Source organism: Lygodium microphyllum, chromosome 16, assembly GCF_053477565.2.
Source record: "Lygodium microphyllum isolate KBCC chromosome 16, Lygodium_microphyllum_v1.1.10, whole genome shotgun sequence".
Classification (NCBI taxonomy): domain Eukaryota; kingdom Viridiplantae; phylum Streptophyta; class Polypodiopsida; order Schizaeales; family Lygodiaceae; genus Lygodium; species Lygodium microphyllum.
Window position 1 is genome coordinate 137,824,822 of NC_141150.1, and position 72,089 is coordinate 137,896,910.

Sequence of the window (72,089 nt, forward strand, 5' to 3'; positions counted from 1 at the left end):
TTATTGATGCTTGCTGATGATAAGAAAATTATAACCTTAAATTTAAATTACAAATATCAGAAAAGTAATAAGATAATTGTTTGTTTGCATGAGGGAAAGCCTCAGCATCCATATTTAAGATCTATATTTTATTCATATTAAAAAGAAGTCATCTGATGATTGTGATTAAGAGTGGAGGGCCACTAGGACTAACTGATAAATTAAAGGGAAATATGGGGATTTAAAATGAATTATGTATGTGTTTACGCTAGATGTGCAGAGAGAGAGAGAGAACCTGTTTTTATCTTGATTGATATTTAGTGAAGAAAAAGAAGGAAAGGATGTCACACTCTCAAAACGAATTAAGTATTTAAATACTAAAAAGCAACGATGAAATTGCAGTACGAAGTGGGGAGACGTTTATCAAGGGATTAAAGTTTATGGTTTTTTAGAACGTTAGATGCTTTGATTTGAATGTTTGTTGTTACTTAAATAAATAAAATGAAATAATTTTAATCAGTTGAAGAAGATAAATATAAACAGAAATTTAAATGAGGATATTTAAATAGATCCAAGGGATCTATTCCATGAAACAAACTTCTTAAAGTCAAACCTCAAAACTTCCTGGATAAACCGCCACTAGTATGGCAGGAGAAATTTATAAGGAGCTGCTCCTGAAAGATGGAGGGAAACTGTAGTTATCCCATGTTTAGCGTTTTAGTGCCCAATATAAAGACCTAGCTGTAAAAGTTGAAAAGAAACGAAGTGTGAGATTAAGTATGTTTACTGGAGTTTAGATATCTATAGTTGGACTACTACGAACAAACGTCGTAAATAATGAAAGGCTAAACCAAATTAGTAAAGTTAGTAGTAACAATCACCTGTTTAGTGCAACAACTTTTAGGAGTTGGCTTGACAACCGGGTTAAAAGTGGCTTGGTCTTTGGCAAGTCATCTAGCAGTTGCTTGAGTTGTTCCTTCAACTCAATTGCTTCCGGTATGGACATTTTATAATGTCTCTTTGCAATTGGTGCAGCTCCTGGCACTAGCTTGATCTCATGATCCACTTCTCTTTGAGGCGGGAGTTCTGTCAACTCTTCAGGAAATACGTCCGCATATTCCTTTAGCCAAGAAGGTCCTTCACTAGACTCCTGCTTCTGATCTAACTTGTTGAGCTTAATCAAGTAGACAGGTAGTCCTTTTTTGACTCCCTTTATAATCCGAGATGCCTTGGCCAATTGAATTTTTGGCACTCCAGCCTCACCTTGAGTTGTGACTAAATCCCCTTCAGAGTTCCGAAAGGAAACTTGGGCCTTTCCACAGTGAATGTGGGCGTCATTAGGTTTAAGCCAATCCATTCCGAGTAGACACTCATGGATGCCTAAATTGATGACTCTAAATTTGACCGAAGTCGTCTTTCCTCCCAGAAAGAATTCCACCTTAGCAATTTGCCTGGTATAAGTATACTCACAACCATTTTCCAACTCCACAAGCAAGATAGGTGCATCTACTGTGGCTATTCCTAATCTTTTTGCACAAGCTGGTGAGATAAAGGAATGTGTACTGCCACAATCAATCAAGGTCTTGAAACCTTTACCTTGATAGTCCGACGGTGTCTGAATCATCGAGAACTGGCAATTCGGCCCTTTCTTGTGAAGAGTGGCATGGATTGTGGCCCTTTCAAACTCTGCTTCCATGGTTGAATCTTCTTCTTCTTTGCACATTTGCCTATTGGCAACGTAGGCGGTTCTTCCTCTGCCTCGGGTAGCGGCTCCCTGACCACGGCCAGTTCCTTGGAAAGGTGCTTGGCGATGTCCTCCTCCAAGTTTGGGACATTGCCTCTTGAAATGACTGGGCTTGTTGCAGTGAAAACAACGGAGGTTTCGGCCATTGCTTTGAGTAGGAACAAAGTTGTTGACATTATTAGTCCTTGCTTTCTTTCTTTGTCCTTGATTCTGTCCTTGAACTCTCTTCATTTGAGGCCTGAATGCTCCTCTGTTCGGGTCATTATAAGACTAATTTTTGTTACCTCTTGGTCTATCCTACACCTCTTGAATTATAGGGGCAGCTCGAATGAGTGCATCCTGTAGATCCGATGGGTGCATAGATTTGAGATGGGTATTCACTGGCGAGTTTAAACCAGCATAAAATTTTGACACCTGCTGTGTCATGTCCATCTGTGGCACATACTTAAGAAGCAAGACAAATTTGGAGTAGTATGCGTCAAGAGTGAGTCCTAGTTGTTTTAGCTCGTAGAACTCATTCATTTTCTGCGTGTGATATGCAGGTGGTAAGTATCTTCTCTGCATGGCTTTCTTCAGCTTCTCTCAGGTAGCGAATCCTTCCACGACCCCTTGATCTCTGCACCATTGCTTCCACCAAAGCCTGTCTTCGCCGGTGAGCTTCAGCTTGGCGAGCATAGCCTGGTTGGCGGGTGCAGTACCGGCTGCTTCAAAGTAATCCTCCATGGATTCAATCCAAATTTCAACATCTTTAGATGGATCTGCCTCTCCCGTCAAATTTGGGCAGCTTAATCTGCTTGAGAAGAAACTTTTTCTCCTGGATTACAGCAGTACTTGATGTAGGAGGCAAACTGGGGATCTGTACTTGGGGTTTTGCCTGGATAAAGGTTTCTTAACGTTATTACACGATAATCGTTATGATTTATATTTCATCTCCATTTCAGCTATATCAACCAAGCAATCTAACCACTTAACTTCTTATCAATTCTCATGCATAAACAGACATTGATAAAAAGAAGTCTTATTGTATTTATATGGGCATAGCCCTTTCGGAATACAACATTTCTTGTGATGATAAGACAATTGTTTACATTTAGTTTGGGGAGAATAATGGTGTATTACATTTACCTATAGGAACGGGATAATAGTATGGTTTCGGGTCATGGATTTTTAGGAATCGGTAAGTCATTGGAAGATCAGGGTATCCTTTCCTTTGGAACCCATTCTTCTCATGGCACCCCAACACTTTAATCCCTGTCGGCGGGGATTACATGGGTCACTTCCTCATATGCATATGAGTTCAGCTCAACTCTCCGACCTTGAATATGTAAAGTTGAGTTTACGCGAGCCTCCAAAAAAATGAACAACTTCACGACTTTTAGGTCTTCCAACCACTTGATCCTCTTTAGGTTGGTTTGAAGGTATGCAAACCGGTGGGCAGCTATATATTAGATTCCTAAAGTGCCCGTCCATCTTCGTTCCATGTACAAAGGCGATGGATTATAAATACGCTCTAGGATGTTCATCATCTCAACCCTTTGTTGATAATCCAGGGAATGCTTCATAGTCATAAACATGACTCGGAACACTAAGAACCTGTTCCATGCTGCTTCGTAATTCTGCAAGACAGCATTGAAAGTAAGGAAATGTTTGGAACAACAACATTTGCTTTACTTCATCTTATTAAGATTTCTTAAAACAAATCCTTCGTTGGTTCGCTCTGATACCAATTGTAACGTGTCCACCTGTTATCTTCAGGACACGTCTTAGCAGTCCATCGGAAAGGATGTCTAGAAAGCTTCGCCTGGCACTCCCATGGAATGTTACAGGGTTTGCAATCTAGGGCTTTTCGCGTTTGCCATGTAGCGGAAGTATTCCGACCGTTCCCACTTAGGACCGACCTGAATTAGGGTTTTCCCTATTGGTCATTTCCTAACTGCAACTAGCGTCGAACCCGAGCGAACTACTTTACGCAAAAACACCAGGTTCGAAGCGGATTCACGCTGCACTTGGTTCAAGGAGAATGGAAAACAAGAGGGATGAGAAGCTCAACCTCTCTGCCATAAGGCATAGTCCCATTCCGTTCCCCTAAAACAGCGTAAATCGTGATCATTTATAACTTAGACTCTAGGTCAGCGCCCTTTTTCTGTTTGTATCCTTTGAAACAATCTTCTCGCTGTCCATCATGATTGAGAAAAGTTCCCGACCAACCGGGACCACCCATCCGTAGGACGGACCTATGGCCACATCCTCCACACTTTCGTCAGGTTGCTTTAGTTATTTAATTACCTAACACATTTAGTTGGACATGTATCAATCAGCTTCCTTAATTAACCCGTTAGGCACTGGCTCCTTCACGTAATCATAGCACTTGACATAGAAAAGCAATGTCAACAAGTTCCTTTTCAATAGGTTATCATATTTATCTTTGAAATACATAAAGTCCAGCCCGTAGGCTTATCCATAATCCGCTCGAAGGCTATCCAGCAATCCACATGGATTACTAATCCAAGATTCGGCCTGTAGACTAGTATGCAGGCCTCGAGATCCAATCTCGAGTCACGTTGGCCTCTTGTGCAGGGCCCGAAAGGCGAGGGACTTACGGCCAGAGCCCCCCCTTGCACCCAAGCGTCCTCCTACTCCAAGTAGTGCTCAACAGAGAGACCTCTCATAGTGGGTTCGGTCCACCTTCCCGGCGCTGTTAACAACCCCCTTGGTTAGGGTTAGGCAAGCACTCGGGGGTAACTGAAGCTACCTCTCCCTTCAGGCCTTCAACCTGAAGCATTAGATATCTTTTTATCCTTTAATTCTTTGACCAAACAAAGCAAAACAGTGCTCTTAAAACTGTTACAAGCACAATCATTTCCATTGGTCGTTATTTTTGGCCAACTGCTAAGGAGTGAGTCATTCTTTCCGAATGCATCCAACACTCAATCTGGGATCAATTCCGACTTGGTTAGATCCCCAAGAGTTTGATTGTTAACCCTTGTATCCTTGGGTTAGGGCCATATCCTATTAACCCAACTTAACCAAAACCTTAAGTGCTATTAGCAATAAATATATTATTTCAATTTACTGATTGGTCCTTTGCTTCCAAGCAAATATCTAATCCCCGTATCTTGGACACTTTACGCAAGAAAGGTACTATATCAGGATAATTATTCATCCTCTTGCAAGATAAACTTGCGTAAGAATCTGCCAATCTCATTCCGAGAAATTGGTCATTCCCTTGTGATCAAATCACAAGATCATGCAACTCTGCAACTTGTTGCACAAGTGTCGAATCGATTATGGGACTATTCTACCCATCAATGGTGACTTCGAATCACGGTATCATGATTAGATATAATAATTCGTTCCTGATTGCATTAGGCCAACATTGTCAGTCCTAGGGTTCCGAGTTTCATCTTTTTAGCGAGAGATTCTTAGGAAAAACCCTAGATCACCTCTCGCATGTATGTTCCAATGTCCCTACATTCCGTGAATGTGGGCAAGTCTTTAGGGTATAGGAGTTTCAGCTTTGGCAATACGAGCGACTAGGTCACGTCCTCAACATGTTAAATCCTAGTTAGCTCTTTGGGATATGTTACATTGAATTAACCCTTCCTAAATGACTTTCTCACGGTTTTTAGGTATTTAGGCTTATTATTTGTCTAATCTTAAAGATAATTACGCTACCATTTCCGTAACCACATGATTCATTGTCTATGTATAAGTTGATTTATAAACCCTAACTTTTCGGGTTAAGATCAAAGCATAGGTTAAGTTATAGCATAATTCCAATTGATCATCCTATACCATGCAAACAAGATTCATGCTACTAATCTTTAGGATTTTATGTTTTGACATGCAACCTTTTTCCTAGAGTTAAATGCAGTCCTAGCAATTTCCTACGGTTGCTAGCAACTTTCTATAATGAATCATTTCGAAGAAAATATGTTCAATAATGTGATATGCGGTTTATTCCTTCCATGCTGAAGTGTACTATCATAATTCCGTTTGTAAAGATGGGCATTACTTAATCTAATTAATGCATAAAACCCACTTGCTAGAAATGCATAGAAATCTTATGCTCACTTTATTTTGTTCGTTTTATTGAAAAAGACTAATGACTGAATTCTTCCATCGTGAGCTCTTTCCTTTAAATTAGTCAAAGTATTTAAATCAAAAGATGCATCCTATCTCCAAAAATGATCCATGCACGATTGGATTATAACGACGTAAATAAAAAATTAGGAAGGAAAAACCTAGACTTGTAGTGAAATGTCCACATGGATGTTAGGAGACGATCCTCCTGCGGCTGCGCCTTGTGCTTTCTTAGGAGCCATCGCGAATTCGGCCTTTCCGCCTTGGACACAGATTTATGATGTTGGCCGATCTTCTTCGAACGCGAACTCCCTTTGTGATTCCACCGTCCTTCAGAATCAAACCTTAGAAATGGAACTTATTAATTTCTCCTTCCTTTGGTAAAAGCTCCGGGATGCAAATTGTCTACATGGGAAGGGGTTTAGCACTTGAGCTAATTGGGAGATTGTAGAAAATCCAAGAGGGAAAAAGGGCTTGACGAGGCTTTTTAAGGCCTCGGATGGGACTCCACGGGAAAGGCTTTGAAGAAGGCCCACAAGAAAGGATTAAGGGGGCTTGCAATATGAAAGGGCTTATAGGACTCTAAGGCATTTTATGGGGGGAAAGACCACGGGGAGGGTTTTTAAATCCCGGGGAGGGGGTGTTTTAAAATCTTCCGAGAGTAAGGCCTATTAAAGCCACAAGAAGGGGGCTTTTTTTTGAATCCCGAGGAGGAGGGAGTACCAAACCCACTTAGCTAAGGCTTTCTAAAGACCCATAGGAAAGGGGGGAAAAGGGTGTAGAAGACCCTTAAGAGGGGATTTTGTGTAGGGGGGAAAAGGGTATGAAAGGGGGCTTAAAGAGGCCACATGAAGGGGGGCTTCCACAAGGAACTTTCAATCGTTCCCCACATAGGCAATTTGGTGAAATATAGGAAATTCTCCAATATTTCCTATGTACACAAGTACATATTCCCCATCTATAACTAGGAAATCGCATTCCCTACATCTTATAACAGGGAATATAGAGCATTCCCTACATTCCTTTGAAAGTCCCTACTTTCCCTACATCTTATAATAGGGAATATAGAACATTCCCCACATTCCTTTGAAAATCCCTACATAAGGAATTATAAGGATGACGTGATTAAAGGTACTTTATAGATGTATAACTTATAACAAGCCTACATAGATTTGGAAATCATATATTTTCTATAAGTTGTAGGTCGTCATGTTTATGAGTTTATATATTTGTAACATACGTTTAAATAGTGCACAACATGATTATAAGCCATGTAGCTTTAACCCTATTACTTAGTGAAAAGTTACACAATATGAGAAATTTTCCTTGGAAAATATAGATTATTTAATACAATTCTTACAATCTACCTTGATGCATTTTATTAAATTTGAATCCTTTATTTATTGTTCATTGTAGCTCCTTAATATTGCAATCCTTTTTAATCAACTCGATTAATTTTGTTGGATTTGCAATATTGATGCCCACTTTTGCGTTGAGATTTGAAAAAGTAGAGCAAGTTTCATCTTGTGAATATGATTTGATAAACTAGACCAAGTTTGGATCTTATGCCCAAAAGCTTCGTAAATCATTTGACAATTATTCCGCATAACTTCCATTTAGAGGGTCATCCAGTATGAGGTATTCCTATTTATGAAATCAAATAAATGTGTTGATGGTCTAGAATCAAGTTCTCATGCAAAGAATATGTGGTAAATTCTTATGTAGCACTTACTTTCATAAGTGTAAGTTAATATCTTATTAAAAAATAACTACATTCACTTCACATATGGCATCTTAAAGTCAGTATCTCATTGAGATGCAGAAAACTTAGTATACAATACTTGTTTTCATTAGGCAATACTACTAAGTATTAATATATCAATATGTACATCCTAGAATATATATTAATATTATCCCAAATATGAAGTGTAGAAACTCCATTGGATATCTAAAGAGTTATTTAAGGGGTCAAAATAGTTGACAGCTTTAAGATCAAAATTTGTTTAAAACTAAGGTGAAGATAAACAAAATGCATAGTTTTGTGATGGATAAAACTCTTGATAGTTAACCATGTACTAGTGTGAATATAAACTACTTAAAAATATCCAATTTACCAACAATATTTATCACTAAAAAAGTATAATTAAAAAACTACTAGATTTGGGATTTTTAAAAAAAGCACATGTTAATATTGAACCCAATTTTTGAAAATGAGTAGTTTTTTCATGATTTTTTAGGGAATCTCCTTGGGAGAAACATGTAACTTACCCAAAAGTTTTGCAAGTATGCTAAAAACTCGAGTGTTGCTTGACCTATAGCGGCTCTATCATCCACTCACCATATTTACACTCAACATCGACTTGGGTGTTGATAGACTTACGTGACAAAACTAGCAACATCAACTACATGCTCAAGGGGAAACAATCTTCATATGAACTTTCCCTTTGTCCAATGGTGGAGTACTCTTATAGACATCTCACCTCCCTCAAAATCCCTTTTCAAGTTGTGAGGATATCTGACAAGTGCTACAACCCTAAGCCACCAACATAGATAATTAAACCCTCCTCCAAGAAGTAGTCTTAAATCTTTCTATCCAATGAGGATCCTTCTATTACCGAATCTAATGTTATTAGACTCAACTCAAACTCTAGATGATACCTTCCTTATCTTAGGTTTTGTAAGCATGTAAGAACATTCTCAAGTCAAAACACCTAGAACTAGTAGGTTGTTCTTGATTCTCACAATATTCTTCATGCAATCAATCCCTCAAGTAAAGAGGCATTACTCTCTTAATTCAAGATACTAATCTTTCTCTTTTTTAAGATTCAACCAAAACAAATTTTGGACATGGCAACAACTCAATAAGCCAACTAGTAGCTAGACATCACCACATGATATATATCACATTTGCCACATGAGGTATAGAGCATTGTATGCATCTCAAGGAAAGGACTATTCATTGTATGATCAAAAGATTGTTCCACACGAAGTCTCAAAGGCACCAAATTTTATGCATATCTTAGCATTGTCCTTTATAATTTGAAAAAAAGGTGCACCATATTCCATCACAACAAAACAAAACTCTCACATGTACTTTGTCATCGTATGGAGTAATGTAAACGTTTCCACTTTCAATAAGTTTCCAAAGAAGGCAAGATGAACCATCATAGGCATTATAGAGCTTCAATATCACCCTTATTATGACGAGTAAATTAAAATCATTCCAATCTTATGTATGATAGAAGAACACATATTTTAACATTTTTATGATAAAAGATAAAAATGATTTGACTCTTGTAGTAAAAGATTAATGGTCTAACATGCTCTCAAAATAAATGTTATGGACTATAGGTGTTAAGGCTTGAAGTTGATTCTCTCTTCTAGGCTTGAGTCTCAAGGGTTGTCTTCTCTGGTCTCTCACGTGCCTGTTCTTGCATATCAAATTTGGATGCTCTCTAAGTGGTCCACTCTTCCATGAATACAAGGCAACTCCTCCTCCAAATAATGATAGTTTCCTTCAAACTCATTGGCACCCTTGTAGCTTTATCTTTCCCTCTTTAAACTCGGCTATGTTGCTAAAAACCTAAGTTTACATATAATACCAAGTAGAGAGAGGAGTGGTTATAGAGGGGTCTACAGATTTGGATGGAGTGGTATGTGTTACTGAGCAGGGTAACAGTGGTAGAGGAGATCGACTACGCTGATGAAGGGTTGTAGCATGGTGGAGTTTTCCAAGGCTGCTCCATAAAATGCAGTCATTGCTGTAGCTACCCTACTTTTATGTAATAGGGAATTAAAGGTACAATGAGCATAAGATAAATATGATGTTTATCACAATTCTCTATTTCTCAATTCAAGTTGATAATTATGGTTTCGAGAAGGTAAGGAAAAAGGTGATGATGACTATCACGGTGGTGATGAGGATAAGAAAAATGAAAACAACGAGGAACATATATTTCAATTGCAATTTGAGGCAGCTCCCGTTGACGAGAGAAAGGAAAGGCTTTTGTAAAGATTATTCAACCTTTGTTTTAATTTCATCCACGAGTCCCCCCTTCACACCCAAAGAGACACATACACGTGAGAAAGAGAGGAGGGGAGGGGATTTTGATTGAAGAAGGGAGGTTTTGAAAAGGGGGTAGGTTCGTGAAAAACCCTCTGGAAATAAATAATATAGTAGTAAGACATTAGACCTATATTTCTTCGAAATGTGATGCCCTCACAGCTCCATACAAAGGAATGGTTACAAATACATTACCCTTCCAATGAAACATAATAAACTTGGAAGAATTATTATATAACTTTCCAATCTCTCTTTTAAAATTAAAGGGGAGCTCTTCTAGACCTTTCAAATGAGAAGTTTGGTGACTCTTCAAATTTGAGGCCTGTAAAGGCCGTTTGAAGGAGTCCGCCTTTAAATTTGAAAAAAGAGTTTAGAAAGGTATGTAACAATTTTCTAAGTTTTGTACCTTTCATAAGAAAGCTAATATGTTTCTAACCCTTTCCTACACTACAAGAGATATGCACACTAATATGGATGTCAAAAAGAAGCCCTAGTATTCACTGCCACTATTTTTGCATGTACATACAAGTGCATGTGTCAATGTTACACCAATGCAATTTAAAAATTTCCTAGTGCTTATATGGATATGTATTCCAACATTGGTAAAATATACCTATATATAGTTGGCAATTTCTCTTCTCTTTTCATCTGATACCATCAAGCTTGAAGGTAAGTCCACAAACCCTACATGATTTTTTAATTTTCCCTCTTCTTTGGGTCATCTGAGGTACACTAATGAACCTAAGGGTAATGTAGGTTATAAAGAGTAAAAGATTTATATTTTCTTGTGTATTTTTTGGTAGAGAGGGAGGGAGGGAGGGAGGGAGGGAGGGAGGGAGACAAAGAAATGAAAATAAATGCCTTATTAACATTTACAAGAGGCTAAAAATGATGGATGAAACCAATATTTATAACCAAAACATGCTAGTAGTAGTAATGCAAATGTACAAGAACTGTAAAAGGAGAAAGAAAATCTATATAGCCATACAAAAACTATATAGTCAAATCTATAATGAGTTTAACTGGCTCATATATGGGTGGCATGATTGAGGGGTATGATACCTTGCTTTAGCACAGTAATAACACTCCCATGTATTCTCCTCTACATGTGTCATTGGTGCCTATGTTGAGGTCTGGGACACCTCAATTGGCCAAGCTAGACCACTCGATGTATCACAACCCCTTGTATAAGTATGAGCTATGCCTATGGCAATGTCAAGATGTCCTCAATGCCTCCATTAGGTGCAAAGTGGGGTAGGGACTACTTTGGGATCCTCTAGATACTCCTAAAGAAATCTATAAGGTGCCTCTAGGTAGGACTATGGCGACCTAATGCTTTGCTCCTAAGTAGTGCCTCTCTAAAACGTCATATCTCTGGGAGAAAGAGGCCCAAACATCATTTGTTAGTATAATCCATGATCCTTGATAGTGGTCTAGACATCACTGGTCAATATAATCCATGATCCTCTTGATAGTGATCCAATTGCATCTTTGAATAAACAATGAAATCATCCTTAGATCTCATAGTATATTGTGAAATGGTAGATATAGTGCTCCTCAGTCTATGACTCTAGTTGACATATGTGACATTGACTTTCCTATGGGGAGTGAATCTCTATACTAATCTCAATCTCTAATTGATGTGAGGAGGTTTGCAACTTGCCAATAGCACGAAAAGAAGATCCCAATAGAAAGCCATCTTCATCCCAAGATCCTATAGTGGTGCTATCCATGTCCTTTTGATATCTAACTGAGAGAGAGAGAGAGAGAGAGGCAAGAAGAGAGAGAAAAAAATATGTTTTTAAATCAATTAATGGCACAAGGCATATAATAAAAAATTAAGTGGCTAGCTAGACGTTGCCAAAAGAACATAACAACGTCTCTCCATGGTTGGGAAACCTCTATACTCGAAAGTCCCAAAGCACCATTCTATACCTGGCTAGACTTTGTTAAAGTTCAAGATGTTGGGAAATCTTTAGACTTAAATCTACAAACTTGAAATATAAAGAAGACGTCATACCTTGCACAAGCTAAGGAGACTTTAAGAAAATGATTATAGCAATAAATAATGATTGAAAATGGAGCTATAAAGAAGAGGTTGAGAAATCTTTAGACTTAAATCTACAAAATTGAAATATAAAGAAGATGTCATAACTAGCACAACTTAAGGAGACTTTAAGAAAATGATTCTAGCAATAAATAATGATTGAAAATAACACTGAGGTTAAGAATTCAACATCATGAATGGAAACCAAACTATATTTGTTGCAATTTCTTTCCTAAGAGAAGGACTAAAAGTTACCTATTCTTTTGGTTTCCCAAGCTGTTTTTACTAGTAACATGTGGGATTAGTTATAACATTTTAATTTATTAAAATAAACAACCCAATCTAAAAACTTTAAGAGACTATATGATAAGCCTTAGGAGGAAACATTAAGAGACTTTTTAAAGTCATCATTAGCTAGGAGTCCCTCTTTAGATATTGGACATTAGCTAGGAGTCACCAAGGAGTGAGGGGGAGAGATTATGTATTTCATTAAATTCGTAAGGCGTTTAATGTGCTTTTAGGATGTATGCACAGGGTTGGTGGCAACGTTCATTTTTCCGCCATTTTGAGGGAGACTTGACCCTTCATTTTGAGGTACAAGACGTGTTATAACGCAACGTGACCTTCTCTTGCCATTCCGTTACAAGCATATGTATTTACAAGCATATGTATTTATCTAAATCACATATTCAATGAACCTTCATACACTTATTGAGAAGTATTTATCTTTTCTAAAGTATAAATCAACTTTTCTATATGCTTTAGCATATCAATCTTCCACCTTTGATATGTAACTTTAATATATAGATTGATTAGTTTTTATTTATGTCTATGTTTCAGGAAGCCATAATGAATGATTCAAGGAGATGTCAGTGCAATTATAAGTGTAGGCATTCAACCCTTGGTTATCAGAATGTTACTAGACAAACTTACTATGCACACAGTCGCAAGGATATGAATGGGATAATACATTCATCAGTTGTGGCTCATCAAGAAGGTCAAAATTCTATTAACAATGATGTTCCTATGAGTGAAGATAACCCTCCTATGGATCAACCATCATCTCACTCTTTGCCTAGACGCAGGCGTTTGTGGTGTACATGCAGAACATATTGTGGAGGTGGACGTATGGTTCCTCACTCAACATATGCAAGACACATGAAAATTGAGGAAAGATTTAAGAGTCTCGCTACTAATCTTGGTTTACATGACTCTCAAGGACTACCACAAGATGACATTCTACTAGAGCATAATGACATGGGAGACGAGGTCCATAATGACCCATCAGATGAGATTGACAATTTACACGAAAGGGAGGATAATGAGGTGGAACCACAACATGAAGCGTTCGAGATGGATGATGTTGAACCATCTTTATTTGACAAAATCATTCAAAGAATAATTCAATTGCAAGCACTTTGGGATGAGCATCAAGCTTCAATTGAGTTTCAAGATAAAATGCTTAAAATTCTTTTTGGTGATATGGTCAGTTCTAATCCCCCCCAAGCACATATGGACAATATATATATGCCAAGCTTGGCCAAACTACTAGTGCAAATGCCTAACACATGGGATGGAGACTTGAATGGTATAAATATTCCTACTTGTTGGGAGAAACTTGGTATCATGTTCACACGGCTAGGTATGGTTAACTCCCAACGTTACAGGGTATGCCAAGGAAGTGAGAGCTCTATTCATGCACCATTGCTTTATCAGCCAAGCAAGGAGGATAACTACACTAGAGACACAATTGAATGCTTGTGTAACACCAGAAAAGGAGGAAGGAAGAAGTTAAAGCGTGATTGTTCACAATGTTGTGAAAAGTGTTCCAAGTGTTCTCTACCGAGAAAAGATATGCTCTCTTTTGACTATGTCTCCATTAGAGAACAATTGCGTCTACTAACTAGAAGTAGAACTCTATGCCATGAATTGTTGGAAATGTGGAGAAATAAAAACAAATGGTTAATACAGGAGAATACACTTTGTGATTCTACAATAAATGAGTTCTGGGATGGTACAAAATGCAAAAGTGTAAATGATTTTTGGAATCCTGAATCATACTTTGAGCTTCCATTGATATGTAATAACATGCATTGCAAACAAGTCTATACAGCTTGGCCTTCTGCCCAAAGGTCACCATTGCTTGATCATTCATGGGATGATATTGAGAGTGCCTACAAGTTTATCTGCAAATCATGTCAAACTCACATACATGGGTACAAAAGGATTTGTAAGGTACACTTTATTGTCATGCTCATCTTTTTAATTAATATAAATGAAATTTGATATAGGTTACTAAAATGTGGTGTGTTTTGTGATAAATAGGGTGATCCACGCAATTTCGCCTTGTTATTGCATTGGGATGGATTCCAAGCCTCAAAGACAACCCAAAAGAATTGTGGAGTTGTTGAAATCAAAATTCTCAATGTTGGAAAGAGCTCCTTTATTGGAGTTATACCGGTTTTATTTATTCCATTCAGTTGCAAAAAAGTTATTGGAAGCTCTAGTAAACTCTTTCACATATTCATGCAGCCATTGATAGATGAATTAGAAAGTATATTTGTTGATGGATTTGAAGTAGACTTCAATTATCCAGTCACACAGATTGTTGAGCATGAAAATTCTCTTAGTCGAAGATTCACTGCACGTGCTATGCTAATGATGGTAACTGGAGACCATCCAGCTCAGTGCAAGATTGGATCTTTCAAAGATGGTGGTCAATCGTTTTGTCGTAGAGACAAAGCAATAGCCACTTTGGAGGGTGAGGGCTCAGGACGTTACTTGTATGATCAAAATAGATTCCAGCTGAGATATAGACCAATTAAAAGATCAACCAATGAAATGCTTAGTTCTTTGACTATGGCAGAGCGAGCCCTCACCCAAGCAGAAAGAGAAGAGATTTTGAAAGATGCGGGACTTTCTGGTAGATCATGCTTGTGGAGACTATATGAACTCTATGGCTTTGATTTATCCCTGGACCTTGTATACGATTGCATGCATATTTTGGCTCTAAATTTGTTCTCAAAATATATATGTGCTCTAATAAGGACTGTGGATAACAGGATGAAAGTAAAAATTGATGAGACAACACATCGTGTCACTAAAGTGACACCATACTCTATTCGTTATGGTCGCTGGCCAAGATATCCTAGTAAGTATTGTGAGAGCTACAAGGCTGAGGAAAATCAAAAGTGGATTCAATGGTGTTTGCCTTATGTACTATGTGAGATTGAAGGTATTCCGAAGGTATTCTATGACCTAGGATTGATTCTGATAGACATTGCTCATGCTTTTTATAACTACACTCGTGACCATGGTTGGTCTAGAGAAAATATAGAAACTTTGAGAGAATTGCTTGGTTCATGGAGAGTAAACTCTGAGGAGCTCTTAGGATCAAACTCGGCTCCTTTGGAACATGTTGCAGGTATAAATATTTTTTATTTTCTTAGTTTCTTCATTTATATAGCATTTATATTTCACTTTAATCGTAAATATTTTCTTGCCTTATAAATGTAGGTTTTGGAGAATTCTTGGATGACATTATTCGACATGGTAGCCATGATGCTTTTTGGTGTTATATTTATGAGCGTATGGTCTCAGTATATGTCAATATCAAAACAAATAACAAAGATAATGAGATTTCTTATGCAAACTACCAAAGACGAAGATTCTTTACATGGATATTTATGTATATTACAAAAGACCAACGTGACAGACTTATGCCGTATCAAAGGATGACAAGAGAACTCCACAAAGCTTTACTACCACCTGATGGATACTTGGTGGATTCTAATAGGTACGATGAATGTCCAGAATGGCGTGCATCAGGTCTCATGCATGTATCATGTGTGGAGAAAGCAAAAGAAATATGGAGTTTTTTGGAAAAGGCTAATGATTGTGCATGCAAAAGAGTAGCTCTAACAAAGGGAATAACCATAGGAGCAAAGAAGTTAAGATGCAGGGATGCAACTAATGAAGAAAAGAGATATGTTCATCATAGCTTCAACATAGAGGTGGAAACAGTGACAGAATATAAGAAGGTTTTTCTAAGGGGAGAAGTATATAAAGTGGGAGATAAAGTGGTGGTAAGATGCGATGAAGACTCTAGAGTGGACATAGATGTTGGCCATTGGAAAGCATGCATATCATCATTTTTTTCGTTTGAATGCAATGGTGAAGTGAAACTATTTTTTGGAGCTTATTACTACAAACAATGTATTGTGGTTGAAAGTGGCCATGAAAGTCTAGTTGTGGATACTACTACAGGTATGAGTGTCTTGCAAAATGGTTTTGTTCCATTTTCATGGGATTGTATTAGACCAATACAATCATTGTTACACAAATTTATTCCACTTCAACGTGGAAACAATATCATCGCATATGAGACAAAAGATTTGAGACCAAGGTCACGTTTGATTAATATAGGTTGCATCGGTTGCATTCCTCCTTGGCTAGAGGAAAATGATGTTGTCTTTATGAAGTCTCATCTAGATGCTTTATGTGAGCCAAATGACCTCAAATGTGCCGTTATAAGAGCAGTACACTATGAAATGAAGCAAGTAAAAGTGGGCTGGCTAACTAATGTACACTTGCAAGAAAATATTTGGAAAGTGAGAATAGAGGATCAAGATTGGAAGGATTGGAGGCTATGTGTATCTACAAAAAAGCAATGGCAAGTACTCAAAACAAAAGCAATTGCACTTGACAATAAAAGAAAGATTGTACCTACCATGTGGCGTTCGCATGAGCATGAGGCAACAATGTTATGACGGTATGTTTATTGAAGTCTTTTGTTTTGTATTGCTTAATGTAGTTTACATTTTCAAACATTATGACGGTATGTTTATTGAAGTCTTTTGTTTTGAATTGCTTAATGTAATTTACATTTTCAAACATTATGACGGTATGTTTATTGAACTCTTTTGTTTTGTATTGCTTAATGTAATTTACATTTTCAAACATGCATTGCAAACACTTTCTTATTGTTACCATGCCTATGCAGGTTTGCCATGTCGACTTCTAATCTAGAGATGATGGCTCTTTTGAAAAAGATGATGAGTGAGGATCCCAAACTACTTGGGCTTGTGGATTTAGTTGTGGAAGAAGTGAAAGGTAACTAACTCTAATAACTAAATTTATACCTAATTTTATTTCTAATTCATGTGTTCTAATCCAAGTGCTAAGAAATTAAGTGATTTAGTTTGATATAGCACTTCTTTTTAAAAAATACAAGTCTCTTATGTTTCTAAACTTTGGTTTATTATGTGTACATAAAGGCAACAAAATCACAAATGATGGTACAAGAGATAATGGAACAATGAAAGCTAAGGAGGTCATTGGCCCTAATGTCTCTTCAAATCACGATACAGGTATATGTCTTTATTTCTACTAAACTTTGAAAATTAAAATTTGTACATATATTACATCTTGCTTTATTAGGTGATTCATTTTGAGATTAACTAGCTTTAACTAGTCTCTTTGCCTAATTTAAAATGTTCATAGTTATTCATATTTTTAAACTTTGAGTAATTGTGTGTATATATATAAACATAGATAAAAGAACAACAAAAGGTGGGAAAAGAGGTCATGTAAGAAAGGGAGATCAAGAGGTTACTTGTGATAATGTTTCTTCAAGTCAAGATGCAGGTACCAACTTTAAGGATCAAAAACTTGTACAAATTTGGTGACCCAAATTGATACAAAATATCTAATTACTTTCTTTTGTGTTATTGAAAATTTTCATAACCTTGTATTATCGTGAGCTTTGGTTAACTCTATGTATATATAGGTAAACAAGTTACTAAAGATGACACAAGAGACAATGCAAGAAAGGAAGACATTGAGATTGCTTGCCTTAACACTTCTTCAAGCCAAGAATCAGGTATTACCAGCTTTCTTATGTTGATAATGAGTCATTTTTTGAAATGGTTATACTAACTAATGATATTTGATCACTTGAGTATCAATAGGAGTGATACGCATACCATCATATGATGATATCTATCGGCCACCCATGTTGAAATTTAGAGAAGAGGGTAAACTTTATGGAAAAAAGTTCTTGGCTGAATACTTTAAAAGTCAACACACTGTCATGCTCGAAAATTATCATCGAGTACATAGGTGGTTTGAATCCTTAAACCCAGATGATCTACGTTATAAAAATGCGGATAAAGAGTATATCATGAAAATAATATCAGAGAATCACCATGAGATTTTACCATTGAAGTTTATTGGATGTGAGTACATATGGAGAGAGAATGACATATATGACTGGTGGAAGGGTACAAAGCAAGATGAAAGAAAGTATTTGAAGAAAAAAGATCTTTTAAAGAAGGTAAGTTGATTGTTATTTTTTTTATTGGCTTTCCTAATATTTGAGGTGTAGATTCTTAGTTATTGAACTATTAATCTTATGACATATAGAGAGAACTATCCGCATCTCTTGGAGTGGATGATATAGATAAGCTTCAAAATGTATCAAATGATATAACATCATCAATGGTAAGATGATATGATTTATAAGTTTGATATCATAAGTGTAGGATTGGTTCTTTTTCTTCCATACTCATTTAGGGGTGTCTATTGATGGTGGCAGAGTGAACCATATGTTGCTACTGTTGATTCTAATCAACTTGATGTATACACTCCTAGCATGGATGATATTGCAAATGAACAAGGTTTGAAAAAGGTATCTTATAATCTTATATGTTTATCATTTTTGTACTTGATTCCATATATTTTGGAGACATTTGATGTATATACATGATCTTATTTTGTTGATGTAGCCTCTTGAAGAAAGTAGCTCCTTTGAAGGACAACAATACAAGCAAACAGATTTATCATTGCAGGTAATGCTTCTAAGCTCATATCTAATAACTTTCTTTGAGAATGTCTCTAATACAAGCAAACAGATTTATCATTGCAGGTAATGAATATGTTCGTGGAGGAAGAAAAGAGCTTTGAAGAATTTCAATGTTATACATCCGATGAGGTTCTTTGCTTTATATTAAATTTAAGATTGACCATATGATTCATGTTCTTAACAGTATCTTATCCTTTGCATGCTTAAAATGTAGGATGTTGAAAATGAAGATGAGACACTTGATATGGAAAATTGTGCCAGCTTTTCAAAGTTATTGTCACATGGTTTAGACAAAATAATGTACTCAACTAAACGTCAAGAAACTCTGGAACAAAGTATCTATAGTTCAAGAAATGATAAGGTATGTAATTTTTTTTTCTATATAAATGTTTTTAATGTGATTACTAATTTTAGTTTTGAATGTAGGCTAATCGAGATGATGATATTAATGAAACATCTCGAAAAAGTCAAAGAAAGAGGAAGGTATTTGATATATGTTTGTGAGAGAACAATAGCGTCATAGTTTAGTGAATAACTAAAGATATGATTTATTACATAACTATTTATTTTACGTGTTGACTAGCCAAGTGAGAAGATGAAGGATCTTTTGCAACAAAGGAGCATGAAACGAGGTACCAATATCAACGAAAAAGAACCAAAGGTGCTAGATGTAAATGTTTATATTTTTGTTTATGTCATACATGAAAAATATAATCTAATTTTTTTATTTTATTTGAATAGGAATTTAAAGTTCTCCCAAACCAAGGCATTGAGATTAACATTTCAAATGATACTCAAAGGGTAACTTTATTGTTAATTTATATTTTAATTAGATATATATAATTGTAGTCATGTAGTTCAATTTGTAGCTTTGAGATTAACATTTCAAATGATGCTTAAAGGATAGCTTTATAGTTTATATATATATATATATATATATATATATATATATATATATATATATATATATATATATATATATTAGTCATGTAGTTAAATTTATGGCTTTTCATATTATAATTCGTGTCATTTAATTATCTATACATAGTATAATAAGTTACTTGTTCTCTTTTTGTTATTCAATGCAGGTTAATATGACAAAAGAGAATATGGAAACCATACTTTTGAAGTATCTTGGTGTGCCTACAATTCATGATATGTACTTTTCTTTAAAGAGTACATACATGAATCTCAAAAAGATTGAAGCTAGCTTTCGAGTCTTGATTAAGGATACAAAGAAGCCAACTAGTGATGATATGATTAAGGAGATTATTTATTGGCTACTAGGAAATGGCAAAGTTGTATTAAACAAAAATAGCAATGTGCTTAGTCTAGATGATGTGGAAGTTTTAGCATAACTTCTACTTTGAGTTAAGATTTTATTGCTTTTCAACATATTGGAGATTTGAGGGATTACTCAAACATTTATTACTTTGCAACATATTGGAGATTTAAGGGGATAAAACAATCAAGACACACATGTTTCTTAATTAGTTTTTAGTTCTATGCTCCTTTAAAAGTATTTTCATTTTTCTTTTGGTTGCTAGAAGTAGATGTTGATGTCTTAATTTGTTTAATCTATTTTGATCATTAGATGTATGTTATTGATCCTTACTTAGAAATGATGACATTCTCTATATAATTTTCTAGTTAAAAATTTATTGTGTAATTTCTTGTTTGATATTAGCATGTCTAAGAGTAAGGGCAAAGTAGATAAAGTGATAAGGAAAAAAGAGAATTCCCACGGAATTCCCTAGTTGAAAGTACATATAAGTAGAGAATGCAAAAAATAGCAAAAATGAGAGTTTTCCTGGTGAGAATACCTAGGGAATCACCTTTAGAATTTTTTTCCTATATATGGAATATTTCCTATATAGGAATTATTCCCTACGTAGAAAATTTTGTATTTTCCTATGTAGGAAATATTTCCTACGTAGGAAAAGTCTTATGTGATTCCCTACTTATTCTCACTAGGAAATGTCCCATTTTCCCTAGTTTTTACTTTCCCCACTTATATGTATTTTCAACTAGGGAATTCCATGGGGAATTCTCTTTTTTTCCTATATGGGGATCGATTGAAAGTTCCTTGTGTTCTTAGGAGGCTTTAGAAGCTTCCCCAAGAAGCTTCTAAAGCTTCTGTGAGGCCCACGTGGGAGGAAGGAAACGACGGCAGATGGGGAGCGGCAGCTGCGGCTGGTAGCGCATTCCCCTGTGGCGGCGGCGATGTTGTGGCAGTTGGCGGCTCTTCTTTTGACTCCCTCAGCTGGTGACGTTACGGCCTTCTCCTTCTCTATAGCAGCGTCTGCAGTCTGTCGACTCCTCCCTCCACTCTCGGTGGCAATGTCAGCAACCTCACGGTCCCCCTCTGGACGGCAGCGACGACCTGAATCCCCTCAAGCGCTACGGCAGTGACGACAGTATCTTGGCAGCGTGGCAGTCTTTACCCCTGGGCAGCGTCACACTGAATCCCTCTAGCTATCACCTCACACACTCGACGGCAATCTCTCCTCTCCCACTCCTCAACAACAGCTTATATAGCTGAGGGGAGGGGATCCTCCCTCTCCCATGCACCATCAAGCATGGTCTCCACCCTCTTGCAAGCTCCAGCAAGAGCTTGATGGCCCTTGATATTCCCTTCTCCTCCAGCACGACAGTCGGCTGGAGGAGAGAGGGACAATTAATTAAAAAATTTGCCATTATTCAATTAATGACCTCCTATTAAGAGGAGGTTCATGCGAAGAATGTGTGCTCGGTAATCGGGAATGTTACAGCTGATTCCATACCATGAAGATCTAGCTTGGTATGTTGGGGATGTGGTCCTATTAGATACTTTGTATGTTAGACATTTGGAGTTGTGGATAGATGAGATGTTTCAATGTTCTTCCTCCAAAGTGGCTGAGTGCCTTGAAATTTTTTGGCATACAATGGCTCTGGTGACCTTTCATATTAGAAACATCTCTTGGGAGGGGTATCCATGACCAAGGAAGGGTTATTATGAGAAATTATTGAGTATTGTAGTGAGGAGATGATGTACTATTTATATATATATATAGAGAGAGAGAGAGAGAGTCGGAGATAGCAAATTCTATGTAAACAATGCATCTATCCATGAGAGATTGTGAGAGAAAGCTATGAAAAATTTGAAGATGAATCATATGTGATATCTTTCCATTCAAAGTGGAGTATTCTTTTGTCTTTGAATATCTATCAATGAATTCTATGAAGAATATGAAGAGAATGATGGATTTTGTTAAAGTTAAAGTCTTGGGAGGATTGTTTCCATGAAGCTGCGTGAAGATTTCTTGGTCGTGGTGTTTTTTTCCTTGTTTTGATCACATAAAAGATTAAAGAGATGGTGGTTGATGATACAAGATAGATTTTCTTATAGTAGAACCCCTATTTCTTTAGTGTTCCTTTCGGGGCTCTAGATTAGAAGGTTCCTAGGCTTTCATGGAAAACTAACAAGATAAACTCTAGAAATAGGGCTTAACCATTAAATACAATTAATGAAAATCTCTACATCATGCAATTTTAAGGATCATGCTCATAATGGACATGCTCGAAACACAAAAGTTAAAGTTTAGGAAATACTAGATTTTTAATTGTGATAAAATTGATTGGAACGATGATGAACTTAGAGACTTCAAAGACCAATTGAACCTTCTTAAAAAGGCAATGACATAAGCTTGGGGTAATCAAAACTTCACTCACTATATGGTGAGAAGTTAGAGTTATTATGTTGTTTTATTACCTAACTCATATAAGATTTTTAGTTAACTCTTTTTATTTTTTAACTATGTAGCATATATTTCATCAAACAATTTGGAAGACTATCTATATTCTCATTCACCACCTAAGGTATTTAAAGATTACATTATTAGCAAGAACAAAATTCTTTAGACACACGACATGGAGAAGGAAGAGTCAAAGAAAATCATGCAAGAAATTAATACTTCGAATACACAAGACATGGACGAGGAAAAGTCAAAGCAAATAGTTTATTAGAGGTATTTTAATGGTTCTACATACAAATTTGGCATAAATTTAAGCTTAAAGACACAATCACATAATGTAATACATCACTTCTAGTAAAAAAACCATACAAATGGTGACTGAAAAAAGAAAATAGGGATATCTAAACTCTTGTGTAGAGCAAAGATTTTCATAATGGTTACAAACTAAATAAAGAGAAGAAAAAGATAGGTTTCAACAAACCATTGGCTCTTTAAGTTCTTTCAACCAGATTCTATGGCAAAGGAATCTTTGGTCTCATTCCACTCAATAAGGCTCCAATAAGGCCTCTACATTTTAAAAATGTTGGGGGTAAAGATACCTGTGTCTACGCCGCCCTATATTTACTTCACAAACTGTGATCACATAGTTGTACACTACAAATGGCAAGTATCCATCACTGTCACTTTATTATTTATTCTTTTACACTACAAGGATTTAAGCCTATAGCGACGGCGGGTAGCGACGCAGGTAGCGGAGTTGCTATTTGTGTCGCATTTGCGATGCAAAAAATAGCGACGCCCCACAGGGAAAAAAACAGGCCGAAACAGAGCGCAAGTTTATTTCGCATTTTTGTGTCTACTGTTTTGAGAGCGAGAGTGAGAGAGAGAGTGACTGTCGTGAGAGAGGGAGAGGAAGAAGGCTTGCTGCTGCCACCGCCGTCGTTCGCAAAGGAGAGGAGGAGCCTTCATCGCGAAGAGGAGCCGCCCCACAGTCGCCATATCTCATCGGTGAGTCTATTCTCTCCTTCTTTTGCTTGTTTAGGGTTTAATTCTCTTTCTCTTTTGCTTGTTCAGGAGAGGAAATGAGAGAGAAAGAGAGGGAGAGGGAGAGGGAGGGAGAGAAAGAGAAAGAGAAAGAGAGAAGGAGAGAAAGAGAAAGAGAAAGAGAGGGAGAGGGAGGGAGAGTGCATTCTCTCTCTCCCTCTCCCTTTTGCTTTTGGAGAGTGTTAGGATATATTGTGAGAGGGAGAGGAAATGAGAGAGAAAGAGAGGGAGAGGGAGAGGGAGGGGGAGAGAGGGAGAGGGAGAGGGAGGGAGAGAGAGAGGGAGGAAATGGAAGAGGTTGTGGGCAAAACTCTCTATTCACTTTTTTGAAGTGTTCAAATTAACATAGGATGCATGCATAGATCATTCTTGTGTGTGCAAACTTGAGAGCTCTCTTCTCTCTCCTTGTATCCTATCTTCTTATGCTTCACATTGAGGGTGAGGGTGAGGGTGAGGGTGAGGGAGAGTGAGAGAGGAATTAAGTGAGGAACTAGAAGAGTGAAGCTTCTCTCCTATCTTGCATTCTTCTCTTCTTCCCCTTCTTCTTCTACAATTTGGAGGGTGAGAGGTGGAGTTGAGATGAGGTTGGGATATCCCTCTTTCTTTTCTATGCTTCCTCTCTTTGTTGGAGTACTTGAGGAATGGATGGATTGCAAAATGGAGTGGCATAACCAATTGAGGGAGCCATGCTTGGATTGTGAGGCTGAATTGATTTGAGATGATGATTTGATTGGTTGAGCATAGTAGAGTAGATAGAAATCAACAACTCAATTTTTTATAAAAAAAACTCTCTAATCATTTGTAGTAGAGATTTGAATTGCATTGATTGATGATTGCTATGGAGGATTAGTTATGTCCAACATTTATCAATTGCATTAGGAAAGAAATTAGTTATGTCTACTGTTATGTCTAATGTTTATCAATTGTATTAGGAAAGAAATTAGTGAAATTTTTTTGCTTACAACATGAAATTAGTTCTCTAGATAAAACACCCTATGGGTTGCATTCAAATTGAACTCACAATGTAACTCATCTAAATACAACTCATTGGAGAGTGTTAGGAGCATTTAAATGGAAGGACCTCTTGAGTGAAAGCTAGCAGAAAGAGAGGGAGATATTTTCCAAATAAAACATTTAAGGAAGAAAATGAAATGAGAGAGGGAGAGGAAGAGAGAAAACGAAATGAGAGAGGGAGAGGAGAGAGAAAAAATGAGAGAGAGAGAGGAGAGAGAAAAGGAAATGAGAGAGGGCACTAAGGCTCAATACATAACCTAGAAGCATATAAATACCACTGACAAGACTATGACAGATATAAGTACTAGATCCAAGACAAAACATCAAACCATCCTACGATCATGTATCATCCAATGATAAGAGGCATGAAGTGTCTTAAATTAATGCTTGATGTGAGAAGTAACAGTCAAAATCAATGAGACTAAGCTTCAATCTCAATCCAAGTGCATTCTAGAAGCATGGCCAAGTATATGGCATCAACCATAGACATTAGTGTAGCATGCAAAGTAATCAATAAGCATCAACAAGTAATAAGCATGAAGTTTCTCTGACAAAATAACATTCAACCCTACTTATTACAGAAGTGAAAACCTCTATAAAATTGAGTAAATGAGTGCTCAAATTAGTCCAATAGCATGCCAAGACATTGACATAGCATCCCAAGTGATCTCACATCAAATAGACATCTCGAGAAGCATAAGTGACCTCCAATAAACAATGAGTGAAGGGTTTTCCCAAATTGTATTACAAGTCATTAAATTGTTTGTTGTAACGTAGACAAGATGGAAAACGAAGAAGACCCTATTGTTCAAGATCACGAGGCGTATCTTAATCAGCGTGTCCCATGTCCTTGCTCTCAATGCAAGTTGGCAATTAGACGAAAACGCCGATTGTCTATAGAACACGTACAACGATTTGGCAAGTTTCAATATGAGATCATTGATCAGGCGATTGCGGATTTTCAGCAAACGCCGATTGTCTATGGAACACGTACGACGATTTGGCGAGTTTCAATCTGAGATCATTAATCAGGCGATTGCGGATTTTTCTCAAATGGTAATTTGAAGTTAATATCAATCATGCATTGTACTCGCAAGCTAATTGAATACCATATACAATAAGATTGGGTCTTGCTGGCAAATTTTCTATCCAGGGACGTGATGTCTCGAGTGCACCCTTTGCGGCCAATTAGAAGAGTACGTGGGCATGTGATGGATGGAGTGCAGGAGCCAATCCACCACTCGCAAGGCCAATCTATACCATCAATGCCAGAGGAGACAGGCAACCTTCCAGACCTACCTACAGTCTTGGAGCCTAAGATGGAGGCAATGATCGATGTATTGATTCCCATGGATGTTGAGACTTCTGATCCGCTTAGAGAGGAAGCATCCATACCATTATATGATGGGTGCCGAGTATCTCAGCTAAAGACACTGCTTGCACTCTTAAGTGTGCAAGCAAAATACAAGTGGAGCGATATGAGTGTGACCGAGTTGTTCAGGTACCTTGTACATACGCTTCATTGATTTTTTTTTTCGGCACTATTATTACAAACATTTGTGCTTTTTCAAGGTGTTTTATGATTTTTTTCAGGTTATTGAAATATCATATATTACCACCTACAAATACCATGCCTGAGTCTCATGATGATGCATGACATGTTTTACGGAAGCTTGGCATGGACTACAATAACATCCATGCATGTATCAACGATTGCTGTCTATTTCGAGGAGAATACGAGACTATGGAGACATGCCCAAAGTGTGGTGCTCACAGGTATCGACAGGACTTGCAAGGGAAAACCATCCCTCAAAAAGTTCTCAGACACTTTCTGCTTATCCCCCGCATAAACCACATGTTTCGTACGCCCGGCATGGCGAGCTTGACAATGTGGCATGCGCAGAATAGGTCCACGGATGGAGTTCAACGAATATCAGGGGATTCGCGCGCATGGAGCCACATTGACTCTACCTTCCCAGGCTTTGCCCGAGAGCCAAGGAATCTTCGGCTCGGTCTCGCAATGGATGGTGTGAACCCATTCGGTCTGCGCTCAACTTCTTACAATGTGTGGCCTATAGTCCTTGTCAACTACAATATCCCTCCATGGCTTTCTACGAAGAAAGGACATCTCATCCTTAGCTTGCTCGTCCCAGACCGCTACAAAGTAAAAAATATGGACGTGTATCTTTGTCCATTAGTCGATGAGCTTAAGATTTTGTGGGAGGAGGTGGTCACTGTGCAAGACATGAGCAGGTGCGATGGTCGGCGGTCAGCCAATATTCGAGCCATTCTCATGTGGACGATACATGACTTTCCGGGATTGGGAGAGTGCTCAGGTGAGCAGGCTTCTATTCTCGCTGGTAATATCTATATTTTATCTCGTTCAATCAAGTATTCACTAGGTCATGGTGTTGAAACAGGTCTGGTTATCTCAAGTTATCATGCATGTCCATTGTGGGCCACAGTTAGACTCCCGAAGGTCACGAACCATGAAGAAGATGGTATATCAAGGACACGCTACTTTCTTGCCGGAGGATCATGAACTCAGGGAAGGTTTCCTTGGATGACCTCCAACACATATGAATGGCGCAATCTGGTACGAGCTGAAAATGGTCCACACGGAATCACATCCAAATGGAATGCGGCGGTTCTCAGTTTTCTACGAGTTGCCATATTGGACCCACTTACAGGTCAACCACTTGTTGGATCCCATGCATATTTTCAAGAATGTGGACAGCTTATTATGGGACCACATCACAGGAAAGAGAGACACTATAGGGGCACGAATGGATTTGAAGGAGGTACGTAAGATGGAGGCACTTTGGCCGTAGTCGAGTGCTGATGGTCACGTGCAGCTTCCTCGCGCTCCTTGGGTTTTGTCCACTAAACAAGAGCGCATTGTGAAGCAAGTAATGAAGTCTATCCGCACTCCGACGGGTATGATGCGTTCTCTCAGGTCCGCATTTTCTAAAGACGACCAATTATCAGGGCTGAAATCCCATGACTGGCATAAGATATGTCAGGTTTGTACTACGAATGGATTGTAATTAGCGTGGGCATTTTGCTATTTGGAATGTAGCCATTATTCATAATGCTTTCTCATTTGTGGCAGTTTGTACTACCGATCGCGATCGCAAGATGTCTTACTCCAGAAATACGCGGGGCCATTTACAAGTTGTCGACTTTGGTGCAATGGATCTCACATAAGGAGATTAAGACATCCTCTATTGAATTCGCGAGGCGGGGAGCAGTGGAGACGGTCTGTCTCTTTGAGAAATACCTGCCCACCAGCATGCTCACGATACAAATCCACCTTCTTGTGCATCTTATGGATGAAGCGGAGATTGCTGGACCTGTCCATACGCGATGGATGTTCTTCTTGGAGCGCTTCATGAAAACCCTGAAAGGCTTTGTGCGACAGCAAGATCGGCTAGAAGATAGCATGGCCAAAGGTTGGTTGGTGTCTGAGGCGCTAGTGCATATTTCACAATGGCTACCAATGGTGGAACCAGACAATGAAATGCTATGGTCGCTGAAGGACGATGATAGACTGACTGGAGATGTGGTTGGAAATGGGGTAGAAAAAAGAATGGATGCCTCAATGGAAGAGAAAGTGAATCGCTTTTGTATGTTGCACCATGCCTCTATGAAGACGTGGCTCGCCAAGTACCCGATCGCTAGGCAAGATCGAGAGGAAGCGTGAGCTGAATTCCGACGTAGTATGCGTCATCGACCGATTCGATATCCCAAAGGCATGAAGGAGATGCCGCGGTTTATGTCAACGCGATGGTTGCATGAAGCTTTGACCACATCGTCTCGCGAAGGGACAGAGGTCTCAATGGAGGAGTGGGAATTCTCGAGGGGATGTAGTCCAAAGGTGATGAGAGGTTTAGAATCTGTCGTATCTAAATTTTATACGTGACATCTAATTTGAGTGTTTCAATGTACAATACAAAAATATATAGTGCAGCGTGGTCGTGTGGACGGCATTTTCGCATGGAGCGTATTGACAAAATGCGCTCCACAATGGACTGTGGTATCATGGAAAGGTTCGAGCAAGAGAGCCGGCGACGAGCAACGGATCCAAACACGCTTGTGGATGAAATGGAGTATTTTGGGAACTTGCAAAGTATTGTTACAGTGGATTACCATAGCTTCTCCATGATACTATTCGATGTGCAGTGGTTCAAAGTGGTACTTGGAGGAGCTAGAGCAACAGTTCGACGAGGTCCATCTGGATTTCTCAAAATAGATTCCGAAAAAAGATGGACGGATTTGTGCGACACCTTTGTGTTGCCAGCCCATTGTGAACAGGTGCATGGACTCATTTACTTACTAATTGTATTACGACATGGTTTATGTCACAATGGTTTGAGCTCTCTTGTACATGTTTGTGAACAGGTAATCTTCTATCCAAACCCCCGACAACCTCGATGGTGGTATGTTATACATTCAACTCCCCGAAGTGCAAGAGTATATGATCAAAGCGATGTTCCGAGCATAGATGAAGATAATATGCAAATAGAGGGGTCGATATTGCAAGAGGTGGAGGCCGTCGAAAGCTTGGAGCCAGCATCGGCAAACAATGATGGAAATACAGGAGTCCAAGAATTCTTTGAGAACGAGGCGGACTCATTCTTTTGTGGTGACATGTCTATCGACCTTCCATTGTATACGGAGTTGTGCCAGGAGATTAACATGGGACCATAGGATACTTCATACTTGGAGCATCCACTTACTCAATTCGTTGACCAATCGCTTATAAGGGTACATAAGATATGCATTTTAAGTGAGATTTTTTTAAAATGATTTATATTACTGTGCTTTGTATGATTTAAATTGATTATTCTAACATCATTTTTTGTCTGTGCAGGTGACATTTTCAGGATGAGTTGAGGGATGAGTGATGAGGAGTTACAGGACATCTTCGCACGCATGTCTCCAGACCAGATCACCAGATTCAGAGAGATGGCAGACCAGGAGCTGTCTCGGTCTTCATCAGGGCGCTCTACTAGATCTGCTTCAACGCGATCGGATGCTTCAGCTTCGAGCAGATGATCTCGACGCTCACGACTTGGGCCAAAGGGAGGGAGTGCATCGGGATCAGGGGGATGCTACAGAGATATAGAGGTAGTGAGCTCGGGGTCGACACGGGATATAGGTGCGACTCCTCGCTCTCGTGGCTCAAGTGGATGCTTTGGAGACATGGACGCGGTGTCTCCGTCTCGCCATTCAGCTAGAGTTGCGTCACCTCCAGGATTTGTCACACTTGTGGGGACGTCTACTCCAGTTACTCTGACTCTTGCGCAACCGTCAGCACAGGTGGCACCCCTGTGGGTGCCACTCGGAGAGAGATTACCCCCATTGGTACACCGGATGCAGAGGGGTCTCCTGGATATGCCTAGGAGCATGGACGCAGATGGGAGAGGACCCATCTTAGGCAGACTCCTAGGGGTTATGGATATCTAGTCGATAGTAGGCCAGGAGCCATCATCATGAATGATAAGGGGAGGAGGGTGATGGCTCGCATGAGAGAGTTGTGCCAATAAGTTTTTCGGCACAACGTCTTGGATCATTGGAAGAACATACCAGAGGGGAGCAAGGACTACATAGTAGCAGCCTTGCACGAGGAGTTTGCAGTGCCAGCCACAGTAGATAGATTCTCTACGGGTTGGATGATGGATTGCATGCGTGCATACATGTTACATAGACGATCTGACGCACGCAAGGCAATCAAGGCTGCAAAGCCCGAGTGGTTAGATGCATACGACTAGCGCCAACTGAGGAAAGAGGCTACAGATTCTCCAGGACATTGGAGTCAGCAGCGCGAGGTGGCGAGGGCACGACTCGAGGCCGGAGTGATCCATCATCTTGGGAGTGGTGGCCACAGGACATATTTGGAGGACTTTGTAAGTTTTTCTTTTGTTTTGCTTGTTTATTTTTTTGAAATATTCTTTGTACTAACAATCATGTTTCTAACAATTAGCATTTTGTTTCCATTGCAGTACTCCATTACAAATCGCGATCCGACTGGCCTTGAGACTCGATATGCAGAGAGGCACGGTCTCACTGCATTGATCAACCGATTGTATAGACGCGGTAGCCCTGTAAGTCACTCATCTTTCTTGTCCATAGTTACCATGAGATATTTGAATGCATTATTGTATGGTGGATTGATGTGTTGTTTCTTTTTCTGCAGAGTCCGTTCGATGTTCCTTTGCAGCGGGATGAGCTTTCGGGGGACGAGGATGCATAGCTCACCCTTGAATCCCTGGAGCTCACACACCTTTATTTTTGAGTCGCCTGATCTATGTAGACATTTTCTATGTATTAGTGATATCCTGTCATGATTGTACCAATCGGTTTTTATGCGATCATGTATTTATTTCATGTATCAGTTTTATGATTTCAGTATACATTGTTTTTGTTTGCAAGCGCATTGTACACAGTAATGCAGAAACTATTTTGTATGGCTCTCATAAAGCACACAGTGCTATATGTGGTAGGGCAGCTTGTTGCCCTGCCACAATTTTTTTTTCCCTGTTACCGTCACTATTAGCGTCGCAAATTTTACTGCTCGCATCGCTATTAGCGTCGTTATGCACTAATAGCGATGCCAATACCAACGCTTATAACGACGGTTTGCGACGTGCATAACGACGCCAATACCGACGCTGATAGCGACGTTGATAGCGACGCTGATAGCAACGCCAATACCGACTGTTCTATGGCATCGCCAATAACGACGCTTTTTGCGATGACTGGGGCAAATTTTGTTGTTTGCATTTTTGTCGCTTTAAACGTCGGTATAAGGCCTATATCTTGTAGTGTTAGTGACTATTGAATAAGGAAAGGTCAATCGCACATTGTGATTTTTGAAGTTCCCACATTCTCTGTGTGTGTGTGTCTCTCTCTCTCTCTCTCTCTCTCTCTCTCTCTCTCTCTCTTGCTCCATCCATCATAGCTCACATCTCTTTTGCTTCCACTTGCTCATGCTTTCACTCAGGCTCTACCTTTCATCTAGTATCAAAGCTAAGATTTAGTAGCACCACTTGCCATTGCTTTAGCTTGGATTCTAGTGCCTACACCACTTCATTCAGGACAACCATTGCTTCAACACTTCAAGGTAAGCCTTCCACTTGCTGTAGCCTGATTAGACTTCCTCCAAGGACTCTTAATAACACACTATTAGTGATTTTGAGAATTTTCCGCATGTTTAGGACTCATGGTAAAACTTTCTTTTTGCTGTAACTCTCACTCTGTTGCTTCAAATTTATTATTCAATAGCTCAATAGATTCCAATTTTCATAAGGTTTCCAATAATGTATCATATGATAACTTTGGAAAACTTAAATATGCCACTTTGGAGTCCCAATATTCTAAATAATAAAGAACGGGACTTGAAAGATTCTCAAATTCACTTAAATTGTGTTTAAGGATTTCTTGAGCACTATATAGTGCTTCTTTGCTACCATATTTAACTTTAGATTAGCACCGTGACTTGCAGTAGCTTGTGACTATTTTCAACATGTCTTTTTTGACTTGCAACAACCATCTAGAGCTTGTGGACATCATCTTGCACTTGAATAATACCTTGGTATTGTAGCTAGCACTGATTGGTTTTAGTTTGACACTCTCTTGAGGTGATATATCCCTGTAATTGGATGTTATTTATGGCGGCCTTGATGTATACATGCCTAGATAGCAAATAGTGATCTCCATGCTTGTTTGATGCCTCTCCAGGATGCCTATGTGATATCAAATCATTGGTAGATGTTTAGTTGATATATTGGGATATTCTTGTATTGATTTGAGCTACCATAGCTTAGTGGCTTGACTGTCATTTCATTGCTACAATACTTTTGGACAATAAGCTACTTGTCAAGGAAGTTATGCCTACTATCATTTGATGATATACGGGTATATCACTTGGATGTCTTGATGCTTAGCATTGATGCTATTTCTATGGAATGCTTTGGACTTCAATTTTGAGCCACATTTGATGTCTTAGCAGTTTGGCTACATGATTTAGTTGTTATAATGGATCACTTACATATGGACTTGAAGATTTATTGAGGTTTTATGCTCTTGGGGTATACACTTCATGTATCTTAGATTTCAGATGGTCATGTCCTTGATGTCTTGAGCTTGCATTTCTCACTTGCCATTTAGATTTGCTTCAGTGGGAGCTACTTTCTATTAACATTAGAGCTTTGGATTCATTATGCATTTGAGCTTGATCTCTTGAGATAATGGGACTCTAGACTTATGTACACATGATGCTAATAATGTAGACATACTTCTTGGTTACATATTGAGCTTTATTACTCTCTTCTTAGTTCGTTATGCATTTGGTAGCTCTCTTTTGTTACCTCTAAGATCTACTTAGACATGCATGGCATCTATGCTTATTGGATGTATGGCTTACTAACACATTGAGGTTGTGATAGATATTGGTACCAGTTTTATGCCTATTCACTATTGGTTGCCTTTACATATCCTAGTTGTTCCATGATATCTTTGGTAGTGGGATCTTGACTTTTCTTGATTGATTACACATAGTTGATTCTTGTTATGCTACTGCATTTATTACATTAATGTTTTAATTACAATTTTAAGCATTCTTTATGAGAGAAAATACTTGGATTTGATAGTTTGTTACTTGCATTTTAGTGGATAGCTCTATATTTGATTATCCCTCATGTTTTGCCCTTGTTTTGATTGTGTTTTGGGGTTGTTATAAAGTCATTTATAGTAGCCCATTCTCTAGGATTTTTCACTCATATACTATCATCATAGTTGATTCTTTGAATGATGGTGCTATTTTTAACATTGAAAAACTTGATGTCACTAATTTTACCTATTGAAGATGTAGGTATGGCATGTACTAGTTCAAAAGAAGTAGGTTAGGTCATTGAAAACAAAGAGTGTAAAGCTCAAAGGCATTGATCAGGATACTTGGGATGGGTTGGATGAGCTATGTAAATCCAGGATACTTGGGATGTAAAGCCCAAAGGCATTGATCAAGATACTTGGAATGGGTTGGATGAGCTATGTAAATCCAGTCTTATATTGTCATTATCTAAACATGTTTATTTCAATGTTATGAAACCTGAGGATAATTCTTGGTGGTTATGGGAAAAGATATACAATCTGTATGACAAGCAAATCCCTACAATATAGATATATTGGTTGAAATAGCTCATGGACCTTTGCATGAAGAAAGGTACTAATGTGTTTGCACATTTGAATGAATTTCATTCTATCTTTAGCTAGTTGAACTCGTAGGGCATTGAGTTAAAATATGATCTCTCTCCTTTGTTCTTGCTTATGCCAGTTTCAAAGTCATGGGACACTTTTCATACTACTATGTGTGCTAATATGCCTAAGGATGGTTTGAAACTCTAGGATGTTGAGGGTGCCTTCCTCACAAAGAAGATAAATAGGAAGAATGTGGATGCAACTTGTACTTCTTATGGGTTGACTATTAGGGACAGACATGATGGCAAGAGTGGTAATGACCACCATGGTAAAGACATATAGAGGTCTCAATCTTGTAGATAGTCTCAAAATAAGTTGTGTGGTTGTAAGGCCTCTTTTACATGTCATTATTATGGAAAATAGAGTCATATTAGGCCATAGTGCCATAATATGTGTGAGGATAAGAGCAGAGAAAGGCAAGGGAAAAGTGTAGGAAAAGTCTGATGATTGCGACATTTTCCTTAGTAAATCTAGTGTAAATATTGAAGAGATAAATGTAGTGTAGCCTCAACTAGATGATGAGTACATCTTAGCAACTTTCTCTCTTTATGCTTCTCAATTTTGACAGATACTTTGTCTACATATCCTCAGTATTTGTTGCTTGATTTCGGGACCTCTTTTCATGTTACCCCGCATAGAGATTGGTTTTTGTCCTATCATAGCATGATAAGTTTTGTTAGACCAAAAAATGACGACATAGGATTTTATTGGATTTTACTGGTATTGGGGATATACAAATGTAGTTTCCTTCACACAATAATGTACATCATGTACTAGCTTTGTCCAAAAGCTATCTATTTACTAGAAAATTGGATGATGTAGGCTATTATGGTATCTTTTAATGATTATCTATGAAATATTACATGTGGAAATCTTATTTTTTCTGCGGTAGTTGACATATCACATATATCTTTATGGCATCATTGCCTTGGGAAAATATCCTTAAAGGGAATGAAAATGCTTACTTCTTTGCAGTATCTTTCATCTCTTGATTATAAATGTTTTGGCTCTTGTGCATTCTGATGTAAGTGGTCCCACACCCTATTGGTCACACTGGGTAGCACGAAGTACTTTGTTACATTCATTAATGATTATTCGTATAAGGTTTGGGTATATCCTATTAAGTAGAAATTAGATGTCTTATCTACCTTTTAGTGTTAGCTTACTCTTGTTATGAACCTGTCTAGTTATCAGGTGAAGTGCCTAAGGTTTGACAATGGGAGTGAATATGTCTCTAAGGAATTTGAGTAGTTTTGCAATCATATTTTAATCGAGAACAAGGAAAATGAAATTTTGGAAGTTCCTTTTAAGATATTTTGGGGATTTTTTATATTCTAGCTTTTGGTCAAAAAACAAACCAATTGGTCAAATTTTATGTTTTTTGGAAATGTTTTTGGAGGTAAAATAGAAATGTCTAAAATATGAAAAGTCTTGGACATCCCTACCCTCTGAGCTATTTTCTCCCATATCTATACTCTCTCATGGCTCTATTGTGACCTCTTCTCTATGTTTATGCAACTTTGTTTAACAGAGTGACTTACACCCTCCTTTCCCTTGGCACCTTTGTGTGCCTCTCTATGCATCTCCACTCTACCTCTTGTGACAACCAAGTAGGCTCCCCGTTTCTATTAATAGTAAAATGAATATATGAAAGAAGGAGCTGCATATTGAGGTAGAGATTGAATACACCCCATTATTCAAAAGAACCCATCATACTAGTGTTAACCATCAGGTTTTGCAGAGTTATAGGAAAATGGGATTGAAACATGTGGACTTGCGGGTTGATGGGGGAATCTACCCAATTGACCCCTTAAACAATAGACCTCTAACTTTCTCAAGAATCACAAATTTGCTGAAATACGTGTGCGAGGGTGAAAATGGATTGCTCAGTTACACTAGGTAACTCAATGATCAAGCATTCAAAGTATTTACAACTTGCCAAGAAACCATAAAAATTTGTCATGATGTGATCAGTGCACATCAACTTTATATACAACAGCTCATAGGACAAGTGGTACAGCTAAATGACACTATAATTCAACAAAATAATCAAATTATTTCAATGCAGGACACTATCCATGACATTGGTATCTCATATGAGGATGCAAAGGCACAATTGGACGACCTGAGAAAGATCAACAACAAGCTAACACAAGAGCACAAATGAAAGAAGAAGCCAATCAATGAGTTAATTATGAATAGCGGTCAGTGGAAGCGACATATCAAAGCATGTAAGGTAGCTCAAAATAAGAACCTATGTGAGGGTGAGATTGGATCATGTATTAGTAGATTGATGAAGGCAAGTACATTGGAAAATTCTTTGAGCAATCCTAAGTTTATGGCTGTGAAGGAAAAGGTGATTGGGTGCACATTAAAAGATGTGTCAAATGAGTTCTCAACTATGGATGTACAATCCATTTGTGATAGGTCCGATATTAGCACAATGACTTACTCAATATATTCAAAGATGTAAAGGCTGGGTTTGGTCGTGGGCTGAAGAGAAATAGAATTGTGCCTCTTCTTCAACCTTCAAAGTTAATAGAGACCCGACGACAACTTAATACAAAGGTTTTGGAGCTGATAGGAGATCTCATGCATGTTTAATGCATGGAAACACTAAAGGTTGGGACCAAAAATGCATATGAGGTGAAGTTCACTGAACTCAACAATTACTATTTAGATTTTTATAAGGTGCAGTCGGCAATGGTAATGTACTACAATATGTTTGTTGAGGAATGTAATGGTAAATTGCAGTTTGTTATAAAATTAGACGAAAGTGAGGTCGTCAGAGAATTAAAGCTTGAAAGAGTTAGTGTAACTCTGATGAATAGAGCTTTACAATTCGACAAGAACAACCCAGGGAAATTTAGTGCTCAATCCGAGCACTATGTGTGGTGGCTCACTGCATTTGAAGTTCCTAAGGAAACATTTTAGGTAATGCATCTATTCTTTATGAACATAAGCATTCCAAGCATCATTGATCATCAGAAACATGGTGAGATGCTCTCAATTGAAGGATATGTCCAATACTTGGTTGAATGGCATCTTGCAGGAGACTTGAAAACTTTAAAATGCATGTGTGGAATCTCCAATGGTGCAAATACAAAGAATCTATGCCTATATTTCTTGATAGAGAGGGTGGAAGGAAAGGATGGAAAGAAGAACTGGCAAAGGGGGATAAGTGCTACATTGATGCGCAATAGAGAAGATCCCACTTGGAAGCCCATCTTCAACATTCCATTGGATCATATTCACATTTGTTCACTGCATGCTTTTGTCAGAATCATGGAGAAACTTATATATGGATACATTTGATTTGCTTATAGGATGAAAATAGAAAAAGAAGCCAATTGCAACATGTAGGAATGTGGAGCGAGTGCCATCAGAAATTGGGATACACAAGCATCAAGTGATGATTGAAAAAGATGAGAAGAGATAAGGAAAATCTGGTAACTTGCCAAAAAATCCTTGCTTTGGAGGAGCAAAGGCTAGGAAGTTTCTCTTAGCACCTCTATCAATATGGAAGGGAATGCCATGGTTCATAGGCCGCAGGACTACGATGGGTGGAAAAAGTTACATTTTGCAGTTCATGATCGAAGTAAGGGAGGAAAAACAAGGTTGGCCAAAGCTAAGGTTTGGATAAGTCTTAACAAATTGGCTCTCTTACTTCGCAAGATGGTATTTAACAATGAAGATAAGCAAGAATTTATCGATGTTGTGCATAGCTTCTATGAAAACATGGTGGACGCATGGGGCAAAAGCTCTATCACACATTACATGGTGTGTACTAAGTTAATATTTTAAAATTGTATGAATTGTATAAACTATTGAGTATAGTTTTACTCATGTGTGATATGTGTCTTTCTAGCATATCCTTAAAGCACATGGGCCATCCTTTGTACAAAAGGGAAGCATCGAAGTTTGGTCCACACAAGAGATGGAAAATTCACATTGGATAGCGTGTGCTGCATACCGAAGAAAAAACGATCATGGTGGAGGAGTGAATGGTAGCAATCCAATGATCCAATTGTTATCTTGGTGGTATATTAGGATTATAGTAGCGGATGAAGCTAAGGTCTTGCAAAAGCGAGCAAATGAAAGTGTTGATAAATCGGCTGCAAACATGATGGAATCACATTGTGTCACTAAAAGAGTTAATTATGAAGCCTCAAGTGCCAAAGAAAACCATGCCAAGTGGCTAGAAACAAGGCTTTGACAAGGCAGTAAATGGGTTCGAAGAGAGCTAAGATAGTAAGATAAACAATATGTTCAGTGTGAATGCAATTCATAGTTTAAGAGAGAAAAAGAGAGTGTGCATCTATATGAATGAGTCTTACAATTTAGGGTTATATAAAAGAGGGTTTCACTTTCTATCTTATTCATTGAGTTCTCACATCTCTTGTGTAGGAAAGATGGCTAGGTGTAAGGTAGTTCCAAATAAGATTCCGCTCAGAGCCCCATATCGTGTTCAGCCCCTTGGAGCATCTACTAGCTCAGGCACCCCCTTCTCAACCTAACCCAGCTTCCTCAAGCCACCCTCACAAGGGTCCTCCTCAACATCCCCACAAGAAATGCAAGTGGAAGCCACCGATAGTGGCCCTGAGAGAAATCAAGAGGTATCAACGCTCTTTTGATCTCATCATTCCGGAGGCGAGCTTCTCAAGACTTGTTTGCGAGATTGTGCAAGACCTCTACTGCACAGAAAGTAAGAGGTGGTTTTTGGCACAAGGTCAGGATAGACCTTATTGCTTCACAAAAGAATAACTTCATGCTCTACAGTGTGCTGCAGAGGCCTTTTTAGTTTACTTGATGACTGATGCTCAGCATTGGCAATACATGTGAAGTGCATCACTATGACTCCCAAGGACTTCCAACTTGTAAGAAATCTTCAAGCAGTGAAGGATGCATTCATTCCAATGGAATGAGCATAGTTTGTAATGTTATCTTTTTTAGCATAGTGTTCTCCTCGTGCATTGGACATATGAGTATGTCCCAGTGCAAAACTGTTGCATACACCCTTAAAATATAAATTAAATTTTTACTCTTATCCTTCACTCTCAACTTTGACTATGCATCTTTGCTGTATTTTCAACCCTTGCTTATAGTTTTTGCTAGCATATCAATTTCAATAGGAAAAACATGAAAAAATTTGCCATTTCTTGTTGTGGACTTTACTCCTGATGCCTATGTATAGTCTATGTGGTGCGAAGTTTTTAAGGGCCAATAGTCGCAATGTTGATTTCTCAATTATCAATCCATCCATAATTTTAGTGTGGAATAATTTTTAAAATACTAAATTGTATTGGAATGCAACAAAACTTCACATGCACACTCATTAGTGCTAGGAAAGTGCCTCCAGACACTAGACTTTGGACCATGGGTCTACACACATTTTTTTCCCAAAAAAAAAATTGGGCTCTTAGCCACCTAATGAGTGCACCTGTGAAGTTTTGTCGCATTCTGATAAAAGGTTATGGATTTACAATCACACAATGGACAGTGCGTATGAAGCTACATTAACCCAGTTTTGGGATTTAAATGGGTTAAAAGTTCATTCTTCTTCTCATTTTCACATCTTGATTTCTTTGCTTCCTCCATTCTCATACCCCCAACCTTTGTCTCTTCTCCATCTTGCCCTCCTCAAGCTTGCATGGCACATACTAAGCAAGCATGTTGCCGTTTCAGCCGGGAAGGCCTCGTGCCAAGACCTGCCACCTGGAGCACAAGGTGGAGCCTCCTCTAGTGCAGCAATAGATGCTCCCAATAGAGCACAATGACCACCATAGAAGAAGAGGAGATGGAAGCCGGACACTGTCTCCCTTAGGGAGATAAGGAGAATCCAACATGGATACAAGCTTCTCATCCCAAAAATATCTTTTCATAAGGTTGTTCGGGAAGTCATGCAAGACTTGGAGCTAAAAGGGATGAAAAGATTTTGGGTGTGAGTGCGAGATGGCCCACCAGTAGGAAGGTGGACTACTACAGCTATGGAAGCCCTACAAACGGCTACAGAGGGGTTTCTCATCGACTTGTTTGATGATACATAGCTAGCAGCCATCCGTGCAAAGCGCGTCACAATCACAGATAAAGACATGAACTTTATCGTTCGGCTTTGACACGGCAAGGGGACTCCTCCACATATTTAGGGTTTAGGGTTGCAAGGTTTTGTAATGAGTATTATAGTACCATAACATCTTGGAAGGCCAAAAAATTTTGTATACTCTACCACATTGGAATATATATATATATAATATCTCATGCGATGTGTACTGAATTCAAATAATTGAGTAAAGTTTTTTTGTTTTATTTCTTGAAACACGCGACTCTTAATTTTTGTTTAACGTATGCACGCATTAAAAGTAGTAATATATACAAATATAAGTTACGTTATTGCTTACGTACAATTGCAAGTGCAGTACTACGCATTGACATAATTAAATTAGATTATATTAACATATGCAAGTGTGTCATTCATGTACCATACATTATCATCACACTTACATGAACCACATATTTATTCAATAAATATTTATTTATAGGGACAAAGTAAAATATCTTATTTTCATCAAGAAAAATACATGTGATGGGGCTGATAGTGACGGCAGATACAAAAAGTCAATAGCCAACAAGAACTCTCATTCGTTTCTTGGCTTTTTCATTGGTGGAGAGGAGAGGCCAGCTTCCAATGAAAATAGAAGTTCCTTCTTTGCTTCAAAAATGATACGCTCCCCCTTCAGCTCTTTCTCTAGGAGAAGCGGATCTGACACTTTAGCAAGGTCACCTAATGTAGCAAGCGCACACATTGCTCCACCATGTATTTGGTCAAACAAGTAAAGAAGCTTTGACCACTTGATTAGCACCACCTTCTCCAAGCTGGATGTCACAGGTATCACTCGAAAAGTTCCAAACTTAGTCAAAGCTTGAATTTTCATGATTGTTTCTTGCCCTTGTGGTGAGTACTTCTTATGGAAGACCACCAAGTCTGCAATAAAATTGCCAATGTACTCCTTTAGAGATGAATTCTTCTGTCGATCTATATGATGAGCTCCTCCTTGCCTTGATGCAAACTCATCTATATACAATATGTCTTGAATGACAATTGTCAAATCAACAATATATTTAGCAACTAACTTAGAGTTATTAGAAAGCAACGAAACTTGACGGTAGGGTGCATCGGGTCCCCCGAGGTGAAATCTTGGCAAAAATTGATACATGCAGCTACCCTGTCCGAAGTCTGGTGCCTGGGGCCCCTGATGCACCCTACCATCATGTTTTGTCACATAAAAATATATGGTAGTTAGAAATCTCACCTTCTCCAAATCGTCTTGTATCTTCATTTCCTCATGTGTCAACGAGGCACCTCTTTGGGCAGAGGGATCTACAAAGTCCTTGGTAGGAAGCTGTGGCCTTGGTCTGAACAGATAATGTTGTAGTGCTTCAAATTCAGCATCTGGCACAAGGTAATCTTCTTCAACTGAGGTAATATGCTCCTGTGCTGCTATGATGGTACTCATTGTATCTAAGCTTATGCCATCATATCTTCCAATCTCTGCCATCATTGGATGCACATCCATGTAATCATAATTGATCAGGTCTTCCATCAAATCCCTGACTAGGATGGAAAACAACTCTTCTTCCTTCATTTCCAAGTATTGTAGCACATCGAATAGAAGCAAGTATTGTACACCATCTACTTCAATGGGTGTCAAGAGGTAAGGTTTGGTTTATTGACTTGTGACTGTTCTGAAGAAGATGGCACCATGAGAGCCAACCCTTGCTCTGCCACCACCCGATGTTCCTCTTCAACATTTATGAGCTCTTTAATCAATTCTTCTCCCATGTATTTGATAGCAACAACTTGTGGAGTTGTATCTTCATCGCTCTCCTCTTCTAGGGGTGTATCCAATGCAAGGAGGTAAATTTCCAATGCGCAATCATACTTCATGAGATCCAAAGGTGTTGTACCTAGTACTCTACCCATGGGAACAATGCATATTATGTGTGAAGGATCTATGTGGACCAAACACTTATTCACCACTTTTTGGTGATCATTCCATCCCTGAAATACCATGAGCTGTTCTAGAGGTACCCAAGTCATGTTGGATCCCTCGATGGAGTATGTGTAGGTAGCAATGGCTCTCACAAAATCTTCCAAAACCTGAAGGGGGGGGGGGGATCTAGCAATGAGATCACACTTTCAAGATTGAAGTTCTTAGAGAAAGCCTGAAATATCTTGTCACCCTGGCTGGCAAAGATAGTCTCATGGATCCACTTGTCAAAGTGTGCGCGAGCATCCATCATAGTAGGTAGGAAGGATGTGGTGGATATAAAGAGATGAAGAGAGAAAGTGTGAAATAAAACAATGAAACAAGAACTAAACTAGTTCTACCTTAAAAACCTTAAGCTTTAAACCATTAAGTGATGTTTGCATACGATATTTAGTTATGGCTTTACTTACATCTTTGTAAAGTTTACATGTATATGTAAATGTGTTGATGTGAAAAGTGTATAGTAACTATTCCTTGTTTATAACAGGCTTGCACTTAATTTTAGATATGTATCTCTGTCTCATAGTCCATAGCTGAGTTTCTAGACAAGCAATAAAGCTCCATGGTCTTCAACAACCTTCTAAGGTATGTTTGAAAGCATTTGATAGCTCAACCAATGCTTGTTACCTTGATTTGTAGCCAAGAGAATCTCCTACATCAGCAGAGGCGCAATCACACTAGTAGGCTGGAGTGTGTTTTAGGAGATCTCCATCACAATGAGGTGATCAATGCTCTCTCTAATGTGGTCAATGAAGCCTCCAAATGCTCCAAGCAAGACCCATGCACACTCCAATAGCAAAGAGAAATACAAATGATTTAACACTTACTCAATATGAACAATGGCAGCTTGTTCCTCTTCACAAAGATCATGTCTCTTCAATCTTCAGGTCTTCTTCACTTTGTTAAGCTGCATGCAGAGAGCCCATCCAAGATGACTCTAATATCAGGTTGAAAGTCGGAGAAGAGTTGGGGCAACATAGAGTAGCAGTGTGTTATCTCCTCTCATTTCTCATTATTCCATAATCACATATACCTGAAGTGAATACAACACTTAAGTCTAACTAACCATCTACACTAACTGTGATTAAACCTAGAGTCATTGACTTATTCAATGTCCGCATATGGAGACAGATAGTGTCAGGTATACACTAACCAAAGGTGAAAGAGATTGAAGTCTTAACAAAGTCTCCAATCACTTATTTACTATTTCTATCTGTCCATCAATTTGTGGATGATAGGCCGTAAAGGGATCCAATTTAGTGCCCATGGATGTGAATATCGCATGCCAAAAGTCACTCATGAACTTTGAATATCTGCCATGAACAATCACCCCTGAAGTAATCCATGTAATCTAAAAATCTACTTCATAAAATGACTGGCCACTCAAGAAGCAATAAATTGGCTCTTGGCTGGAATGAAATGGGCTGCCTTGGTGAGTCTATCCACCACCACATATATACTATTCCATCCCCTTTTGATAGTAGGCAAGTTAATAATGAAGTCCATGGTAATGTGCATCCATTTGCCTGTAGGAATGGGTAATGGCTGCAATAAACCACCTAGCTTATGGGTGCTGTCTGTTTAAGATCACGGATCTAGAGCATCGTAGCTATGGAGGTTGGGAAATGAAGGCTATGTTCATTTTGCCAATAGACTAAGAGAGACCAGATCTTACACAAGTGAATTAGGTTCCAAGATAGATTAGCTTGGACTTGTAACGTGTCCCCTTGTCCACTTGTAGGACATGTCTTAGCAGCCCATCAGGAAGAGAGTCTAGAAAGTGCCGCCTAGCACTCATAAAGAATGTCACGGGGTTTGTAATCAAGGTCTTCCCGAGTCTGCCACAAAGCAAAAGTATCCGGCCGTTCCCACTTAGGACCAACCTGAATCAGGGTTTTCCTAATAGTCAAGTTTCTAGGAAGTAGCTAGCGATGAGCTCCAGACGAACCACTTTGCACAGAAACATCAAGGTCGAAGCGGATTTATACTGCACTTGGTTCAAGGAGAATGGGAAATGAGAGGGATGCGAAGCTCAACCTCTCTGCCCGTAAGGCATATTCCCATTCCATTCCCCTAAAAAAGCATAAATCGGGTCTCTAACTCTATTGATTCTAGGTCATCACTACTTCACTATCAATTCCTTCGAGAAAAGTTCCCAGCTAATCAGGATTATATTTGGCATGCAAAAACAACTTCCTTAATTAACCAATTAAACACTGGTTCCTTCACGTAACTTAGGCACTGACATAGAAAAACAATGTCAAGCAAGTTCCTTTTTCAACATTTGATCTTTATTTATCATAGTCTTTGGAATACATCAAATATCCTGCCCGAAGGCTATCCCGGCAATCCTCAGGATTGCTACTCCAAGTTCCGCCCGTTGACTAGTATACGGGCCTTGAGATCCCATCTTGAGTCACGTTGGCCTCTTGTGCAGGATCCGGAGGTAAGGAATTTATTGCCAAAGCCTCCCCTGGCACCCAAGCGTCCTCCTGCTCCAAGCAGCACCCACGAAGAGACCTCTCGCGGTGGGTTCGGTCCACGTACCCGGCAAGGCTAACAACCCCCTTGGATAGGATCAGGTAGACAGTTGGAGGCAACTGAAACTGCCTCTCCCTCCAGGCTTTTACCCTGAAGCATTAGTTGTTTTTCTTGAATTAGTTCCTTGAGAAAAGAAGTACAAATAGTGCACCTAAGTGTACAATCACGAGCATTTCAATGGTCGTTCGTACGGCCAACTGCTAAGGTGTGATTCATTTTTCCCGAATACTCCCAGCATTCGATCCTGGATCATTCGCGACTTGGCAAGATCCCAAATTTTTAGCAAGTTGGGTTTCTTATTTACCCTTTTTTCTTGGGTTAGGGTTTATACGTTGTTGATCCCAAATTGTCACTACCTTAGGTTTCCTCATATTATAGTCAAATAGATCCTGGACAACCTCGTCGTCCTAACTTGGTTGGTCAATTGCTTCTTGGCAATTCACAACTGCCCTAGCTTGACAAATCAATCTCCAAGGAAGAGTGTTGTAGCAAGATGACTACTCAATTCTTAGAGAATTAGACTTGTAATTAGAACTCGCCAAACTTGGTCTAAGGTGTAGCAGTACCATCTTGTGATTTAGACGCAAGAGCATATGACCTTGCAGGCTTGTTGACCAAGATAGGTGTCAATACCTAACTTGAGGGGTTATATCTCTCATCATATGGTATTTCTTGATCAAGAATACCTTTGATCAAGATATAGGGTTTGGGAGTCCCATGGACCCCAATCCAAAACCCTGACCCTACTAGGCTGATAAACGTTTTGGCCCTAGGGTCCCTAAATTCCTCGCGGAAGTCTAGTATTTGGTCATCTGATCCTTAGGGTGAGAACCCTAGATCATTCTTGCACGGTTTTTTTAATAATCCTAACATTTCGTGAATGTGGGTAGAACTTTTAAGATCGAAAATATTAAATCGGTATCCTAAGTGCAATATTAATTAGAATTTTATCATAACTTAACCCAACCTAGCACATTGAGGTGATCGTCGTATGCTAGCTAATCATACCTTTATGAATTTCATGTAGGCTACTCAATTACACGTGAATTACTTAGTTGATCTAACCAACTTACGATTAAAGATGATCTTCCCTTTAAAGATGCAAATACTTTCCTCTAAACTTGCAAGTACTTTTCTCAAAATATGCAAGTAACTGTAAGATGTATGAGATGTATCATTCCATGCGAATATGCAATTTCAAGACCATAGACCTTTTACCTTTATGCAACTGTAGGATCTACAATGATCTTTCTTTTCCTTGCCCTATATGTTTTTGATTGACATTAAGAACCATCCCTTATAAACCTTAGGATTATGCATCGAATTCAAAGCTTTTGTATTTTAATGAAGATGCATCCTTTCTCAATTGTGAACTTTGACAAAAGAACTCTATGCATGGATGCATCATTCTTTCATGACCAGATGCCAATGAATACATAATTGATTTAATCCTTCCTTTATTGCTTAACTCAACCTAAAATGTAACTATCCTTGCATGCGAATTGCATACTATATGTTTTTTGTCAAAGTTCATAAATCTTTTCCTTTCATTGCATTTATTTAGTAAACATTTAATGACCTTCTACAATTATCCTATATACGAATCACAACCAAGAATTTATTACATAAGTGCATCATGTGCTATACACCCCATCCTTTGCGTGATGCAACAAAGACGTCTTTGCAGAATTGCATCTTTTAACTTATGCATCATATGTTCAAAAATGTGGCTACCCTTGACCATGGAAGTGCAAGCAATGCAAGTACCTCGTCATGCAATTGAAATTTTTAAATCGAAGCTAAATATATAAACTTTCAATGCATTTAAGTTTCTCTATGTGAATTAAAACATGCTTATGCATGCTTTCCATGCGAGGATATTTTTCGGAACCTGGGCATTTAATATCGGGGCGTTGTTCACTCTCGTGCTTTGGGTGGAATCTCCCACGTGTGCTCCTCTCGATTTTTGCTTAGGAGACATTGATGAAATTAATATCGACTGAGCAAAGTCTCCCTTGGATCCCTTACGAGTTTCGAAATTACTAGCAGCCCGGAATCTCCTTCGCAGCGCAGAAATTAAGCCATGCAGAACACGATCTAGGAATCCCAAAAACCGCGGGTGAACTTGGTCTAGAGGAGCTTCAATAGAAGCTTCTCAAGATTCTGACTTATCATAGATGATGTGATGGTGATGACAATGATTTGAATGATGATGGTGAAGATGATAATAATGAATTGTGTGAGGATAAAGAAGGTGATGGTGATGGCAGCAGCCTGACAGTGTGGGGGTAGTTTGGCGGCATGGGCAGCAGCTTGACAGAGCTAGCGGCAGGTCCAGATGACCTTGAATTTTGGGAGGGGGGTTCATATAAGGTGGAGGTGGGGGGGGGGGTGTGGAGGGTGGCCACACAGGTGGCAGCCGCATGCCTTCCTCCTCATGCCCCTCCATAAACTCCTTCACACACTCTCTCTCCCCGCCATGCAACGAGAGAAGGAGAGGGAGTTTTTTTTTTAAATTTGCAATTACCCATTATCCTTTTTCTCTTGAAGGGGAGTTCTTGCGGTGACTTGCGGTTATAAGCACACGGTTCCTTATGCACAACGTCAGGGGGATGAGATTGTTATTACGTGAGGATGGAGCACTTAGGTCAAAGTTTTTTTGTTGCGGGAGATTACTTCAAATTACTTTTGCGAGATAATCTGGGGGTATTGTTGGTTGAGAGTATGTTCATCCATCCAGGTGGCATCCTCTTCGGGATAATCTTTTCACTGGATGAGGTATTCTCTCACGGTCCTGGATCTCAATTGCCTCTCCCTAACATTTAGGATTCTGTCAGGTCATAGCTCAAGGACTCCTTGGCTAGGCATTACAATTTGTTGATCATCAAGCACATGACTAGGGTTAGGCACATACTTTTTCAATAGGCTGACATGGAATAGATTATGAGCTTTTAGGTTTTTAGGGAGTTGAAGTTTGTAAGCATTAGGCCCTAGGCACTTGAGAATCTTGTAGGGTCCGCAATACCTTGGACTTAGCTTTTTGCACTCACCCAAGGATAGGGAACTCTTCTTTGGATGTACGCGAATGAAGTCCATATCACCTTCAACGAAGGATCTGTCTTGCCGTTTCAAGTCTGCGTAAGCCTTCTGTTTGTCCTTGGCGGCTTGGATGTCCTGTCTTTATTTGATTTGGTCATCCATGTCTTCCAGCATCTGCTTTCAAGCTTCAACCCTCAAGGTTGAATCCGAAAAGCTCAAAGGAGTACGACAATCGTGCCCATACAATGCTTGAAAAAGGGTCATCTGAATGCTTTGTTGGTAAGAAGCATTGTAGGCAAACTCAACCAGTGGCAAATATTGAATCCACTTTTTGGGTTTGCGACAGCAGTGTGCCCTAAGCATATCTTCAATGACTTGGTTGACTTATTCCATTTGACCATCGGGGACATCCTACATGGTCTCTTTGCGATCTGGTGCAGCTCCTGGGGCTAGCTTGATTTCGTGATTGACTTCCCTTTGGGGAGGAAGTTCTGTCAGCTCTTCAGGAAATACGTCTACGTATTCCTTTAACCATGAAGGTTCTTCCCTAGATTCCTGATTCTGATCTAGCTTATTTAGTTTAATCAAATAGACAGGTAGGCCCTTCCTAACTCCTTTTATTATCCGTGTTGCTTTTGCCAACTGAATTTTTGGCTTACCAGCCTCTTCTTGAGTTGTAACTAATTCCCCTTCAGAATTTCGAAAGGAGACTTGGCCCTTTCCACAATGAATGTGGGCATCTTTGGGTATTAGCCAATCCATTCCGAGCAAACATTCGTGAACACCTAGGTTCATTACCCTGAATCTGACCGAAGTCGACTTTCCACCTAGTAGGAATTTCACCTTAAGAGTTTGCTTGGTACAAGAGACCTCTCGACCATTTGCTAATTCCACAAGTAAGGTAGGTGCATCTATTGTGGCTATTCCTAATCTTTTTGCACAGATTGGTGAAATGAAGGAATATGTACTGCCACAATCAATCAAGGTTTTGAAGCTTTTACCTTGATAATCCGATGGAGTTTGAACCACCGAGGATTGGTGATTCGGGCCTTTCTTATGAAGAGCGGCATGAACCGTTTCCCTTTCAATGTCAGCTTCCATGGATGGATCTTCTTCATCACCCAGCTCCTTGTTGGCAACACTGGAGGTTCTTCCTCTGGCCATGACGGTGGCTCCTGATGGCTCCTTGGAATGGCCCTTGGCGTTGTCCTCTGCTAAGCTTGGGACACTGCCTTTTGAAGTGTCCAGGCTCATTGCAATGGAAGCAACGGGGATTGCGGCCATTACCTAGTGTAGGAACGAAGTTGTTGACAGCATTGCTCCTAGCTTTCTTCATTTGTCCCTGATTTTGGCCCTGCACTCTCTTAGCATGAGACCTATATATTCCCTTGTTCTAATCCCTATAAGACCAAGTCATGTTGTTCCTTGGCTTGGTCTGCACCTCCTGTATTATTGGAGCAGCTCGAATGAGTGCGTCTTGTATGTCCGTTGGGCGCATTGATTCCAAGCGGGTGTTTATGGGTGGATTTAACCCAGCACAAAACTTTGACACATGTTGTGTCATATCCATTTGTGGAGCGTACTTTAAGAGAGTGACAAACTTTGAATAATATGCATCAAGGGATAGTCCAAACTACTCTAATTCATAGAATTCATTCATCTTCTATGTGCGGTAGGCAGGTGGCAAATACCTCCCTCGCACAGCTTTTTTAAGCTTCTCCCAAGTGACTAACCCTTTCGAGATCCCTTGGTCTCTGGACCATTGTTTCCATCAAAGTCTTGCTTCGCCGTAAGCTTTAATTTGGCGAGCATAGCTTGGTTAGCGGGTCTAGTTCATGCTACCTCAAAATAATCCTCCATGGACTCGATCCAGACCTCGGCGTCAGTTTGAACAGTCCTTCCCTTACCATCAAATTCAGGTGACTTGATTTTTTTGAGAAGGAACTTCTTCTCTTGAATTACATCTCTACTTAGTGCAGGGGTTGGACTAGGAATCTACACTTGGGGTTGCGCCTAGGCAATAACATTCTTTACGTTAAAAACTTACCAAATATTTCTCATATTACATTAATATGCCCAGTACAGCTTTTAGTCAAGTGACCCAATCACTCAACTCCTTTACCAAGGTAGTGATAAAAATCTTATTCATTCATGAGGACATAGCCCTTTTGCATACATTTATTTTAAGAAAGTAAAACAAGCTGATTGGCACATCAGTTTGGGGAAAATAGGATTGTGTTACATTCAGTTACGGGGACAAAGTAATAATATGGAGAGGGGTCATGGATTTTCAGGAATCGATAGGTCATAGGAAGCTTGAGATATCCCTTCCTTTGATACCCGTTCTTCTCATAACGTCCCAACACCTTGACTCTGTCGCGCAGGGATCACTCAAGTCACTTCTTCGTACACATACTTGTTCTGCTTGACTTTCTGACCACCGACATGGAGGGTTGCGTTTGTGTGAGCCTTGACAAAGATGAACAGCTTCACGATCTTTAAATCCTCCATCCACTTGATTCTCTTCAAGTTGGTCTAAAGGTACGCATGTCGGTGGGCTACTATGTAATATATTCCTGATTCCCCCATCCATCTCTGTTCCATGTACAGGGGTGAAGGATTGTAGATGCGGTCTAGAATATTCATCATGCCTAGCCTCCGTCGATAATCCAAAGCACACATTGCACTCATAAACATAACTTGGAACACCAAGAATTTGTTCCATGCTTCGCGACTCTGCAGCCCAGCATCCATAAATAAGTAAGGAAATGTACTTGACGGCAACATTGCTCTACTTTCCCCCATTAAGTTCCCTTGCAAATATTAGATCCCGTTGGTTCGCTCTGATACCAATTGTAACGTGTCCCTTGTCCACTTGTAGGACTCATCTTAGCAGCCTATCGGGAAGAGAGTCTAGAAAGTGCCGCCTGGCACTCACAAGGAATGTCACGAGGTTTGCGATCAAGGACTTACCGAGTCTGCCGCGAAGCAGAAGTATCCGATCGTTCCCACTTAGGACCGACCTGAATCAGGGTTTTCTTAATAGTCAAGTTTCTAGGAAGTAGTTAGTGACGAGCTCCAAACGAACCACTTTGCACAAAAACATCAGGGTCGAAGTGGATCTATACTGCACTTGGTTTAAGGAGAATGGGAAATGAGAGGGATACGAAGCTCAACCTCTCTGCCCGTAAGGCATAGTCCCATTCCATTCCCCTAAAACAGCATAAATTGGGTCTCTAACTCTATTGATTCTAGGTCATCGCTACTTCACTATCAATTCCTTCGAGAAAAGTTTCCGGCTAACCGGGACCACCCTTCCGTAGGATGGACCCAGAGTCATGTCCACCACACTTTCCTCAGGTTGCTTGGTTACATAATTACCTACCAAATTATATTTGACATGCAAAAATAGCTTCCTTAATTAACCAATTAAACACTAGTTCCTTCACGTAACTTAGGCACTGACATAGAAAAACAATGTCAAGCAAGTTTCTTTTTCAACATTTGATCTTTATTTATCATAGTCTTTGGAATACATCAAATATACTGCCCAAAGGCTATCCCAGCAATCCTCAGGATTGCTACTCCAAGTTTTGCCCGTTGACTGGTATACGAGCCTCGAGATCCCATCTTGAGTCACGTTGGCCTCTTGTGTAGGATCCGGAGGCAAGGAATTTATTGCCAGAGCCTCCCCTGGCACCCAAGCGTCCTCCTGCTCCAAGCAACACCCATGGAGAGACATCTCGCGCGGCGGGTTTGGTCCACGTACCCGGTGCAGCTAACAACCCCCTTGGATAGGGTCAAGCAGACAGTCGGAGGTAACTGAAACTGCCTCTCCCTCTAGGATTTTAACCTGAAGCATTAGTTGTTTTTCTTGAATTAGTTCCTTGAGCAAAGAAGTACAAACAGTGCACCTAAGTGTACAATCACGAGCATTCCAGTGGTCCTTCGTACGACCAACTACTAAGGTGGGATTCCTTTTCTCCGAATACTCCCAGCATTCGATCATGGATCATTCGCGACTTGGCAAGATCCCAAATTTTTAGCAAGTTGGGTTGCTTGTTTATCCTTTTTTATTGGGTTACGGTTTATACCCTATTGACCCCAAATTGTCACTACCTTAGGTTTCCTTATATTATAGTCAAATAGATCCTGGACAACCCCGTCGTCCTAACTTGGTTGGTCAATTGCTTCTTGGCAATTCACAACTGCCCTAGCTTGACAAATCCGTCTCCAAGGAAGAGTATTGTAGCAAGATGACTACTCAATTCTTAGAGAATTAGACTTGTAATTAGAACTCGCCAAACTTGGTCTAAGGTGTAGTAGTACTATCTTGTGATTTAGATGCAAGAGCATATGACCTTATAGGCTTGTTGCCTGAGATAGGTGTCAATACCTAACTTGAGGGGTTATATCTCTCATCATACGGTATTTCTTGATCAAGAATACCTTTGATCAAGATATAGGGTTTGGGAGTCCCATTGATCCCAATCCAAAACCCTGACCCTACTAGGATGATAAAAGTTTTGGCCCTATGGTCCCTAAATTCCTTGCAAAATTCTAGCATTTGGTCATCTAATCCTTAGGGTGAGAACCCTAGATCATTCTTGCATGGTTGTTTTGATAACCCTAACATTTCATGAATGTGGGTAGAACTTTTAAGATCGAAAATATTAAATCGGCATCCTAAGTGCAATACTAAGCAAAATTTTATCATAACTTAACCCAACCTAGCACATTGAGGTGACCCTCATATGCTAGCTAATCATACCTTTATGAATTTCATGTAGGCTACTCAATTACACGCGAATTACTTAGTTGATCTAACCAACTTACGATTAAAGATGATCTTCCCTTTAAAGATGCAAATACTTTCCTCTAAACTTGCAAGTACTTTCCTCAAAAGATGCAAGTAACTGTAAGATGTATGAGATGTATCATTCCATGCGAATATGCAATTTCAAGACCATAGACCTTTCACCTTTATGCAACTATAGGATCTACAATGATCTTTCTTTTCCTTGCCCTATACGATTTTGATTGACATTAAGAACTATCTCTTATAAACCTTAGGATTATGCATCGAACTCAAAGCTTTTGTATTTTAATGAAGATGCATCCTTTCCCAATTGTGAACTTTGACAAAAGAACTCTATGCATGGATGCATCATTCTTTCATGACCAGATGCCAATGAATACATCATTGATTTAATCCTTCCTTTATCGCTTAACTCAACTTAAAATGTAACTATCCTTGCATGCGAATTGCATACTATATGTTTTTTGTCAAAGTTCATAAATCTTTTTCTTTCATTGCAACTATTTAGTAAACATTTAATGAACTTCTACAATTATCCTATATACGAATCACAACCAGGAATTTATTACATAAGTGCACCATGTGCTATACGCCCCATCCTTTGCGTGATGCAACAAGGACGTCTTTGCACAATTGCATCTTTTAGCTTATGCATCATATGTTCAAAAATGCAGCTACCCTTGACCATGGAATTGCAAACAATGCAAGCACCTCGTCATGCAACTGAAATTTTTAAATCGAAGCTAAATATATAAATTTTCCAATGCATTTAATTTTCTCTATGTGAATTAAAACATGCTTATGCATGCTTTCCATGCGAGGATATTTTTCGGAACCTGGGCATTTAATATCGGGGCGTTGTCCACTCTCGTGCTTTGGGTGGAAGCTCCCGCGTGTGCTCCTCTCGATTTTTGCTTAGGAGCCATTGATGAAATTAATATCGACTGAGCAAATTCTCCCTTGGATCCCTTACGAGTTCCAAAATTACTAGCTGCCCAGAATCTCCTTCGCAGCGCAGGAATTAAGCCTTGCAGAACACAATCTAGGAATCCTGAAAGCCGCGGGTGAACTTGGTCTAGAGGAGCTTCAATAGAAGCTTCTCAAGCTTCCGACTTATCAGAGATGACATGATGGTGATGACGACAATTTGGATGATGATGGTGAAGATGATAATAATGAATTGTGTGAGGATAAAGAAGGCGATGGTGACGGCAGCAGCTTGATGGCATGGGCGGCAGTTTAGCGGCGTGGGCGGTAGCTTGATGGAGTTGGCGGTAGGTCGAGATGACCTTGAAGTTTGGGAGGGGGTTTCATATAATGTGGAGGTGGGGGGGTGTGGGGGTGGCCAAACAGGTGGCAGCCGCATGTCTTCCTCCTCATGCCCCTCCATAAACTCCTTCACACTCTCTCTCCCCTCCATGCAATGGGAGAAGGAGAGGGAGTTTTTTTTTTAATTTTGCAATTACCCATTATCATTTTTCCCTTGAAGGGGATTTTGTGTGGTGACTTGCGGTTTATAAGCACATGATTCCTTATGCACAACGCCAAGGGGATGATATTGTTATTACGCAAGGATGGAGCACTTAGGCCAAAGTTTTTTTGTTGCAGGAGATTACTTCAAATTGCTTTTGCGCGAGATCTAGGGTCTTATAATATTTTGTTGTAGAAATATTACAGGACTCATAAAGACAATCTTGTGTAATGAACTAACACAAACAATATACTAAGTGAAAATACAATGCATCATATTATTATCTTGAAAGATGAACCAAGTATATGCTTTTATAGCTTTCCATCTTCTCCACTATCCTCACTATGCATATGGGATTCACGACATCTCTTCCTGGAGCATACATCATTTGTTATCTCTCAACACCCCCTCAAATGAAGAGTCCCTACACTTGCTGGCTTTTGCCCCTACATTATAACATGGCCCAGAAGACTAGCTCATAGATAGCCTAGTCAAGTTAAAGCTTGAGACTTTACATCTTTGGCAAGGATCTTTACAAAGAAAATTTACTATGGGAACAAATTCCTTAGAACAATCTGTCAAAGTTATTGATGGCAGCGAAAGCATCTTCTTCTTCTTCGTCGTCATTCATGAATTGACTTTGGTGGTGGTCATTCTGCATCTGTTGTGCTCTTTTCTTGTGGCAACATTCACTAGAAATATGGCCATTCTTACCACAATAATGATATGTCATCCAACTTTTGTTCTCGGTGTTGAATCCTCGACCTCTTCCTTTGGATCCAACAGCTCCTTTGGTATATAAGAGATTTTCCCTTGAGCTGGTTTCTTTTACATCTTTGCTTTTAAATTTTCTTTCTCCATCAAGCAGTGAGTGCTCAATGTCTTTGAGTGAGAGACTGGGAACATTACTTAGTTTTGAAACAAGGTTCTCATACAGTTCATGATTAACACTGGCAAGTATAGCACTACTATTGCCTCATCCTCATCAATGTTCTTTTTAAAAGTTGCTAGCTGAGCTTTAAGGCTCTTGAAATTATTGATGTGTACAGTCATAAATGAATTGTCTTTCACATCCAATTTATAAAACTGCATAAGTAATTTTACCTTTGAGGTTCTTTGCTTGTGTACCAAAGATCTTATCAAGTTCTTCCCATGCCTTCTTTGCATCCTTGATGCCAGAGATGTGGTGTAATACATCATTTGATAGACTCCAAGCAATAATACCTAGAGCTTTGTTTTTCATCTTCTTCCATGCCTTTGTTTTAGGTTGGTCTTCTGCATCATCTTCTTTCTTGTCATATGCATCTTCTTCCTCATCTTCAAACAAGTCCCACAAGTCTTTCCGCATAAGGTGGTACATGGTCTTCTCCTTCCAGGCATGAAAGACTTCCCCATTAAACTTTGCTATTTGCTCAAACTCTGCCATTTTGACCAGCAGCAATTAGCTTCAGCAAAGAAGTTGTATCTCAACGTGTCAAGAGACACAGGATGATTAGTGTTTAACAACACTACATGAGTATCAAGGAGATACTATCTTGGAGCTCAATGTTGGGCACTGATGCTTAATCTTCTTCTTGAAACTCTTTCTTGTTGCCTTGAAGTAAAAATCTTGTTGGAATCGCAGTAGGTTTGAGTGGGAGAGGCTTCAATGAGGAGGAACAATGGGAAAAAATCAAGGTTGCCAAGCTTTTTTAAGTTTTTGTCTATGGCTTCCTCTAGGGTTTCAGACAGCTCACTATTTTTTTGATTGGTGCAACTTGTAGCATGTATCATTCGGCAAAATATTTGATGGGTAGATGGCCCATATAGTAAGCTTCAATTCCCCTATGCTTGCAGGTTAGATCGCGTAACGTAGGAGATGGATCTCTATACGACCTGAAATCGGTGCAATTCTGGGCAGCGAGGTCAAATTTTCGTAATGTTGGGCTCCACAGGTAATAATGTCACACTTTGATGTGCCAAGAAGGAGCGTAGGGAGTTGAAAGATGTTTCTTCAAAAGGGAGCTTGGCAAGATATAGCCTGTATGTGGAGATCGATCTCCTCCAAGTAAGGTAGGTGCTGATGTCCACAGATACAGATATGGCAGCAACTTTGAAAACGTGCAATGTTCAAGCTATAGTTGCCCAACGTCATTGATTGAGTTGCAAGGTAGGAGCTTTAGAAGTAGAGAGACACTTCTCCAGTAGGAAGTCCAGAGAAATTTGGCATATGGAGATAGATATAGAAGCTTCAAGCTGACAGGGGACTATTGGCTATGGTTGCCATGGAAGCTTTATTGAAGGTAGAAATGTAAATGAAGTCGGAGATGAGGTCCAACACTCAAGTTGAGCTAAGAGGAGATGCAGATGAGCTAAGCCATCCCTAACTAGGCTCTGATACCATGTTTAAGATCACGAATCTAGAGCATGGTAGCTATGGAGGTTTGAAAATGAAGACTATGTTCATGTTGTCATAGACCAAGAGAGACCGGTTGTTACACAAGTGAATTAGGTTCCAAGATAGATTAGCTTGGACTCATAAAGGCAATCTTGTGTAATGAACTAACATAGACAAGATACTAAGTGAATGTACAAAGAATCATATTATTATCTTGAAAGATGAACCAAGTATATGCGTTTATAGCTTTTCAGCTTCTCCACTATCCTCACTATGTATATGGGATTCAGGACATCTCATCCTGGAGCATATATCATTTGTTATTTCTCAACACCCCCCTTAAATGATGAGTCCCTACACTTGATGGATTTTGCCCCCCCTACATGATAACATGGCCCAGGAGACTAGCTCATAGGAAACCTAATCAAGTTAAATCTTGAGACTTTACATCTTTGGCAAGGGTTTTTACAAAGTAAATCCACTATGGGAACAAATTCTTTAGAACAATTTGTCAGAGTTGTTGATGGTAGCGGAAGCATATTCTTCTTCTTCTTCTTCATTCATGAATTGACTTTGGTGGTGATCATTCTACGTCTGATGTGCTCTTTTCTTATGGAAACATTCACTAGAAATATGGCTAGTCTTACCACAATAATGACATGTCATCCGAATTTTGTTTTCGGTGTTGAATCCTCGATCTCTTTCTTTGGGTCCAACAGCTCCTTTGGTGTATACGAGATTTTCCCCTGAGCTGGTTTCTTTTACATCTTTGCTTTTAAATTTGCTTTCTCCATCAAGGAGTGAGTGCTCAATGTCTTTGAGTGAGAAACGGGGAACATTACTTAGTTTTGAAACAAGGTTCTCATACAGTTCATGATTAACACTGGCAAGTAGCACTACTATTGCCTCATCCTCATCAATGTTATTTTTTAGAGTTGCTAGCTGAGCTTTAAGGCTCTTGAACTTATTGATGTGTACAGTCATAGATGAACTGTCTTTTACATGCAATTTATAAAGCTGCATAAGTAATTTTACCTTCGAGTTCTTTGCTTGTGTACCAAAGACCTTGTCAAGTTCTTCCCATGCCTTCTTTGCATCCTTGATGCTAGAGATGTGGTGTAATACATCATTTGATAGATGCCATGCAATAATACCTAGAGCTTTGTTGTTCATCTTCTTCCATGCCTTTGTTTTAGGTTGGTCTTCTACAGCATCTTCTTGCTTGTCATCTGCATCTTCTTCCTCATCTTCAAACAAGTCCCACAAGTCTTTCCGCATAAGGTGATACATGGTCTTCTCCTTCCAGGCATGAAAGAATTCCCCATTAAACTTTGCTATTTTCTCAAGCTCTGCCATTTTGACCAGTAGCAATCAACTTCGGCATAGAAGTTGTATCTCAATGTGTCAAGAGACACAAGATGATTAGTGTTTGACAACACTACATGAGTATCAAGGAGATACTATCTTGGAGCTCAATGTTGGGCATTGATGCTTAATCTTCTTCTTGAAACTTTTTCTTGTTGGCTTGGAGAGGAAATCTTGTTGGAATCTCAGTAGGTTTGAGTGGCAAAGGCTTCAATGAGGAGGAACAATGAGAAAAAATCAAGGTTGCCAAGCTTTTTTAAGTTTCTGGATATGGCTTCCTCTAGGCTTTCAGATAGCCAACTATTTTTTCAATTGGTGAAGCTTGTAGCGTGGATCATTCGGCAAAATATTTGATGGGTAGATGGCCCATATAGTAAGCTTCAATTACCCTATGCTTGCATGTTAGATCGCACAGCATAGGAGACGGCGGATCTCTATACGACCTAAAATTGGCGCAATTCTGGGCAGCGAGGTCAAATTTTCATAATGCTAGGCTCCACAAGTAACAATGTCACACTTTGATGTACCAGATAGGAGCATAGGGAGTTGAGAGATGTTTCTTCAAAACAAAGCCTGAGAAGTTATAGCCTGTATGTGGAGATCCAGCTCCTCCAAGTAAGGTAGGTGCTGATGTCCACAGATATAGATATGGTAGCAACTTTGAAAACAGGCAATGTTGAGGCTATAGTCACCCAATGTCACTAATTGAGGTACAAGGTAGGAGCTCTAGAAGTACAGAGACACTTATCTAGAAGGAAGTCCAGAGAAATTCGGCCTACAAAGATAGATATAGAAGCTTCAAGCTGATAGGGTACTATTGGCTATGGTTGCCATGGAAGCTTTATTGAAGGTAGAAATGTAAATGAAGTTGGAGATGAGATCCAACACTCAAGATGAGCTGAGAGGAGACGGAGCTGAGCTAAGCCATGCGTGACTGGGCACTGATACCATGTTTAAGTTCACAGATCTAGAGCATGGCAGATATGGAGGTTGGAAAATGAAGACTATGTTCATGTTGTCATAGATAGACCAAGAGAGACCGGTTGTTACACAAGTGAATTAGGTTCCAAGATAGATTAACTTGGACTCATAAAGACAATCTTTTGTAATAAAGTAACACAGAAAAGATACTAAGTGAATGTACAAAGCATCATATTATTATCTTGAAAGATGAACCAAGTACATGCTTTTATAGCTTTTTAGCTTCTCCACTATCCTCATTGTGCATATGGGATTCAAGACATCTCTTCCTGAAGCATACATCATTTGTTATTTCTCAACTGAAAGATGAGAAGGATTGAAGCTTGCACTCGAGAGCTGTAGAGAGACAAGAAATGGGAACTCCAACAGTCACAATGTGTGATCGGGCCTTCCTTTATTCAAAGTATCACTAAAAGAATAAAGAATAAAGTGACGGTGACGGGTGCACGCCACCTGCAGTGTGCAATGGCGATGACTGTCAGTGTAGTAATACATGGACGGCTAGGCGGACGCGCCTTTACCCCCAACAACCTCCCACTTAAAGGCGAATCTGCCCTAGTGAGGAGTGAAAAGAAAAAGAAAAAGATAGTACAACATGTACACATGTACAATAGGATGAGGAAAGATGTCCTCTCATCCCACGCCCATCAATCTCCTGAGGAAGGCAAAGCGCTTTGTAGAGAGGCTTTTCATGAGCAGATCTACAGGATTCTGGTCAGTCGATATCTTGACAAGGTCAACAGACTTGTCCTCAACGACCCCACGTATGAAGTGATACCTCACCTCAATGTGTTTCGCCTTTGCATGGAAGACCGGATTCTTAGCTAACTGAATAGCACTCATAGAATCCGAATGCAGTGTAGGGATAGCATCAATACTAAGGTCAGAAACCAAACGACCCAACCGAATGGCCTCCTTGCAAGCCTCAGTGGCTGCAACATACTCGGCCTCTGTAGTAGAAAGGGTCGTGCATTTCTGCACCCTGGACATCCAAGAAACAGCACCTCCAGCATAGGTGAATACATAGCCGAAAGTGGACTTCCTACTATCTACATGTCCTGCATAATCAGAGTCAGTGTACCCCAGGACTCCTGTATCCTGGCTGCCATAGCATATCCACATATCTGCAGTGCCCTTCAGGTACCTCATGATACCCTTCACTGCATCCCAATGCTTCTTGCCAGGTGTAGCCATATAGCCTGCCACAACACCGACTACAAAGGCAATATTTGGACAAGTGGCTAGCATGGCATACATAAGACTACCCACTACGGATGCATAGGGAATCTTGGCCATCTCGGCCCTCTGCTCATCTGTCTGTGGACAATCAGCCTGTGACCCTTTATATTACACCCTTCTAGTATCTATGTAGATAAATCTTATGCATGATAAAGCAATTCTCTCTCTCTCTCTCTCTCTCTCTCTCTCTCTCTCTCTCTCTCTCTCTCTCTCTCTCTCTCTCTCTCTCTCTCTCTCTCTCTCTCTCTCTCTCTCTCTCTCTCTCTCTCTCTCTCTCTCTCTCTCTCTCTCTCTCTCTCTCTCTCTCTCTCTCTCTCTCTCTCTCTCTCATATTCAAGAAATTCAATCAGGGGTTCAATGAGAGGAGATACAGCCAATATCGTTCAAAGACCGCTCAAAGCCTGTCTAAGTATTCTCACTAGATAAGTAGAGTGAACAAGTCGTCCACGAAGACCTCTAACTCATTTCTCGACATGTCTTTAAATATTGTACACATCAGTCGTTGGAAAGTGGCTGGCGTGTTAGTCAATCCAAAAGACATGACTATGTAGGCCGCACACGACGCGCAAAAAGCAGTTCAAAATAATCTTCCACATCGATAAATGTTGGTGGCTGTGTTCCCTCCGCACACATTAATAAACACCAACTCCGTGTCGTGTATGAAAGACTGTGGTTGAAACCGCAAGCCCACATGGGAACACCCTTCATGGGAAAAGGCAAATGGATAATGGTTAAAATTGTGGAAATTTTTTTTATTATTAACCCCCTCCCCTCAACCGATGCATGGCGAGGAGAGGGAGTGTGGGAAGAGCACGAGTTAAGTGGTGGAAAGCATGTGGGAGGGAGGAGGCATGTAGAGCCACGTGTGTGGCTATCTTCCCCCCCCCCTTATTCTATATGACCCCCTCCCTGAAGCTTGGGGGAGGAAAGAAGGAGAGAGAGCAAAAAGCATGTGGGAGGGAGGAGGCATGTAGAGCCGATGCATGGCCCGGAGAGGGAGTGTGGGAAAAGCATGAGTTAAGTGGTGGAAAGCATGTGGGAGGGAGGAGGCATGTAGAACCACATGTGTGGCTATCTTCCCCCCCCCTTGTTCTATATGACCCCCCCTAAAGCTTGGGGGAGGAAAGAAGGAGAGAGAGCAGAGTCGTGCTGCCGCCATCATCGCCACATCACGGGCTACTGCCCGCCAGGCCACGCTGCTGCCGCCTCTGTCATCTCCATCGCCATCATCATCATAATTATCATCCTCATCTCCTTCGTCATCATCCTCATCCTTTTCCCAATCACCATCTTCTCCACGTCTTCTGTCAGGAAGCAGAAGCTTGGAAGCTTCTTTGCAAGCTTCCATTAAAGGCCTCCTTAAGCCCTATTCACCCGCGCCTTCCCGGGGTGTTTTAAGCCCGCAACCGCAAGGCCGTGTCCTGCGCGCAAGAGGGAGATCGTGGACTAAGAGACTTCGGAACACACGAGTAACCCAAGAGGAAGTTGATGAACTGAGATTTGATTCGTCAATGGCTCCCAAGAAAATGGTGAGAGGCGCACACGCGGGAGCTTCCACTCCGAGTTCGCGTGTGGACAACACCCCAAACCTCAATGCCCAAGTTCTTAAAAAATTGATTCCGCATGAAAAGAATGCACTAGGCATGTCCAATTATCGCAGGCAAGTTTAATTACATTTGGAAATTTTAATTGCTCGCCGATTTACAAGATTTAGTTGCATGATGTGCATTTGAAATTGCTTGCACTTCCAAGTTGCAATCCTAAAACGCATATTGCATAAGTTAAAAGGTGGATTTGTCTAAATGCATCCTTGATTGCCTCGCGAAAAAGAACACCGCATAATGCATTTAGGTAATAATTTCCTAGTTGTGATTCGTATGAGATAATCATTGACATCCATTAGATATTGTCCAAGTAGTTGCAATGCATGAAAGGGATTTGTGTACCTTGCAAATTGCATGCAGTGATAATTACATCCTAGGTTGGGCTAAGTATTGAAGGACGAATTAAATCAATAATGGTCTCATGGCATGCATGGAGTCCTTTTGCCAAAGTTTGAATGCATCTTCATCAAAAATATTAAAGCCTTGATTTCGTTGCATCAACGTAGGGTCTATACGAGTTAGCATTGAATTGATAATTATTATAGATTATGCAAGGAAAAGTAACGATCATTGTAGAACTATAGCTGCATAGAAGGGAAAAGTCTTTAAATCGCATATTTGCATGGAATGTTATATCTTGCAATTATTTACATCTTTTAGGAAAAGTATTTGCATCTCTAAGGAAAGATCACCTCTTGTCGCAAGACAATTAGATCGATTTAGGTAAGTCTCTTGTAATGGCATAACCCACACGAGATTCATAAAAGCATAAATAGTTAGTATGACAAACACCTCAAAGTGCTAGGTAGGGTTTAGTTACGATAAAAATTATGCCTAGTATCGCACTTGGGATGTCAAGCCAAGACTTTCAATCCCAAAGATCCTACCCACATTCATGGAATGTTAGGGTTACTTAAAAGCCCATGCAAGAACGATCTAGGGTTCTTATCATAAGGATCAATTAGCCAAATACTAGACCTCCATATGGATTTAGGAACCCTAGGGCCAAAGCATCATTGTCCTAGTAGGGTTAGGGTTGGGTTGGGTCAAGAAGACTCCCAAACCCTACATCTTGACCAAAGTATTCTTGACCAAGGAATACCGTGTGATGGGAGAAATGATCCCGCAAGTTAGGTGCGACACGTCTCATGCAACAAGTTGCAACGTCGCATGATTTTGTGTTAAATCACAAAATAGTATTTCCTTAGAAAAAGGGTTGGCGGGTTCTAAGTACAAGTATAATTTTCTAGAGGATGAGTAGACATCCTGCTACATCACCCTTTCTTGAGGCTAAATTGCCAAGTTAGGGTAATTATGTATTGCCTAGCAAGAAATTGACCAATCAAGTTAGGACAATGGGGTTGTCCAGGATTTATTGACCTTTATATAAGGAACCTAAGGTGTTTGTTAATTTGGGTTAACAGGGTATAACCCTAACCCAAGAAAAGAGGGTAAACTAGCAAAACAGCTTATGAAACCCTTGGGATCTTGCCATCTCAACCTTATGCTCATCAAACTGTGGATAATCAGCCTAACTAACCTGCACATGAGACCATCTCAACCTTATGCTCATCAAACTGTGGACAATCGGCCTAACTAACCTGCACATGAGAAGGTAAAGGACAGCCAATAAGCTTAACATCCTCTAGATGAAACCGCTCAAGGACCTTCTAGATGTACTTCTATGACAAGTAAAGGAGCCCCTAAGAGCAATTGCACATAATGCACATCCTAAGAATATGTGAGGCCTATCTTATGTCCTTCATCTCAAAGTGTTGCTTAAGCTGACCTTTCAAGGCATCGAGTTCATCATGAGCACTCCTAGCAATCAATATATCATCTGCATAGAGGATCAAAATCATAAGGTTACCATCACGAGCCTTCTTCGTATATAAACACGAATCCATATCACTATTAGAATATCCCTGTGCATGCATAAAATCATCAAACTTGTGGTACCACTCCCTAGGTGCTTTCTTAAGGCTATAAAGGCTCTTTCTCAATGAGCACACTAGGTGGTCCCTACCAGGTTGTTCTACAAAGCCCTTAGGCTACTCCATATGTAAACCTCATCATGCAAGTCCCCATGAAGAAAAGCTATCTTGATATATTTGATAAAGATCCAAGCCAAGTTGAGCAACCAAAGTTAGTACCAAGAGTAGGGTAATCATCTTCATAATAAGAGAAAAGGCTTCATTCAATTCCATGCCATGCTCCTAATTGAAACCTTTAGCAACCAATTTGACCTTATATGCTGACTTGGGACATCCAGGGGTACCTTTAAACTTGTATATCCACTTGCATGGCAAAGCACGCTTTTCACCAAGCAAAGAAACCAAATCCCACGTATGATTTTTGGATAGTGAGTCATACTGTGATTGCATGGCCCTCTCCCAAGAGTGACTATCACCTTTGTACATGGCCTTATAAGTAAGAGACTCAGCAGCATATCTGTCACCATAACATTATCCATCGAGGACTCAAACCATGCAAGATATCATCTATCTCTAGTAGACTGCCTCAAAATAGGCTATGGGGCATGTACATCTTGTGGAGCATCAGGGACCTGGGCCATTGGAGCATCAGTTGCACTACTGCAAGTTGTCTAGTTGGTTGTACTACAATAGAAGGCTCCTCCTAAAATATCACCTTGTATACCTCAACGACATGCTCAAGCTGCTTATGCATTTTCTCCTCATGGAAAACAACATCATGGCTATGGATAACCTTCCAAGCTTGTGGATCCCATAAGTGATAGCCCATCTCACATGCATCTCCATAACTAAGAAATATGCATTTCCTAGACTTAGGATCTAGCTTATTATGCTTGTTCTTGGAAATATGGTAGAAAGCCTCACAACTAAAGACATGTAAATGCACATATGAGGAAGGTTTTCCTGACCATATCTCCTTTATAACTTGATAGTCAAGAGCAGTACATGGGGACTGATTTATCAAGTGTACGACAGTAGTAACGGCCTTAGCCCAAAAGTATTGTGGTAAGTCTGCTTGGCTAAGCATACTATGTACTCGCTCTTGAATTTTCATATTCATGCGCTCAGCTAGCCATAACATTTAGGGGTCGGGTGTACGAGGTGGTCAACTAATACTTAATACCCCTTTATCACAAAACTATTCAAAGGCTTTAGAGACATACTCACCTCCATTATCTAACATGAGGCATTTCAGCCTATATCCAAACTGGTTCTCAACCAAAGCAAGCCAACTCCAGAATGTAGCCAAGAATTTCAATTTCTACTTAATAGGATATTCCCAAACCTTATGCATATAGTCATTAATGAAGGTAATGAAATACTTCGCACCAATCTAAAACTTACAGGGCATGGGACCATATACATCCAAATGAACAAGAGTTAAAGGCTCACCCATGCATGCCATACCAAACTTTTTATGCGTATTACGTGTCTGCCTTTCATATAAACAATGATCATAAGACTCAAAGCACATATAGTCAAGGGGTAGAAGATACTGCAAATGGGTAAACATTTTTATTTCTTTTAAGGACATGTACCCAAAAGGGGATGATGCCTAGGAGATATATGTGAAACTGCATCCACTTGCAAAATATGGTCAATTGACCTAGATACAAGCAAGGGGTAGAGAGTATTAAACTTACCACTACGTGCAGTGACAAGATTCCCATGGGTAATCTTCCATGAGGAATAACCAAAAGAAGCTACATAACCTGCATCATCCAAAGTGCCAGCATAGATAAGGCTCTTTGTGAGAACAAGGACATGATGTATATCATGAAGAGACTAAACATGCAACATGAACCATGGACATCACCAATACCAATTATCTCTAATGCTAGGTCATTACCCAAATGGATAGATTATTCAAATTGCGATAGGAGTGGCATCACTCTCTATGGGCTATGGTTGAATATATCCTACTTTTCCATAGTAATGACAATTCAAAGAGGACTTACAGCCACGGGACTTACTACGAGATTGTCCACATGACTAAGAATGAGACTATTGAGTCTCTTCCACAGTGATCATTACTGCTCTTACCACTATTTCCTCTAACTATCAAAGCATGAGAGGTGGGGAAGCATCGATGTTCTTTTTGTTAACACCTTCATTCAAGAGTGTCTCATCTACATCTTGTAACTTTAGCCCACCATCTATAGGCATGTTTACACACATAGTAGTATGAAATGTATCCCATGATTAAGGGAGTGTAACCAAGAGGAACAAAGGGGGAAGATGACCCTTGAATTCAATCCCCTATGAAGACAAATAGCTGAGAATGGAATGAAACTTATTTTAGTGGGCTAACGTGGAAATGCCCTCCTTCATGTGAAGCTCCATGAGTTATTTCAGCCATACATCTAAGAACCAGGGTTCTGCTTGTTACAGACATTGTGAATCTTATCCCATAAGTCCTATATGGACTACCCATAAGAGATAATATTATAGAAAACTTGTTTGGAGGGGGACAAAATGATGGTGGACTTACATAACTCATCCAATTCAATCTTATCCTCTACATCAATATGTTTGGGCTTGACATCCTCATGTTTCAAAGGCCTAACCTACATTTTCTGCACTAAAACTTGCCAGACTTAGGCCTTCCAATAGCTTTAGTTGATGCCATCCAACTTGCCAATATTAAAGATAGCACTATCATTGGAACCATTAGCCATACTAACACCAAGTAAATGCACAAAACTACAAAATAGGCTATTGTAATAACCTACAAATTAGCCACAAAACCTTTGTTAGATCAAGCTGAAAACAAGGGGCACTGACCAAGAAATGAGTCGTCCACAAATTCAATGCAAAGAATTGTCAAATGGAGATGTTTGCTTGCATAAATAGTGCAATAAAATACAATTATAGCATGCTGAAAATGTAGTACACTAATAAGAAATCAATGCCAAAGAGGGGGCAATCATGGATATAAGACAAACAACAACTGCAAGGGAGTAGTTGCAATTGATAGTGAGTGAACATGCAACTAGCACCAAGAACCGTCAAAGGATCAATGTGTCAAGCTAAGATTCATCCCATAGGCATAACCATAATACATATAGAAGGTCTCATAGGTAACAGAAGTGACCAACCAAAGGCACAACAGAGTGAGCAATGTAACGGAAGCTCAATACATAGCTAACCAAGATGCATACATCACTAACAATATCATAACAGAGATAGGTGCCAGCCCAAGAGCAATGTCAAATCAGCCTAGTAAGCATCAATTGCGTACATAAAGCATCCTATAAGACCCTCAAGCTCAACTGCATAATCAAATGCTCAATGTTACATCCAAGTGTCATGCAATGGCTTCCACTGGAACAAAAGTCGAATGCTAGATGAGCAAAAAATCTCAAAACATCATGTGGAAGGCATCGAGACATCCAAGATCCAAGTACGTATATTCAAGAGGAGCATCTAACCCAAGTAACTTGCAAAGCCCTTACTGTAGCATACAATTACCATACGTAATAGTGAATGACAACCAATGTCAAAATTCAAAGCTCCAATCTCATCTCAAGAGCATTTTGAAAGTATAACCAAGTATGTGGCATCAATCATAGACATTAGTGTAGCACATTGTTGAGTAGTCGATAAGCATCATCAAGTGATAAGCATGAGGTTTCTCTGACAAAATAGCCTTCATCCCTACTTATTACAATAGTGAAAACCTTTGTAAATTTCATCAAATGAGTACTCAAATCAGTCCAAGAAGCATCCAAGTCAATGTCATGAGATCCCTCAAGCATTGAGGTATCATATGAGCATAAGTAAACATAAACAAGAGCTCCAAACTCCGAGAATATGTTGTCCCAGATGTTATTACAGCAAATTGTCTTGTATGAAAGTTAAGAATTGAAGTATGGAAGCTCAAATCCAATGCCACATGCTTAATATCAATGTTGAGATCTTATGTTAGGCCTTTTTCCATTGCCCAAGAGTGTTTGGGTCTATAAGAGATGACTAGAAGTGGGCTGAGTCAGGAAGAGTAGACCAAAGAAATTCACGTTGAATTTTGTGCTTGTTTTTGCTCATGCATTTGTTGAACACAATGCTAGTCCTATTGAGGCTTGAAAGGTTGTTGATGGTACTTGAAAGCTAAGCATCAAAAATTACCCTGACGGGTTGCAACCTTGGCTACCATGAATGAAGAGCTAAAGCTTTTCAAATCTATATTGAAGCAAAATAAAGGGGAAGAGCTCCTCAATGTCAATGCAATGGCTCTGATACTAGTTGAAGGGAGTGAGCCCTAAAGTGGAAGCACAAAGCAAAAGCAAGAGCTACAATGGAAGGAGCAAGATCGAGAGAGAGAGAGAGAGAGAGAGAGAGAGAGAGAGAGAGAGAGAGAGAGAAGATGTGGGAACTCTAATAGTCACAATGTGTGACCGACTGCCCCTTTATTCAAATGTCACTGAAGGAATAAAGAATAAAGTGACAATCATGGGTGCGTGCCACCTACAATGTACAAGTGTGCGGGTAACTAATACACGGTGCAGGTACTATCAATGTAACTAATACACGGGCAGATCGGCACAAACATCTTTACCCCCAACAAGTGCCACATGGCATTACCATGTCAATAGGTGTGAAAACCCTAAATTTTTTATTTATGCTATTTAGGGTATATTAAGAGTCCTTATTACAAATAGAAAGTTAATTTTATGAGAATTGCAATTGGGAGGAAGACTACCAATGCTTTGACTAGTTCCCTTTAATTATTTCCCTTTCAAGGCTTTATTGTACCTACTCTCAAGCAAAATGGTAAGCAACATCAAAATGATTTACCCTAGTATGATGTACAAGATTCTTTGCAAAAGCAATAGCACTTTACTATCTCAAAAGGTAGTGATTTGGTCTAGAGTGAGTCAAAAACCAAAGAGATCCAATAAGTTGTCTATACTTTGTTGAAACTTCAAACTCTAAAGACTTGTATTTCTTGTTTAATTTGGATTATGGCACAAGAGGACATGCAACATGTTTACAATTCTCAATTTTGTATTTGGAAAGAAGTTGCTTCAAGTATTTGAGTTGCGAGATAAAAGTGTGGTCTTTGAATTGCCAAAAGTCCATCCCTAGATAATAGTGAAGAAGACCTAAATTGGTCATCTCAAATTGAATGGAAAGCTATTGTTTTACAGTAACTATGTTTGTTTCATTTTCTTTAGTTATGATTAGATCATCCACATACAGGATGACTAGAATAGCCACACCATTTTCAACAAAAAATACATACAAATTTGAGTCAACATGAGATCAATAAAACCCAAAATCAATGAGAACTTGTAAATTTTATGATATCAAGTGATTGGAGCTTGTTTTAGCCCATCTAGAGCTTTCTTCAACAAACAAACTTTATCTTCTTTTTTGGGTTTTAGAAACCCTAGAGATTGTTCAACAAAGATTTCTTCGAAGAGATCCCCATTCAAGAATGATGACTTTACATGCATTTGATAAATTGGCCATCCTTTTTCTGCACACAAAGCAAGTACACAAAAAATGGTTTTATACTTTGTTGTAGGAGAAAATGGTTATCATAATCGATATGTTCTTTTTTAGCATACCCTTTGACCACAAGTCTAGCTTTATGTTTATTTGAACGATACTTTGTCTTGAAGATCCACCTAACGCCAATGACTTTTCTACCTAGAGGCTTATCAAAAAGTTCCCAAGTATTCTTTTTATGAATAGAGGCCATTTCGGCCTCCAATGTGGAATCTTTAAAGCCTCCTCTACACACTTGATGGCTATGCATCATCATTTGATATGTTTCCTTTGCTTCTTCCACCTTGCAAAAGTTTAAGAGTAGTGAGTTTGGACTCTTGGTTATTGGCTTTGCTTGAATTGGTTCTTACAAAGGAGTGGAAGATGGTGTAATTGGATTTGGAATATTTGTGCACTACATTTCAACATCCTCCTTAGCTTGAGGTGAAGAGAAAAAGGAAAATTGGAAATCATTTCCATCTTAATCACCATCTTTAGGAAATTCTTCATCAAGGTCGACATCACTACTTATGGCCTTTTTCTTTTTCTTTGGATTCCAAAGCCTATAGTCTTTACTTGTGAAGCTATATCCCACAAATATCATCTTTTCTTACTTTAGGTCAAGCTTTCTTCTTTTCTATAGGCTTGACTTGTGAAACTATATCCCACAAATATAATCTTTTCTAAGTTTGGGTCAAGCTTTCTTCTTTTCTAATCTAGAACATGTATATGTGTAGTGCAACCAAAATCTTAAAATAAGAAATTGATGGTTTTATGCATGTAAAGGCTTCCCATGGTGTCTTCCCTTAAGTAGCTTTCATAGGAACATGGTCAACAATAAGGACAATAGTATTGAATGCCTCTTCCCAAAAACTCTTTAGAAGGCTTGCAAAAGCTTCCATTGATTTCACCATTTCCATCACAGTTCAATTTTTCATTTCTAAGTATAGGGAGTGGAAACTTGATTTTGGATGCCTTTTCTCTATCCATTAAACAATTCATTGACAAACTCCTTTCCATTTTTAGTTTGTAACATTTTCAAACTTCTATTACTTTGATTCTCCACCACTAAAGTACACCACTCATCAAATTTGGTGAAGACTTCAAATTTAGTCTTGAATAAAGAAACCTAAGTCATTTTGGTAAAATTATCTACAATCAACAGGAAATATTTATGACCTCCAAGAGAACAATGATCAATAGGTTCGCAAATATCCATGTGAGCAAGAACCAATACTTCTTTGGCATGAAGCTTAGCTTCATGAGGAAATGGATCTCTATGTTGCTTGCCCTCTTGACAAGCTTGCCCTAATTAATATGTCAAAGAAATGTATCTTCAAGCTTTATAGTGCCTTCAAAATGATTGTTAGCAAACTTTTAGAAGTTGGAATCTCTTGGCAATAAACCAAATTGCGTTAACTAGAAGAGATTTCCTCTTCTTTCTCCTTTTAAGATGCAAGACATGTATCCTTTGAAAGAAACTCCACACAAGAGTTATCAAAATACACACCATAATTGTTTTCAGTAACTTGTGCCACATACAACAAACTTATTGTGAGCTATGGCATATTCAAGTCATCTTTTATGGTTATTTTTTAATTTGATATAGAAATTTCAATATTTCCCACACATTCTAATTTGATTACTTTATTGTTACCTACCAAAATAGGAAACTCTCTTTCCTGTTGATTTTTGAATAAGCTCTTCTAATTGGTCATGTGAGAGGTGACACCATTGTGCCCACCATCAATTCAAGAAACACTTGATTTTAGCTATTTTCTTTTGATATAATTTCTTATAATGGAAAAAACAATTTCATCTTTGGTTTACCATTTTCAATAGTTGTTTCTTTACCCTTGGCTTTCTATTGAAGATCTCTCTTCTTTTTGAAACAATTTGGAGTTATGTGCCCCTAGGGGGTGCACCTTGTAGAACATGTAAGATACCACATAAGTTCAAAAGAAAGGGTATCTTATTTTGTAAAATTTACAAGATTGTATTTACAAAAGGGGGTTTTTCTATTACACTTTGAAAACAATCCATAAGTTTAGTAAAGTAAAAGGGGTTATTTAATGGCCTTATGACATGTAAAGAGAGGGTATTTCTTAATATCCTTTGAACACATGCTATATACATGATTTCTTATAGGTGCACCCCATAAGTATGTGCCCCTTCTTCCTACAATAATGACATATGAGATTTTGTGGGTAGGGTTCTTTGACTTCTAATCCTTTTGTGAAGAGGATTTATTCACCACAACTATGGATTGTGCTGAAGGATACACTGAATGCTTCTTTTCTTTCTTCTTTGATTGTTTGGTCTTGGATGCAAAAACACCAATATCTTCATTCTTCATAGTCCACCTTTCATCTTTGTCAAAAATTAGTGTCACAAGAGATTCAAAAGAAGGTATTGAGTTTTTAGAGTGATTATGTCCTTTCATGCAGTTGTAGAGATAGTTTTCTATTAGTGAGAACACTGCCAATTGCTATCATCTTATCTCGTAGAGAAATAAACTCTACATCTTTTCTTGAATAAAATTGCATTTATAGCATCCCAAAGTTGCTTTGAAGTTTCCTTGGATCTGAACTATGTTGCCACCTTGGGAGTGAGTGAATTCATCAAGATAGCGGATGCATGTTGATCCTTCATGATCCAAGCTTCTTGCTTGGGAGTGGGATCCTCCTCTTCTATTGTATCATCACTTTGGGACAAGATGGGATGAATCACATTTTTCTAGTCCACAAAGTTCTCTTCACTGTCAAAATTAGATTTCTTATCAATTGTCCATAAGCTACTTTGAACAATAGAGGATGAAGTAGCGATAATAGAAATAAGAAAGAGGATAATATGGAAAAACTAGGGGACCCCACACAAATGAGATCAATGCATATAAGTTCTTGTGGCTCTGATACCAATGATAGAGGATGCTTAGAACAAGAAACAAAACTTCAGATAATTCATGCAAGGTCAAATTACAACAAGATAGCACAAGGATTAAATTGATATTAGACATTGAGACTACAGTTGATTAAGATGAAGACAAATGCACCACAAATTGGGGAGAGAATCGTGCACAAAATGTACACAATTGAAAGCTATAAAGCAATATTTCAACTTTGTAAAGACTTCATTATATGTTTAATATGTAAGAGGTAAGTGGTGCACATACCATAGACTATTTAAGTACCAACTTAAGGGTAAAGTAAGGTGAATAATTAGCTAAAACTTTGCTTTTCTTGCAAGAAGTGCCTTGGTCAAGTAGAGCTCAAAACAATTTATAGAGAGGC

General features: G+C 39.2%; 1 protein-coding gene across 1 annotated transcript; it reads left to right on the top strand.

Annotated features, from left to right (window-relative positions):
* The first annotated feature begins 14,757 nt into the window (after nucleotides 1-14,757).
* On the top strand, nucleotides 14,758-17,036 carry LOC148023487 (uncharacterized). The gene is made up of 3 exons (XM_087695406.1): nucleotides 14,758-15,340; nucleotides 15,433-15,712; nucleotides 16,919-17,036. Exons 1-3 carry the CDS (start codon nucleotides 14,758-14,760, stop codon nucleotides 17,034-17,036), a joined length of 981 nt encoding a protein of 326 aa, XP_087551532.1.
* Nucleotides 17,037-72,089: the final 55,053 nt, after the last annotated feature.

Bases quoted from the DNA above. Each gene is read 5' to 3' on its own strand.
- LOC148023487 (XM_087695406.1), top strand. From the start codon at position 14,758: ATGCTTAGTTCTTTGACTATGGCAGAGCGAGCCCTCACCCAAGCAGAA. The intron at 15,341-15,432 runs GTATAAATATTT...TTATAAATGTAG, and splicing joins TCCTTTGGAACATGTTGCAG to GTTTTGGAGAATTCTTGGAT. The intron at 15,713-16,918 runs GTACGATGAATG...ATGCCTATGCAG, and splicing joins TACTTGGTGGATTCTAATAG to GTTTGCCATGTCGACTTCTA.